General features: G+C 38.7%; 1 protein-coding gene across 3 annotated transcripts; it reads left to right on the top strand.

Annotated features, from left to right (window-relative positions):
• Window positions 1–12,106: 12,106 nt before the first annotated feature.
• Window positions 12,107–47,192, top strand: LRRN1 (leucine rich repeat neuronal 1). 3 transcript variants are annotated; one of them, XM_025984535.2, is made up of 2 exons: window positions 12,107–12,336; window positions 43,924–47,192. In XM_025984535.2, the coding sequence occupies exon 2, from the start codon at window positions 44,220–44,222 to the stop codon at window positions 46,368–46,370; it is 2,151 nt and encodes a 716-aa protein (XP_025840320.1). In that variant the 5' UTR covers window positions 12,107–12,336; window positions 43,924–44,219; the 3' UTR covers window positions 46,371–47,192. The 3 variants fall into 3 exon arrangements, with proteins under 3 accessions (XP_025840320.1, XP_025840335.1, XP_072576475.1); XM_025984550.2 differs by lacking the exon at window positions 12,107–12,336 and adding an exon at window positions 12,371–12,446 and having other exon boundaries at window positions 43,924–46,724; XM_072720374.1 differs by lacking the exon at window positions 12,107–12,336 and adding an exon at window positions 13,246–13,264 and having other exon boundaries at window positions 43,924–46,724.
• Window positions 47,193–72,089: the final 24,897 nt, after the last annotated feature.

The following is a 72,089-nucleotide window of genomic DNA, read 5'->3' as shown; positions in this document are numbered from 1 at the left end:
GGCCACAGCACTTTGCATGTATGTAGTCAATGCACATAGATGTTCACTAAATCAAATACAGATGAAATCAGTCCCTAAGGAATTGCAAGGGCAATCTTAAAGAGTTAAAGAAGACCCAGAGGAAGACAGATGATCTATCTCTACATCTCAGTGATGGTGGGAGGATGGTGGATTGATTGCACATTTATGAATATCACATCTCTTTCCTCTGGAGAATCAACTGGTGGAGCCACTTTTTCTCTCCTGGGCAGCAGCCTCCCCTAATTACTGCTTGGCTGCCAGTATCAGTTGAGTTTGCAAAGGACCAAAGGCCAGTGTAGGTGTCCTGCTGACTGTACTAGACAACATTTCTTATATTCCAGGGAATATGCCAGTAATTTAGCATACATTATCCCAATTTTATACTTACAACATGATGTAGTTATTATCATTATTCCCATCTTCTAAGTAAGTTAACTAAAAGCTTCTAAAGGGCTGAATCCAGAGCCCAAGCTCTTAGGCTCACTAACATAGTACGTATCAAGTTATCATACAGTTGATGGACACACTCTGTTTAATAATATGGTATCTCACTGATTTCTGATGTCTTTGGAGTGCCTTGGTGATAACAAGAATGCTATTTTCTGGTCACTGAGAGATGTTAGATTGCAAAAGACTATGTAAATAGATATGTGTATAATTTAAGGTAGCTTAAGTTTACTTGCTCTTTCTTCCGATTATTGGACTTTTGTGCTTGGGTTTTGTAAATCTGAACTTCTGCCAAAACACTATAAGCAGTTTCCCTATAACTATATCTGCAAGTACTTGCAACTTAAAAACCCTTCCCTTGAAAGTATCAAAATAAATATACCCTTGTAAAGGAAATTCTATACATCTTTGTCAAATATTCCCTATTTTTCTCTTACCATTTCCTTTCCTCTTGTGTGAATTGGATGTTCTTGTACTAATATATCTAATTGAGGAATTAGGATTTGCACTAAAATGCAAATGTACATGAAGCCATAGTCCCTAGGTATAATATTCTTAACCACTGATAATTACAGAGAATATATTGGAATTAGCCAACCCCTACAGGAAAAAAACTTCTTTAAACACCTCTACCTTAATTTAATCTTAGAAATGCATAGAATCAAAGCATTTTAGCACTTAGAAAAATCTAGTTTAGGGGTTTTCTAAATTTGGTCTGCAGAGCCTTGGGGGCCTATTTAGTGAATGACCAGCCAACAAGGCCCCATCGTCAGCAAGGAATAGTGGCAAGTGGAGGTTGAGTAGGGGCTGTGGTCCTCTTAAAGGATCACTGATGGCAGATACTGCTGATGGTAGATCAGAACTGACCTACCCAGTACCCAACCAAACCCTTTCTAAAGATGGCTTCCTGTCCTAAACAAGGCCTTGGTTCAGTCAAGCAACACTTAGGTACAAATGAGCTACACGAAAAGGCAGCCATAAGCTGGGGATTCAAATCTGGCAAGGACTATGGCAGCATCTTAGGGAGGGCTGTATAGAGTTTCTAGATTCCAAACCATACTGTGGTAGGTATCAAGTGATGGACAACAATGACAATGGTGCCTCCACTAGAATAGGTGCCTGGTGGTAGGGCATGTTCTCTAGCTGCTTTGTTCTTGGATGTACAACATCCACGCCCAGCTCTCCAGCTCTTCCAGAGACCCAATCTAACTAATACTTTTCAGTAAATCTCTTCCTACCTAACCTACCTAAAGTAGATTTGGTTGTTGTAAACAAGAACCCAGACAAATTTGCTTTTATGCCTTGATGTGTTGTTTCCTTATGATTTAAAGAATTCTGGGGGGGATAAAATGTGTGGTTTTCAGAATATAATTCTCTCTATAGGCTCACCAAGTGATGTTCTAGGAAGTGACCAATACTGGTCCTTGGCAAACTACATCCCATATGATTGGTCAGTCCTTAAGAATCAACTAGGTGGTCCATGGCTGGCCCTTCACGCATACCTGTCCAAAATCTCCAGCATTACAAATTGAAATTCCATTGCTTTTTACATTTTAACAATTGTCAAATCCCTTGCTATTGACTTTCAAATCTTATTACTTTGTGAATGTGACTGTTACTCTAATAAAATCTGAGTACAGTTCCTGGGACACTACTTCAGTCTGTTTTGTTTTTTTTTTTTAATTTTTAAAAAAGATTTTATTTATTTAATCACAAGAGACGCAGAGAGAGAGAGAGAGAGGCAGAGACACAGGCAGAGGGAGAAGCAGGCTCCATGCAGGGAGCCCAACGTGGGACTCGATCCCGGGACTCCAGGATCACACCCTGGGCCAAAGCCAGGCGGTAAATAGCTGAGCCACCCAGGCTGCCCTATTTTTTAATTTTTTTAAATGTTTTCCCAACAGGTATGTCAATATGATTAAATGATGTTTAATCATAGGCCTTTCAGATTATATGATGATAGCATAGCTGGGATTGGACACTATAGATTAGAGCTCTAGTATCTGGGGCAAGTTACCTACCTTTGTTAAGATCTTAATTTTACCTTATCTAAAAACAAACAAACAAACAAGAGTGATAATCATACCTATCTATCTCATGGTATTGTAAGAATTACATGGAATTCATGCGAAAAAATTGTACCATATAGCTACATTTGTGGTGAGCATAGCATAATATATAGAGTTGTTGAATCACTATGCTGTATACCTGAAACTAATGTCACACTGTGTGTCAACTATACTTCAATTAAAAAAATATTGTACCAGCCTAGCAAATAATACATACTTAATAAGAATTAGCTGCTGCATTTATTATTATTGTTTCCTAACTTTCAATCCCAGACTCCTTAGAGTCTTCAAGAGAAACTGTCCTGTAAGATACTTAGCCATTGTCACAAGGTCTACAGATATCTGTTTGCTGCCCAGAAATGAGGGAGAAGGCAGCAGGTACAGTTGGTCAGTGCACTCTACATTAGACACCACCCACATCACGAAGGTATCACAATCTGTGGGAACCTTATTCCAGAAACCCACCTCTCAGAGAACCTTCCACTATCATGGTATTATGAAAAAATAGTCTATATATCCTGTAGTTTGCAAAGAGCTTTCTTTGAACAGTTGATTTGATCCCAAAAACAACTCTATGAGGAGGAAAGCTGGACAAATGTCTTTACTCTGACTTTTCAGGGAGCACATTAAAGCTAAGAGGAACCTATGGCACACTGAGAGGTACTTGACTGGTCAATGGCACACTCTTATCTTCTGACTTTGGTTCAGGACTTTGTAGAGATTTGCACACATGTAACGTGAATAACATACTTGAATAACCAATTCTAAATCAATTTATAAATCAGAGGTTGCAAATTCAAAACCATACAGGTTGGTAACATAAGTGTGAATCAAGCGAGGTATAAGGCAATAGGCATGGTGTGACTGAATCATCTAAAAGTTCCTACCTACCTAAAGGCATTTAACTGCAAGTGATTTTAATGTGCAAACCAACTGGTACACTCATAAACTGAGGGTAGGAATGAAAAATGGTGCTGCCACCTTGGAAAACAGTTTGGCAGTTTCTTAAGAAGTAAAACATATACCTCTCATATGATCCAGACATTTCATGCTTGGGTATTTACCCAAGAGAAATGAAAGCATTCATATATCGAGCTGAAGACTTGAAAACAAATACCCAAAGCAGCTTCATATGTAACAGGCAAAATCTGGAACAACTCGAATGCCCATCAATGGTGAATTAATAAACACATGGTGACATATCTATGCAATGGAGTTCTATTTAGCAATAAAAAACAATTAATACAACAACATGAATGAATCTCAAAATAATCATGCTGAGTGAAAGAAATTCTAGAAAATACATATTAATGTATAATGACAGAAAGCAGATGAGTTTACTGAGTAAAGGGATGGGCAGCAAAGAAAAGAGCATGAGTAGGAAGGAATTAAGTATAAAAGGCACAAAGAACCCTTTGAGGATGATGGATATGTTCATTATCTTGATTGTGATGATGGTTTCACAGGCTTATACAGTCAGAATTGTATATTTTTAGATATGTGTAGTTTATTTTATGGCAATTGTAAATGTTTACTAGAGCAGCTGTAACAAAGAACTATAATCTGAGAAGCTTAAAACAACAGAAATTTATTTTCTCATTGTTCTGAAAACTAAGTTGGAGATCAAGGTGTCAGCAGGTTTGGTTCCTTGTGAGGGCTACAAGGAAGAATCTGTTCAATGCCTCTCTGCTAGCTTCTGGCAGTTTGCCAACAATCTTTGTTTGTTCCCTGGTTTGTAGAGCATTACCCTGATCTCTGCCTTTGTTTTCATATGGTGTTCTCCCTATGTGTGTGTCTGTGTCCAAATTCCCTCTTTTGATAACGACACCAGTCATATTAGATCTCAGCCCACCCCCTTCAACAGTTGAGCACAACTCAACAGTTGTATCTGCAATGACCCTATTTCCAAATAAAGTCACATTCTGAAGTATTGGGGTTAGGACTTCAATATATGAATTTGTGGGAGATACAGTTCAACTCATACCAGCAATTACACTTATATAAAACTACTTATGAAAAAAATACCAAATTAATGAGACCCAAATTCAACTGTTAATTTTATGTAATAGTTGACCTTTTTTCTTTCTTTTTTTCTAAAATTACATTGTCTCTTGAAGTGTAAATATGGTACTGATGCCCAATATCAATCTCTCTCTCTCTCTCTCTCTCTCTCTTTTTCTTTTTGCATGCTTAAACTACTCCATATTATGGAGTCACTTTGTTTTCTAATCCTTTTTTTCTCATGATATTTCTGTGGATCCTTCTTTCTTAAAATGTGCTGAGACATCATCTGGCCTTCACTGGTGAGAAGACATCATTTATACATCAAAACCACTCTGTTTTTTTCTCATTAGCTCCAAATACTTTAAGTGGCACTGCTTGGCATCAACATGATCATAAACACAAATGTAGATAACTGGCTGTAGATAACATTTCTCTGATTCAATTATAAAAAAGTCATTCAGATATTCAGAATATGCTTATATTTATTTTTCATATTATTATTGTAACTAGAACAAATACAAATTTCTTTTAACAACCTAGCAGACTAGTTTGTTAGACTAATATACTAGACTAATACACTAATATTAGAGAAAGATTTCTGATCTGAAAATCAAGAGAACTAGATTTTAGGCTTGGTATCCCTATTAACCAGCACTATGATTTTGGGTCTACCCAAATTTCCCTGATGCTTTCAAGTAAATAGAATTATTAGTGTTTTTGAGACTTGGATTTGTTCATCTGTAAAATGAAAGGATTGATCCAGATTCTCTCTAAGGTTTTTTCAGTCAACTCCGATGGTATTTGCTAAACTGAACTGCAATATGGGCTTGCTTCTCATGACTAGCATAAGTCACCATTTATATATCACATATCTTTCTGCAGCTTTCTTTCTCTCAAAGTCACAAAACTCAAAAACTAAGTCCCTTTTCCAAAAAGACAGCATGTATTCAATGCCATTTTGGGCAGAGATACAGAGTCAAGAGCACAGTGTGAATCAAATTTAAGAGAATAAGGATTCCAACCGATGATTAGTCTGGTAGATGGATACTTAGTTATCCATGAAAATGGAATTTGGGCAATGCTTCCCTCAGAAGAGACTGTTAACATGCTCAAAGATAAAAAGTGTGAGCGCCTCTATTATAAAAATGAAATGAAATGCAAACAAACTTGTCAGAGGAAGGTGTTAGATGAAATGCAGGGAAAATTCTGTGAGTTTCAGTGTTTCTGCAGATGTATATAAACCGGTTATACTTACTCGACCTGCCAATCTCTCTTTTATAGCCTGCTAGGCCCCTAGGACCAAAAGTAAATGTGGATATTAAATTTATGATAATAGGGGCACTGAATTCCAGTGCAGTAGTCTCTAAGCATTTTCTTATGAGGAATGATTCTGAACTACCTTAAAGTTTTATGATTACTGAAAGAAAAAGGGTGTTACTGAGAGAAAAAGGAGGATACGGGGCTGATGGGGCAGCTGAAGCCTTTCTCTCCCAGCTCGAGGTCTCTAGGAACTTCAGAAAGGTAATGTGCGATGGTATTCAAGTTGGCAATCACCCAAGAACAGTTTTATTTATTTTTTTAAAGATTTTATTTATTTATTCATGAGAGACACAGTGAGAGGCAGAGACATAGGCAGAGGGAGAAGCAGGCTCCTCACAAAGAGCCTGGTGTGGCCCTCGATCCTCAGACCCGGGATCATGCCCTGAGCCGAAGGCAAACGCTTAGCCACTGAGCCACCCAGGCATCCCCAAGAACAGTTTTAAAAGGAACTGATAATTCGAAAGCCCTGCCTAGTAGTTGTTTCAAGTATATTTTATTTGCTATAATGATAACCTATTCTTTGCCGTATGACTCTGATCCCGTCATTTCTTCCCTCCTACCGTGTCAGACTTGTGATTTGGACTAGGTGAGAGAGCCTACAAGGGTAGAGATTGCTATAACACTAACACGCATAACTCTGTTTTTAATACAGATCATTATATGTTGCAAGATTTCTTCATCTCCCTTTTAGGCACACCCTTGGTCTACATTCCCCATGTTCCCTTACTGTTAGATGCAGACTTTTCTGAGTTCTTGTTTACAGAATGTGGGTGGAGGTGATGTAAGTCATTTCCTAGTCCATAAAATTTGCCCATGGTCCTTTCTTCTTTCTCTGTTTCCCCAGCCTATATGAAAAGAGGAAAGAAGTCTATGGAAATAGAAAAGGAAGAAGCAACAGATGGAAGAAGCCTAGGCCCTGAATGACCATGAGGAGACCACCCAACCAGGAACACATTTCTTTACATAAGTACAAAATAAACTTGCCTTATTTAAACCACCAGGGTTCTTTGCTTGATTTGTTTCAGCAGCTGGCATTCTATTAACTAATTTGTTCATATTTGGTGAATGCTTGCTATATTCTAGGCACATACACATCTCTTTAATTCTCACAAACCCCGTGATATACGTACTGTTAGAAACTTAGAGCTTAACTTGTTCAAACTCACACAGCTGTGTCCAGCTGGTGTAGAAACCTCAGAAGCACAAATCATAACCATTGTACTCTACCGCCTACCTCAATATAGGAATCGTTACTAAGTGTAATACCGGCACAAACTACTTAATTTACGTTAGCAACTATTATATGAGAAAAGAGAAATCAAAATGGAGAACAAATAACTGAAAACAAAGAAACTTGATTCTAAAATTCTCTTATCAACTTAAATCTTTACAATATAAAAGAAAAAAACCTAAGTGGTCTTTTAATTTTTAGGAAGATCTGACTGTCTAAGGGTAAATGTACCAAAAGTGGAAAAAAATTGAATGCTAATTGTTAATCTAAACTATTGCTTATGTACCGATAGTTCAAGAACCAAAATGGGCATTTCTAACACAGATGTTTATTGTAATATGTTATATGTTATAGCAAATAATTGATAAAGCCCTATTTCTCACCAGGAGAAGATTGTGGAATTATATAGTCATTAAGCATTATAGTTTCAAAAACTTTTTTTAATGATATGAAGAAAATGCTTGTGATATAATATGCTCCAATTACATAAGGACATTCATTTATTTAATTTATTCAATTCAGTGATTCAAAAATGTTTAATGAGAACTTAATACATGCTGAATGCTGGGCTAGGAGTTAGCCATCTGGTCTTTGCCTTCAAATAGTATATAGTCTAGCTTCTTAGTGTAGGCTTTGTCAACAAACAGACTGGCTGAGTTCCTTTAGGGCTTCATTTCCTTATGAAATGAGGAGGTTGAATTAGATCCTTGTCAAGGGCTCTGCAGCAATTAAGTTCTGCAAGTGAAAACTGGATTCTTGATCCCATCAGACATCCCATTTGTTGTATCTGCATAATTCAACCAAAATCATAATAGAACCATATACTTACTAATGTGAGTTCTATTTAGGACAAAAAGCCATCGTGGTGCACCTGGACTGAGGTGTTTCCTGAGATATGAGACTTTTAGGACTAAGTCCTGGACAGTCCCAGGCAAATTAAGATTGTTGGTCACCTTAATTCCATGCCAAATTATTAGACTTAAAATAATTTAAACTACAGAAGCCTCAATTTTTTGTTGTGTTGGAATGATTTTGTGTGGAATGACTTGGTATGCAGAACAAAACTGGAATAGAAATTACATATATGGGGCAGCCCTGGTGGTCCAGTGGTTTAGTGCCACCTTCAGCCAGGGTGTGATCCTGGAGACCCAGGATCGAGTCCCATGTCAGGCTCCCTGCATGGAGCCTGCTTCTCCCTCTGCTGGTGTCTCTGCCTCTCTCTCTCTCTCTCTGTGTTTCTCATGAATAAATAAATAAATAATTTAAAAAAAGAACTATTAAAAAAAAGAAATTACATATATGTAGTAAACCTACTCAATTATCAAAAATTTTTGGAGAAACAGGGGCACCTGGGTGACTCAGCCGGTCAAGCATCTAATTCTTGATTTCAGCTCAGGTCCTGATCTCAGAGTCCTGGCATCAAGCTGAGGCAGGCTCTGCTTAGGATTTTCTCTCTCTCTCTCTCTCTCTCTCTCTCTGCCCCTCTGCCTACTTTCTCTTCTCTCTCACTCTAATTCAAAAAAAATTTTAGAAAAACAACAGCACATGAAATTTAACAATAATCACAATAGTCACATAATTATGAGCTGTAAAGTTGCTATCCTCTAAAAGTTTGGTGGTGTTTGTTTTAAAACCGTAATATTAATTCTTAGGCTAGGAAGAACACTGACTACCAGCACTCTATTAATATTTCAATTGGAGAGAGACATACTTTCAACTTTTAAAAATTGTAGTTTTAAATGGTATATTATAATTTTATTCTCAAAATACAAATGTTCCTTTAAAGATTATTCTAGTATGATCACCATCTAAAGTTTTATCTTTCTTTTTCTCCCCTTCATTTACCACAGAGATCAGTACAATTAGGGTAATACCAATTATAATGTTTCTTCAAACCAAAGCTAAAGAACCTCAAGGGAATGTTGGGGGAGCCCTGAGGGATTTGTAATGTCTCAACATGGCCAGCTCCAGAGGCAAGAACACCTCCTTACATCAGTAGTAAGATCTGGCTCTCTTGGGAACCCACACTTAGGCCCTTCTGTCCATTTCCATTGTCCTCCAAAGCCTCCAAGGTCTTCTATGATGCCCAAAATAAAAAGTATTGAGATAAAGTCCTTTTCCACTAATAAATTTAGGACCCCAGGACTGGGAGAACATGCTAGGAGCAATTCAGATTGACTTCTAAAAAAGAAACAAGTGAGTTTGATTTAGTTGTCCTGGTCCATTGACTGGGTGTTTCCTCTTCATTCATCCTAATGACAAGGGGCTTTTAAACTGTCTGTAGATAAAATAATCCTGAAATCCTTTTATAGAGTCACTGAATGGCAATTTCTAAAATCTGACCAGTTAGCCGTTCAGGTAATTTATTAAATTTCCAACCACTAGACCAAATTTCAGATTCCTCTGTAATTGTGATGCCTATTTTATCCTTTTCTGTCTCACAGCAATTTTTCTAACACAAAACAATCCCCATCGCCCTGTCCAAGCCCACTCCCCATCTCTGACAGATGCATTTCCTCCCAATGATAATACTTCTGTCTGGAGCCAAATAAATGCACTGGTCAAGTAGAATTAGGCAGAACTTCCATTCTTACTCTTGCCTTGGGGGAAGAGAGAAATAAGTTTAAATAAATGATATGCTGATTTTAAAAGAAATGAATAGTTGGGAGAAAAGTCTATTTCTCTCATTGGTGGGTGCTAATGCCTTTAAGAAATCCTGTCACCCATATCAGTTTTATGAATTAATTATTCCATCTGTCTGATCCGATATTTGGCTTTAGTCTTCATTACCTGGCTAATAATGCCTACTGCTTACATTTATTGATTGCTTACTATATACCAAGAACTGCTTTAAGCATTTTATGTGCTCACTCCTTCCATCAGCACAACCCTTTGGGATAGGTAGTTATTACCCCACTTTACAGCCAAGGAAACTAAGGCTCCACCAGAGGGACATATCTCATAAGCTGCAGTACTGGGATTTATAGCAGTGTTGGCCTCATACACTGGTGCCTGATTTAGTTTCTTCTTGGCTGGACTTTATACCATTCTCATGAAATCTCTTCCAAAACATGGAGGCCGTTATCAATCTTGCCTCCTAAGAAGAGAATTCCCCACCACCATTAATTGCTTCAACTGTCCCCTAGGACATAGCTCTGTAAAGCCCCACTGTAACACTATGCAGGATACAGCATCAATTCCCCTCCATTCCCAGAAAGACAGGCTGGAAAACCTAAAGGGGAGTCCCCAAGAAATCTGTGCTCTATCTTTCCCGGATCATTCAAGTTCTATATTTTTACCAGAGGGCTGCCTTCTTTCAGACAAATTCTAATTTGCGTATAATCAGTATGAGATAGGGGAGAAGAGACAAAAGCATGAATCTTGGGAAAGGCTCAACTCCACTTGCTTAGAATGTTCTTAAATCTTATTAATTTATAGGCACTACCCTCTTACCCTAGTTGCAATGGGCCTTTTTACATAGCTATTCTATTCTTCACCTACCTTCTACCCTAAATCCTAATGTCTCCTTTCCGTAGAGCTTTCTAAGGTCCACTGTGACCCACTGGTATCTCCATGATAGTTTCAAGATAGCATAAAGGAGATGGACATTACTAGCATCAGTATTTATCAGACATCTATGAAGGACATCAAGAAATGCTAAAGAGACGAGGATAGATTATACTTATTAAATTTACACTATGTCTTTAAGGAATTCAAAAGATGATTCTGTAATAATGTATCCTTTCCAAATTCTCCAAAAGTTCCAAGCTTGGACATCATGAGGAAATGTCACCACATTGTGGCCTGAAGTTGCTCTGTAGTAAGGGGTTAATAACTGTCTAGCAGATTCCCCAGTGACAAGTACCAAAGGCTTCTCACCAGCCTGGTTCTAAGCTGGTCACTAGAAGTTGAGACTTAGGTTCAGGTGCAGTTTCCAAAAACCCACTTCCACCTTTTGCTCTCAACCCCACTTTCAATAGATTACATCCCTAATCTTCGGGCTATCTGAACACACTTGGACACCAAACAAATCAGAAAGCTGTAATCAAGAAGTTTCCGAATTGTCTTCCTGAAGCCTCCCTAAACGAGGAGTGGCTTGCTTCACCTTTTATTTAAGAGTCGGCAAATACTACTTCCCAGGACAAGGGCACAAGGGCACCAGCCAGTTCCATAGCCACCTAGGAATGCAAACACACAACCCAGGTAATCACCATGAGCGCGGCGTTGGTGGTATGGTGGTGAGCACAGCTGCCTTGCAAGGAATCGCCATGCATTACAAGGCGAAGGTCAGATTTCATACTGAAACTTGGCTCTGCCCCTGGATGGATTTGGTCTGCTTATCAGCCTCTGAGCCCAAGTTCTATGCTGCGCAGACCTAGCCTGGCCTCCTATCAAGGGCTTTTTTTTTTTCCTTTTTTTTTTGGGGGGGGGGGGCTATGTCTTTTGCTAAGAAACGGCAGTTCGCTTTGCCTCCCAAACCCAGCCGCAGCCTGTCGTCCCCCAGACAAAAAGCAACGGCCCACGGCTCCCTGCAGCGGCTGCGGCGGCGCTCCCCGGGCCACCCGGGCCACCCGAGCCCCGCGGCGCTGCGCCTTTGTTGGGCGGGCTACAGATGGTGCCCCAGCACGGGGCTGAGCCGGGGGCGGGAGGCCGGGGGGGGCCGGGGGGTCGGGCGGGAGGGGAGGAGACCGCGGTGCAGCCAATCGGCGCGCAGCCCATCAGCTGACCGCTTTTGCTTACACCAGGTGCACGCCGGCTGCGGGGAGCACAAAGCGGGGCGCACCGAGGGCGCCGGCAGCGAGCCGCGGAGCTAGGCGAGGCCCGTGCGCCCGCGCCCGCAGCGCCCTCCGGCTCCGGCTGGGGAGAGGGGCCGGTGGCAGCGGCCCGGGCAGCGGTGGCATCCCTAGTTGCCCCGGGCGCCTTCCTCGGGACCTGGTCGCCCCCTGCCTCGCCCTCCGCACCCTACTTCCACCCTCCTTCCCAGCCCTGCCCGCCTCTGCCCCAACCCCCGAGAGTCGGGCTGAGCCCAGGCCCGCGCAGCAGCTGTTGCTCCTGTCGCTGCCTCGCCTCCAGTCTGGGTGCTCTGCTGGGAGCCCCCCGAGGAGGCAGCGCGCGCTGCGGGCTGGGAGGGAGGCGCCGCTCAGCCCGCTGTCCTCCTCCTGCTCCTCCTCCTCCTCCTCCTCCTCCTCCTGCCGCCGCCGCGGGTCCGTGCGCACCCCACACCCCCCCCAGCCGGGCCTCGGGGTAAGTGCGCTCGCCTAGCCGGGCGGTGGCGGGAGGCTCGGGCGGCAGCTGGGGAAGTCGAGGCAAACTTGGCGGCGTGGCGGGCCGGAGAGGGTCTGGGGGACCGCGGGGTAAGATCGCGGGCCTGCGGGGGACGAGGGGGCGCGGCTCCTGGAGCTCAGGGAAACGGCCAAGTCTGGGAAGCGGGACCCCAGTAACCCTCTGCCTCCCCTCTCACCAGCCCCCTCCCCAAAAACCCCTCAGTGGTGGGGTACGGCGATACAGTTGGCACCGAAGGCCACACAGAAACGGGCAAAGGGCAGTGACAGGAGGCGAGCCCGCTGAATTTCGGGCACCAAGGCGGGGGAGGGTGGCGCCCGGGCATCCAGGGGAAGGAGGGCTGCCGGGATGGGAACCGCGTCCAGGGGGTCTGGGGAGTTGGAAAGAGAACCTGGAGACGGGAGAGGAAGGTGGCCGGGAGAGGGAAGAGCTAAGAGGGAGGAGGGCTTGGCCGTGGCCTGGTTGATCAAGAAAGGGGCAAGGGACGAAATTCACAGAGCGTTGGGTGTGATGAAGTCAGAGCATTCGGAAGAACCTGCTCAATTGTCGGGCAGTGTAGATGGGGGAAAGACCTCACCCTACACGTTTTGAGTCCAGGAGTAGCAGCCTCAGGGGGCTGCCAAGGGATGCTCAGATGTCAGGAAAGCCTCCATCCGCTCCAGGAACCCACCCGGTGCTGGGTTCCCGGCTCGGTCGGGGTCGGAGCAAGGAAAGTTTGCCAGCGAGTGTCCTTTGTGCAGCGTGGAGAGGGGTGTGGGCAGCCCCCGACGCGGCGGTGCCCAGGGCCCTGCCGCCACCGCCTCCCGCGGTACCAGTCCCTGCCTTGGGAGGGCCGGGGTGGTGTAGACAGATCCGGCCACGGGAGCGGACCCGGCACTCAGGACTGGTGGTAAACCCGTCCCGGGACCCTTGCGAGGGAGTCGGGGAGGATACGCGGAGTGGGAGACGCGGCGGTGGTCCCTGTTCCGGGAGAAAGGGATCTTGCCTGATGGGTTCACCGCTGTAGCCACAGGGCTAAGTACAGTGCCTGGCGGTGAATGAGTGAATGAATGAATGAGTGAATGAGTGAGTGAATGAATGAGTGAATGACCGGGTATGAATAGTTTTGAGGCATTTGAACTACACGGGCAAAGGCCAAGAGTCCAAGAAAATGGATCCTTCCCTAAATTGTATGTCACCATTAGCATTTTCATTTCCAGATCTGCATAATGAAAAGGGAGATTCAGTGAGGGAAACAGGTATTGCTGACTTGGGCTTTCGCTGGTAGGATTTTCTGAAAGACAATATGTTGTTTTGTTTGCAGTACGCTTTGCCGCCACAGTCTAAATAATATTACTCAGATATGCTCATTACTTCATTATGAAGAGCTAGGACTAGGGACGTTGAAAGTTCAGGAAGACACTTTGATCAGTGTTAAGTCTGGAGTAAAAGTGGTGTTGTTGGCTCCTTGGCCATGTGTGTCCCGAAGTCTCTGATTTGCATGCAAATGTGAGCGAATCCTGGCAGATGTCTGGCCTCATCCTTTCACACGAAGGAATTTGAAAAGACAAGGAGTCTTTAGTTAACAATAGACCTTAAGAAAATGGAATAAAGGCGCAGTGTGAGTTTTTCTGTTTAGGAATTCCATGGCTTGCTGACACCTTTATTCAAGAGCCAAATTCTCTGAGTACTATTGTGTTGAAAGCTCAAAGTACTACTTGCTCTTTACCTGGCGGAGTATTTTTGTGCAACATTCAAGCTGGATGTTCTGAGCTGGATAGTGAGGAAAATGTTTATGTGAAGCAGGCAGAAACTTTAGTCCATTTCTGGTGGTTTGAGGTGATTACTGAATTGACCTTCCAACTTTTAGAGTTTCTTTTCTTTTTATTTTAGTAATTTTACCTCCTGCTTACATTTGCTCTCCATCTTCAGATAGACAAATAGGAAAAGATAATTGTAGTTGGCTGACATGAAGAATGTTTGCTATTCAATCAAAATTATTTTGCTCGTTAAGGCATCAAACTCGTAGAACTGAAGGTGATGAAACCATCATGTTCCTAGTCAACCTGAGAGGTTTTCACAATGAGTGAGGGGTAGTCATGCATTGGACAGCAAACTAGGGAAATTTCTGCCTTGTCTAATATTAGCTAATAGACCACCGCATTGCTCACCTCCTGGAGCAGTGTGACCACTGAACAAAGGGCTGGCAGTGTGGGCTGCACGTGAGCCCTGGGATTATACCTACTGACAAGCCAGTCCCCTTGCCCTCTTTTGTCAGTCAGAAACACTGTTGAAGGGAAAAAGAACCTATTCACTAAACAGTGCTTGCCCCTGTATTCTATATATTCACTGAAAGGGACATTAAAACACGCCCCCCCACCCCCACCCTGCCAAGACAACATTGTTTTGAGGGCTTGGTGTTTGCAGGGGAGGGGTGCACAACAGATGTTAGTCTGCTATTTTACGTGTTTCCTTTAAGTTATTTTTGCTGGTTCAGTGACTTTTACACATAAGGCAGTATTTTCCCAGGAGGGGAAACATGAATTGAGTCAAATTTAAATAAGAAAATGTTATAGCTAAGATTACATTTTGTGTCTTACAGCTATCAAGAGGTCAGAAAGTAACAAATCATAATAAACACTTATGTGACTTAAGGCCAAGATTCTGTCCTCATTATGGACTTGAGGGTTAACTATAAAATAGTTGACTTTTCTAAACGAGGCTATAAGCCATTTTACTGTAAAGTATCTAGATATTTTTGAAACAAACCAGGTAACTTTAAAATGACCACAGCTTTACATTTGTGAGAACTTATTTTAGTTATAATCCTGCCTGTGTGAAATCTTTATTCTGCAATTCTAATAAAAGGGATGATTAGAGCTCATTCCTTGGTAAATGAAAGTAATAAAGTACTTATTGTTTAAAAAAAAAAATCACTGTGCTAAATAAAATCTTAGACCAGATCTAACTGCAGACTCTGACCCTGAACAATACTACACCTAGCTATTGACAGTGTCTGGAATTCAAAAAAAGCAAGGAAAACTCAACCATTGATCTCTCTCTCTGGTTAGTCCCTGCTAAAGCTAGCTTCTTGACCTGAATTGCTAGAGCAATTACCACATATCCTAAAGCAGTGGCACTCAAGGGAACAAACTGGTAGGTACTAAAGAAAATCTGCCTCTACAGAGTTATATTGCTATTTTCCAAGCCAGTTGAGTATGACTATAAATAAACAGAATGGTGGGCTTTTTATGCCACCATAAATAAGCCATACCCCACAAATAAAATGTAGTAAATTATAGGATCTGCATGTCACTTTTTACTAGACTTTCATAATGCTTTCTTAAAATTTATTTTAAGCTACAAAATAATAGTTCTTTGAATGATTCACTTGAACACTAATGTAAGGTTGCTTAAATATTATATTTAATTTTTCAAAATTATTATGCTGAATATCTATTTGGGGTTAAGCCAATCTGGAGAAAAAGCAAATTCCATTTTAGAATCATATTTTGGTTTCTGGGAACAATGGAAGTTTCTTTGACTCATGAATAGAGCTTTGATTAATATTTTATTCAGGGTGAATATATAATTATACAGATGAAGTCAGGAAAACATGTATCCTCTCTTGTTTTGGGCTTAAAGTATAGAATGTAGACAAAAGCTGAACCCTATCTGTAAAATTCAGTAGTTACTATCCAAGGGAACCATTCGCTCTTCAAATCTTCTTAACTGAAGTTTGTTTTTTAAATTTTTTGTTTTAGCATATTACCGTCTGCCTACTTTACAGATATATTACAGGGGACAGCCTCCCAGTCTTAAAACATAGACAAATGCATGCATAATACATAGTTGACATTGCACTTACAATACATCAGAAAATAATATAGTATATGTTTTCAGACTTATAGCACATATAGAACTGTTATGCATATTATTCAATAATTAAAATATATACTATTTGATGTTAAACCTTTTTAAAGAGAAACATTTGGATTACCTATTATTTTTTACTTTTTGGATGTTTTTAAAAGGTCTAGCAAAGGTAGGATGTTATTAGCAATTTTATTCATTATTTGGTTGGTAAGCAAGCTACCATCTAGTCCTAGCTGGGTTTTCTTAGATGTTTCATGACCCTGCCAGTCCTCAGTGTTCTGATTTGTAACATGACCGTGTTGAGAGAATAGAGAGTTTAGAAGGATAACTTACTCGGTGAAACTGCTACAGGGTTTGTGAAAGCTGTGCTTCCAGTACCATAACCAACAAACACGTAACTCAGATGGAACCATTATACTTACTGGAGCGAAAATCATCCCTGACAGGCAAAGAAACTAAACTTTAACTTTCAGTCATACGCCCCAAAGTTCCATCAACGCGGACGAGAGAGTCCTCTCCCAAGATGCTTCCGCATCTACTTACAACACTTCGTTTTGAAAGCTATGGAATGAAAGTGCTTTTACAGTGGCTTATTGCCTTCCATTTACACTGCTTATGGCAAAGGGTTTGGAATGTTATTTGAAAGCTCTGATTAATACAAATGAGCTGTAATTTTCTGACCCAGGCCATCCTACCTCATATCCATTATACCACTGGCAGACATGTGGATTCCACAGCTGTCCCCTCATTTGTGTATGAAACAGACACACTGGTGGCATTTTTTGGTTACCATAGTTACAATAACAATATACATGTGACATGACATCCTTCTACACGAAAGGTTTTTGTATTTTGTAGAACTGAGAATGAAGGACAACTACGTAAAGTTTCGGAGATACGTAAATTAATCTGCATTGTTTTCTGGAGCCACCATTTCAATCATGAGAGGAGAGCTGTCCCTCAGTGGTGTCCAGGAAAGGGCAATTGCAAGAGTTTGGCTCACAAAGATTTCCAAAGGAGGCATTTCCACAATGCCTAACCTCTATAGGAGAATGCTCATTAAATATTCATTTCAAAATATTTGCTCTTCCTATTTAGGCCTGCCCTTTGTGAGATAATGTATTAGCATAGTCATTTTCAATTCATACAGGAAAGAAAGACAGCACCAGTATTAGCATCCATCTCACTAAGACCTAGGAGACAAAAAATCAGTTTGCACTATTAAGCAGTAAGCACAAAGAGAGAATCTTCATTTAGGAACACTAAAAAGCTTTGCAAAGAAAGAAAGGTTGCTTAATTGGTTTCATGCCTATAATTTTCCCCTCTAGAAAAAATGTTAGCATGGCAATAAAGAATATCATTAACCTGCATTGTTATTTCACAATAGTAATAAGTCTTAATTTGCATCCATAATAATCACTGTAATCAAGTACTGTACAGGGAGTCAGGAAGGCACAGGCTCATTTCCCAGCTCTGACACTAATGACTGAATGTGTGACCTTCTAGATGTCCTGTAGATGTCCTGCAACCCTCCCGGTGCTTCATGTCCCTAACTGAGGACTTTTGAAGGATGCAGGAATGCTAGATGTTTCTAGCATTACCACCTGAAAGAATTGTATTTCTGCCCTAAATGCCACAATTGGATGGAGAGCTAAAGGTTTGGGGAACATAGCCATGATGCTCTTTTCCACAAGGTATTTTTTCTGGTTCTAATCCCATAGCTAAGAAAATTTTTTGTTCTTTTAAAAATTTTCTCCCACTAATATGACAATTCCCTATCACCTCACCTGGGCCTTCTTGAGGGAGATAGTTTTACCTGGGATACAGGAAGCTGTTTATGGTCTTGGAACACTTGTTCTCCCAATGAATATATACTGAGCTCCAGCTGTGTGCCAGACGTTATAGGAGGTACTAAAACCAAAAGAAATTAGCTTGATTTTTCTGCAGCTTGTACATTAAATCCATCAGAAGCATTTTGTTTCCATCAGTCATGTATTCTTCTACAAATATTTATGGAGTGAAAAAGGCACTCTGCTGGATCATACACAGGGGTTTTCAACTAGGGGTGATTTTGCCGCCCCCCCCCCCCCGCCCTGGAGAAACTTGGCAATATTTGGAGATATTTCTGCCAGTTGTGACAACTAAGGTAGACGATAATACTGGCATTTAGTGGATAGAAGCCAGGGATGCTGATAAACATCCTAATATGCATAGGACAGTCCCCTCACCACAATTATTTGGTTCAGTGTTAATAGTATCAAAGTTTTGAGAAACCCTGCTCTAAAAGACATTGGCTAAGTTAAAGTCCATTAGGAGTTACAGAAGGAATGACAAGTGCAATAAAATGTGCTGTGATGGCGAAAGAGTGAGCTACAAAAGTACAGAAGTAGGATTCAGATTCAGATTTTGGCCATCAGCAAAGACTTTTAAAAACCTTATGGTGAATTCACAAAACAGGCTTTCACCTGGAACACAGTGTTTGGCAGGAGACAATTTTAAATCTAATCTCACTGAACACAAATGAGTGGGATGGTTACTACCCAGGAGGGTAGACTCCTCTATGTTGCTTAGAATTCAGTGCCTTGAGCAAGCAGAAGAGGAATCTAGAAACATAATGAAAGTCAGTTATAAGAAACCTATAATAGCACATGCTGCATAAAGATGGGCTTCATTGACAAAGAAGGTGAATAATGTCTTGTGTTTTAGAACATTTTGCAGAGTCCTTAAATATGTATTTCATTTGACCTGTATCATTCTGGGACATCAAGTATCATTCTTTCTCTCCTTTTTTTTTTTCAATAACTAAGGGAACCACAGGCATGGACAGTTCAGTGTGACCTTGGACAAGTCACTTAATACATTTCTAGGGTTCCACTGTAAAAGAAGAAGGGTTGCAACTTTCTTTATCCTACCGTAAGTTGAATTTGTGTAAGGTCATACGTCTAGGGTAAGGCTGAATCTGGGATAAGACCTGAGGCTCCCTGCTTGCACCAAGCCTACTTCCTGGCCTGTGGTGACAGAACAGGTAATATGACAGTGACTCAGCACTCTAGCTCTTGGGTTACTAAGGAGAGCAAGGATCTGGGATGTATCAATTAAAATATATCATGCAGGGAAATTTAAGCTGGGTTTCCCAGACACCTAAGGACTAATCAGACTTTCTCTCTAGTATCTTACCTTAAACTGGCCTTAAGAAGCTTAAAAAAATACTTGTGACAAGGTGGGAAGAAACATTCATATAAAAATGATGGCTAGGATAAGAAAATGACATATCCCAGAACGTGGGCAGGAATTGAGGGTGTTCTGCTACAAAAGAAAAGCAACAGTGGCATGGTTTTCTGGTTTTGTTGGGCAGAGGCATTTTAACTTCGTGTGTAAGATTCCATACAGAGAAGTTTGTTTTTGTTTTCAATAGTAAGACTTGTTTATCAAAATGAGTTTTGTAAAGAGCCTTCTCTCAAGGTCTTAAAGATGTAACTTCCCACTTCTCTGAGATAGTGTAATGTTTGCTTGTGAGAAGGAAGACTGAGAAGCTGTACCATCACTCAAGGTTCTTTTCATCTTCACAATTCTGTGATTGCCAAGATCATGAGTGATAGTTACATAGGACTTCAGCCCATGTCCTGAGAGTTTCCAAAACACTGATGGAATCCATAGTAACTCATCCAACCATGATAGAACCACTGGAAACACTGGAGTGGCAATTAACTGGATTTCTCTGCTTGTTCTTTCAGCTCATTATGGTTCTATGTAGTGAAGACTACATGTAAGGTTTAAAACCCTCAAAGGACTAGTTAGTTCTGTTATGTCCTTTGGGGACAACTTGGCTCTGGAATCCCAGCCAAGCTCCTCACATACTCGCAAACTCATCGTTTCTCACCTGGGAGACCAGGTTAAAAAAAAAACAAAAACAAAAACAAAAAAACCTGAGCGTCTTCAAAATCATTTGAAAGAAAAACAGAGTATGTGGGTAAATGCTGGTGAGATATTTTCCTCTTCATGCATGAAGGATAGATAGTACTGTCAAAACAGAACCATAGTAAAGAAGCTTACAAAAGGCTTTACCCTCAGGAGGGACACTGGAGCAAGAGATTCATTCCATGCAAAAGCGATGCTTCAGTAATTAGGAGGAAAATATTACACAGGATTCCTGAATTATATCCCCAGAGCCCCACTATATTACCTAATATAGAGTATAGTAGCAGTAGGAGAATGGTAATGATGATATCCAACAAACTGTGCCAGGAACCATCCCATGCGCCTTATATGTATTAACTCATTTAATCCTTGCAAAAACTCTAGAATGTGGATACCCACTTTACAGTGCAGGAAACTAAGGCACAAAACAAGTAACTTGCCCAAGGTTACACAACTAGTGTATACTTGATAAATATTTGTCGAATGAATGAATACACATCTGTTTTAGAGGAGAGAGTCTTTTTGAATTCTCAGTTTATAGCAGTCCTGCTTTCTAGGCAGGGCACATGAAAAAACTGGCTCTGTGACTGAATGACAGGTAGTTTTAGAGCTGGTAAGTGGCTGAGCAAGAATGTGAATTTGGGTCTGTCTGATTCTGAAACTGCACTGTTAAGGCACTGGGCTGTTCCTTCATCTTTAATTACAGCTATAAAACAAAAGGATTGGACTAGACTACCTCTTGTAGCCCATCAGGCCCTAAACATTCTGTAATTCCATTATTAAAGTAAGGTTTATATAAAATAAGATGATGCATTTTATTATTTAAACTTTAAAATCTACCTTGGTATTTTTATTTAACCAATCATCATTGAATTATTCTTTAAATTGATATTGGCATTATTAACAGCATTTTTTTAAAGATTTGTTTATTTTATTTTATTTATTTTTTAAAGATTTATTTATTTATTTTATGATAGATAGAGAGAGAGAGAGAGGCAGAGACACAGGAGGAGGGAGAAGCAGGCTCCATGCCCGGAGCCCGACACGGGACTCAATCCTGGGACTCCAGGATTGCGCCCTGGGCCAAAGGCAGGCGCCAAACCGCTGAGCCACCCAGGGATCCCCAGATCTATTTATTTTAGAGAGAGAGAGAGAAAGAGAACAGGAGGAGGGGAAGAGAGAAAGGGAGCGAGTCTCAGGCAGACTCTGTGCTGAGTGCAGAGCCTAACGCTAGTCTCAGTCCCATGACCCCAAGACCATGACCTGAGCCTATATCAAGAGTCAACCAACTGAGCATCAAGGTGCTCAACCAACTGAGCCACCCAGGTGCCCCATTAACATCATTTTTAAGTGTATTTAAGATTTAAAAAAATTTTAATGAATAGAAATGCATAAAGATTGCATTATCCTAATCATTACCATCTCACATTGTCATATCATCATTGTCTAAATTTAGAAGGTCTCTAAAAACTGGAAAACATCTTTCTGTTACACAGAAAAAGAAGTAAAATGATTAATTTTGAGAAAAGTTATTATCTTTGATATTTGCGGAGTTTAGATTGCTGAATTTTATGAAAAGTGTTGAATGATTTTTACAAGAACTTAAAACTGCTAGCAATATTAAAAACTACTTGAGTTTGCTTTTAAAGATTGTTTTGCTTTAAGGGATCTTTCTGACATGCAAGTGATACATCAGAACAATGTGAGTCACTACCATAATGATAGAGAATGTATAGCTCAAGGCAGGGCAAAGAGAGGGGATAACTAGGCAGGACTCAGAGTTGGGAAGGATTACTTCCAAAATTGCATCTTTGCTGTGTGGTCTGGAGTGATTTAAGTGAACCTCTCAGTATCCTCATCTGTAAAGTAGAGTTAATAATAGAACCTGCCTTAGGGAATTATTGGATTCGTTCAATGAGATCATGCATTTACAGCCCTTTGCACAATTCCTGGACCAACGTAAGTACTTTGTAAATAGGAGCAATTAGTAGAAGTGGTATTCTATTGAAATCTGACATTTCTGAATGTATGGTGTCTACATTCCAAGGATGCTCACTGAGAGGCAAGTGGAGGGATTTTAAGAGACAACAAAATTCAGACTAGATGTTTGTGAAATCAGTAGTTCACATGGTTGTCACCTTTGTGGTGGACCCTAAGAGAGATCTTTTTGTCCAGACATTCAAGAAATCTTAAGTCAGCTGACATGCTTTAAAAGAAAAGGCAGACAGATGAATACATTACAGCCTTTTTTGTTTGTTTCTATATTATGTTCTGTATCCACTCTCTTTTCTCACTCTGAAAGTATAACAATGCCCCTAAGTTGTAATTCATTTAAGTTGTAAGTTGTAATTCTGACCAAAGAGAATAGATTTGGTTCAGAGCTACCATTCCTCAAAGAGGAACTGAATTCAAGACATTGTCAGAACTAACAGATGCAAAAGCTTCAAATTTGAGGGATCCAGTGTTATATAATAAAGCTGTTGGGCCTGTAAAACTGTTAGAACAATGGTTAGCATCTTGTAAGTGCTCAATAAATCATGCAGCTACCATTGTTATTGTTGATTCTTGGTATCATCATCATCTTCTTCATCTTGCTTCTAGACCAAACTGCAAGACTCCTGATTGGGACTAGATTAGAACCCAATGCAGTATAACTAAGAGTCCTCTTGACAGCAGGGTCAATTACGAAGCAAAAGGTCATCAGACAAGCCAAATAGGGTAACCCTTAAGGAGACATAGCCTCTACCCTGTTATAGCTAGCAGATAGATTTTCATATACACATGAAGGAGAACATCAAGAATATGTATTAACTGCCTCATTATTTTATGAATTCTTTTGGAGCTGTAAATAATAGTTATTTACAAAGAACTTCATTTTTATTGTCTTATTTAATCTTCCTAATCAGTGTCCCAGTTGAGAAGTGACTGCATTTATAGGTAATTAGAGATACCTATACTCAGTTCTTGGATACAGCCACCAAGCTAGTCACATCTGGCAACTCTTGTAGGCCAATAAATAGCATTTTCTAAGTGTGCTGAGAGAAGTACACAGCAGCTCTGGTAGGTATTATCCTCACTTTTAAGATAAAGAAATCTGAGGCAAAGAATTGGTCCAGTATTTTAGAGCTGATAAATATATAGGACCAGGTACTTGCTCTGGTTTTCCTCCTGGCTGAATTAGTCACAATGTCCTTGATTTTCCCACATTTGCTTGTTTTCAAGTATAGGATGTGTTATCTTAATTTAGGATTATTTATTTTCATCTCTCTAATAACACCACCAACAGAAACTCTGTGAGGGAAGTCCATGACTTACTTAGACTTGGATCCCTTGCAACTAGAACACTTGGCGCATGGAAAATGCACTTAGCAAATAGTCAATGAATGAAAGAGGAAAGGGATTTTCATATCCTATCTATTTTGTCATGCTGCTTTTTCTAAAATTTTTTTACAAAATTATTTCCTATAGTTTGGTGGAAATGAGTAGATTATAAACCTGCATTATATCAGAGATGTGCTGCATTACTATTTGAGAGAGGTTATTACAGAAAGTTGAACTCATTTGGGGATGCTTTTATGATATTAATGCCAGGGAAGTGTTATTAATCAAAAAGTATTCATTAAATGCATGTAGAATATCAAGTGCCATTAGAAGGGTGATGTGGGGGATGAAAAAAGTATACATCATGTTACTTACATCCCAAATGAATTTTGAGACTCACTGGGAAGAAAGAATGAACAGAAACAAGACAGAAAATAATTAAGTGATAATCTATGGAAATTCCATGACAAAACAGAAAGAAAACAGCTCAGATGAGATGGGTCTGTGTATGATTGCAACTCTATTACATACTATCTGTATGGTTTTGGTTAAAAGACTCAATTTATTTGACCCCCAAGCTCTTTCATCAAAGAATGGAAGAATGATATGAACCCATAGGTTTGCAATGAGAATATGTGAGAAAGCATTTGATACAGTGCTTAGAACACGACAGTTATCAACTTCAGTCGTCTGGCAAATATCAACAACACCACCTCTGTGCAGATCATTTTCTTTGAGCTGGTGATACAGTGAGGAGTAAAATGTGGTCCAGTAATTCTGATGTATGGCTTGCCATCTGATGGGGGTAACAGCATTAATCCAATTACCACACAAGTAAATGTGGAAGTATGGCTGTATTAACTCCAGTGAAAGAGAAGTACACAAGGCCGGAAGAGAATATTGCATGGAGGATTCTAAGAGAAATCCTTCCTAAAGAAATAGCATTTCAATCAAAATCTCAAGGGTAAATGAGAATTACTGAAGCAGGAGGAGTGCAAGGGAAGAACTTTGTAAGCCAAGCCCTGGACATCTGAAGGAGCTTGATGGGTTTGAGGAACAGAGAGACCAGTGTGGCTTAAAATAGAAAAAAGGGGAGATCATTAATCTCAAACCTTCCTTCGCCCCTTCCTCCAAAGCATACTTGGAGTTCAGAGAAAACAGAATTGCTAATTAGTATGAAATTCCACAGAAGGAGAGTGTGCATTATGCATGGAGGGATTGGGATATGTTGAATCTCATCACGGAAGGGGGGGAAAGATGACAGAAGGCTTTAATGTCTGGAGAAATGAATCACATAAGCAAGGATTCAAGGGTCTTGTCTGGGTTAAGTGCATGCTGGTACTTGGCATGTTTGGACTGGCACATGCCAACCTCCAAGAGCTAAAGGGCACACCAGGAAGAAAATATCTCCTTCATTTCTATGACTCTTGGTTAAAGATATAATGTATGTGAAAGTGGTACACAATGTCTAGTGATTTAGTTTATCTTCTTTTATTATTTGCTTTCCATTGCCTCTCCCTGCCCCCTTGTAATACATTTCTCTTTTATTGTGGATGAATCTTTCATGATCTCCATTTTGTAAATTGTACTTAGCCACATCTGGCTGGTGTTAACATGAAAGAGGTGATGGGTGTTGAATGTTCAAGATCCTCCAAGAGATTTAGATGGTAAGTAATTTCATTAGGGTGCTAATGACCATAAAACCTAGTTGTTATTGATTTGTCCTCCATGGAGAAATCTACTTTTCTGCCTCATCTCAGTTATTATCATTCATAATGCAGAGATCATTTCAACACTAAGTTACTAATGCATGTCCCTATAATAATTCGTTTTAGCTCCATCTTTGTATTGACATATAACTAAATTCAGATGCTATCGCCAAGTAGTTATCAAAGGAGATGGTGGAGGTAGTGACTTACTCTTCAGTAAGACGCAGAGTTAACCTTCAACTTGTACTGTGTTTTGTAGTGGTACATCTCGGGCTCCACTGAGCCCTTTCATTTTCTCTCTATGCCTCTTGAGATCTTAAGTTTTCTATACTATACCCTCATGAGAAAAACATCCAACTTCTCTATAACTTCACTCCCAAACTCCAAATGCCTGCTGGCTATTTTCACCCTAAAAATCACATCACCAAAGGGTCAAAGAGATGCAGTGGTATCTGGGATCCAGAATGAGCTATGGCTGTACAAGAGTATACCATAGCCTTCTTCAGAGGAATAAGCACCAAAAACTGGCCCAGCAGAGAGAACTAGAGGAAAGCATACTCTAACCTCTCTCTCTCTTCCAACCCTCTAATCACACAAATGGAAACTCAGCCCACTTTCAGAGTGAGCTCTTGCTTTTGCATCCCCCTATCTTGTTTTGGCAACCACTATCCTCAAAGTCAAACAGGCTGAATACCTTGATATTATTTTCAATTCTTCCCTCCCCATTTCTACATCTAGTCAAGGGTTATATGTTAGTTACCTCTCTACTTGTAAGTCTCCATTGTTTCCTAAATATGGCTCTTCTCTGTTCTTACTATCACAATTCCAGTTCCATCACCTCTTATTTCACCTATTGTGAGTGCTTCTTAATGAGTTTCCCTATATCCATCATGTTCCCTCTCCACAGTCTAACACATAGCTGATTGATACATTTTTCTGAATTATAGAAATGATCCCGTAGTTCCCATTGTAAGACATTTAGTGATCCCCACTTGCTGTAGGATTGTGCTGGATATTTTCTATATCCTTCCAGATCCATCCTGCCCTTCTCCACTTTTCTTTGTACTCTGAGCATCAGACTTGAATGGACTGCCTCAGTGGATCCTTTACCACCTGGCTTCTTGTTGGCTTTTGCTTCTTGCAGCAGCTAACTCAGAGGCGTTTGGTCATCCTCTGTGAGTCTGCCTTAACCTTGTCCCTGCCTTGTAAATGGTCGCTATTTAAAACTTTCCTTAGTCACTCCTTTTTGAGTGTACCATCTGTTTTCTGCTAGATCTTGGAAAAGGATAATAAATGAAAAAAAAACCTCTTTAGTGAAGCAGTAAGAGCCTCCATATCTAGGTACCATCCAACCTTTCTGACTTGATTTCCATTCCTAGCTTGGCAGATCTTAAATCCCAATAAAAATGAAACAGTTGCTGTTCCATATACCTATCCAGGCTCTGTTGCTTTGGTACCTTTACATCTATGGTTTGCTGGTAAATGTTTAACAACCAGCTCTCCAAAAACATAAAACCCTGATTCATAGTGTTCGCCAATTTCTGTGGTGTAAATACACCACTAGTACCAGTTTTAAGCTATGGACATGATGTTTCTGAACATCATCACATTTGGAAGGAAATGGTGACAATTAACCAAGGATGCCACTGCTTCTCATATACCTTCCCCATCACCAAGAATGCATGGTTTCCTGCCCCATGACTCCCAGAGCCTTACACAGAATTCTTGCTCAGTAAACCATTATTTGGATTGATTTCTATCATTCCTGTGGGCATTTGGAATGTTACTGAATTGCCAGCCCACGGTGATGGTATTACTTCTTAACCCAGAATTTGCTCTTCACTGCCAACATGGGTGCTAGATTTTTGAGACTTAAAAGCCATAAAGCAAGAATAAGCTACACATTTTATGACAAGTTGCAGAAGCTTACTACTTAAAGTTGCCTTATTCTCCAGGAAAATGAATCTCATTTGCTGGTCTTGTTTTCAAATGTGGTCTTCCTTATTCTTATTTAAATATCATTTGAAGTAATAAACCATCATTAAAATATATTTCTTCTCCATTTTAACAATTTGAATATTCCACAATTTAAATTGTGTCTCCTTAAACCTAAAGCTCTACAGAAAACTTTTAAGGTGCATGTTAGTCCTAGATAGATAGGATTGCACTACAATTTATCTAAATTATATTTCATTAAGAAATAGCCTTTTTTATTTAGAGATCATTTTAATTTTGTTTCACTGACAAAAATGATTCCTATATTTAAAGTTTAAAAAATAACTGCAATTTCTATTAGACAAGTTGGAGGTAAATAATAAAGATGATCTTTTAATAGCATTGCATAATTGTATGTTTTAATGGCTATAAATGACAATATAGATATTCAACTAAAATTATTCTTTTTACTTTCAATTTAAAAAAACACAGGAGTTAAAGAAAGACTATAGAAAACACTATGATTTATAATGCCTCCTGGCATTTTAATGTTCTCAGCTGTTCTTTTGCACAATATGATTATACAAAGCCTAAACTGTGTAATTAAGGACCATCCCACTAAAGTGCTCTGGTGGATTTATGGTGTTTGGGTCATCAACAATCTGAGCACTTTGAGTATTGGACCATTAGTTTCAAATGCATACTAACATAGGGGAACACACTGGCATCAAGAAGAACCTATAATAAGAAACAATTTCAAATTCAGGGAAGTAGCTTTCACCTGATTTTCATTTACCAAAACAATTTTAAAACGTGATTACCAGAAATTCTAATTAACTAGAATTTTTTTCCTCTGGAGTGTGCTTTTAGGAGAAAAGGGAAAACTGGAAGAAAATAAGTAATAACCAAGACCTTCCATTTGGGAAAAAAAGATTTCCAATATGAGTTCATTATCAGGGCTGGAAAAAAAAAATGTCTTAAAAAAAAAAACCCTAAAGCATAACTACCCTTACCAAAAAGCAAAAACAAGGGTATTAAAAATTGAAACTAAAAGTTTTTTAGGAAACCTTCAGCTACCCAGAAAATTTTAGGAAACCTTCAGCTACCCAGAAAATTAAATTCACAAATTCCCTTAATCTTCTGGCTAACCCAAGTTTTACTCTACAGACATACAGACTCTACATACAGTTTTCATACAGACATACAGACTCTACATACAGTTTTCTTGTATGTACATAAGAGAATGCTATATGCAATCACAATCTTTCAGGAGATCCAATAAGATGATTGGAACAGGTGGTATCACAGAAAAGGCTCTGACTTAAAAACACAACAAACTTGAATTTAATCTCAGCTCTTTGATCAATTAGCTGTGGGAATTCTGATAGGTCACTTAATCTCTGAGCCCTGAAGTCATTTGTAAAACAAGAATAATCACACCTGCCTCCATTGGGGTGCTGTAAGATCATAAAGCACTTTCCATGGCGCTGCCCCTTTTGTTCTAAATCCTCTCTGCCCCTGTCTTTTGGCCATTGTGACATTTCCTTAGAGAGCCACTGCGCAGCCCCAAGCCTTCAGAGAGAAGATTTGAACAGGCAGGCACACTTTTTACTATATTCATTCTCCCGATGATGAAGAAAATCAAGTTCTTTAACTCTTTTATTAGAACAGTCATAAAAAAATAATTGCAAAAAAGAACTTGAAGCCAAGTTTATTTTAAGAGTTCAGGGGCAGATGGCTTTATTTTGCTTCTTTAAAAGAGATGGCATTCTGTAGAAATACAGTGTGCTTGAGGTCTATCAAGCTGAAGGGCAAATGCTGTCATTTACCTGAACAGGGCTGTCTTTAACTTTGAGTAGCAGGAACTTTAATACTAAATATATGAACACTTCCATGTATCAGTCTCCACTTGTTAAAGGAACATTTTAATGTGGAAGGGATATGTTTTTGAGATTTTCTGTCTAAAGTTTAAACAGCAGTTAGTCTCCTAATTGGCACATTCTAAGCAGAGAATATTTCTTTAGAGAAATATCATTAGATCAGAGCTAGAAGTATAGGCTCCCACCTTAAGGACATTGGATGTCTTATGTTTTAAGTAAAAATTTTGTTAAAATGTCACATTGTTAAGATATTAGTGGATTAAAGAATATAACAAAAGATGGTATAGAACTCTTTGAGCAAAGAAAAATGCAGTAAATACTCTGAAAAGGATGTGACAATGCTTGCCATTTTCCTGATGAGAAGTATTTTCACTATTACGAACTAAACTTTAATTTGGTCTAAGAGCAAAAGCAAATCTGATACAGTCTAATGGGATCACTTTCCTTGATTAGCATCCAAAAATCTACAGTATTGGTATTAGCAGCCTACATATTGGCACTTTCAGTACCAACTATGATAAGTGTGCTATTTCATTGGTCTGTCTGTAGTTTTGAATGTATAATCAGGAGCCATTGTAGCAACTGGCTCCTTATGCAACATTTATTAACATGGCATGGTGAAATCTCAGTCTGCGTTGAAAATACTAAGCGATATACTGTGAAGTACTTAAAAAGAAGTAATGAAACTGAGCCTTCTAGGCATATAAGGCTGCCAAACTGAAGATTTTACATTTATTTAACATTTAATCATGTCGGTAATTACAAAGCAATTATTTCATATAGACATATTATGGGAGGAGAATTAAAATAATTTGTAAAAAGAATAAAAGTAATTGATTTTATGGTAGTTTTTATATCACTACACTTGCTGGTACTAAAAAGGAGCAATAAAATAGCCCAGTTGTTGGTTCATGTTTTGTTCTGTTTAGCCTTCTGTCAGTTTCTCAATTCAATAATGTTCAATTGCTACTTTATGATTCCAGCAATGCAAATAGCTAATTTCTTAAAAAGAAAGAAAGAAAAAAACTTTCTTGGTCCTACTTTGCCTATCACAGAATCTCAGGTTTTTCAAAAGATAGTCAAAAGATCATTGGTTTAGGAATTCTTTAAAGTGTATCTGGTGTATGACTTTTAAAATACTGAAGGAAAAATTATTTTGGCATACAGCTGAGATCATAAAAAGCATTAGTCGTGTTTGCTAGATCCTAGAAGAAGCAGCAGCAAAGATCATTAAGTTTACCGCTGCTTTTAAAATTAAGAAATGGGTGTCTCACCATCCATAAGATTACAGACAACCCGTAGAAAACATTTCCTTTCATAATCAATTCTTTTTTTTTTTTTATTTATTCATGAGAAACACACACAGAGAGAGAGAGAGAGAGAGAGGCAGAGACACAGGCAAAGAGAGAAGCAGGCTCCATGCAGGGAGCCTGATGTGGGACTCGATCCCGGCTCTCCAGGATCACGTCCTGGGCCGAAGGCAGGCGCTAAACCGCTGAGCCACCCAAGGATCCCCTCATAATCAATTCTTATGTATAGTAGGTATGCAGTGGGGAGAAGGAGGGTGAGGAGAGTCAGCATCTTAAGTATTTAATAAAATAACCATTCATATAAAAATAATTAGGAGTAGCTGATGTACATAGAGCACTCTATTAGTTTCCTAGGACTGCTATAAGAAAGTACCAAAACTTGGTTGGCTTAACAGAAATTTATGGTTTCACTAGTCAGAAATTTTAAATTCCATTTCTCATTCACAACAGCCACATTTCAATATTTACTACTTAATACTTACCCTACAGGGAGTGTCAAAACAGAACATTTCTGGCATTGCAGAGAGTTGTACTGACTAGTGCTTATGGAGCCAGCACAGGTTGGCAACTTTCTGCTCTTCCCAAGGATTCACATAATCTACTCACTCATTCCTCCTTTTTGACATGTTATCTTCTTTTACAGAGTCATTTGGGCATTTGTCTTTTCTCCCCACAGGATTGTAAACTCTTTAAGGGCATGGTCTGGTCTTTCTGGCCCTGTGACCTAGTAAACACCCTGTCAGTGTTTAATTACTCTAATAAATTAGGCACCAGTTTATTGGACCTCTTTTGCATTTAGTCTGAATCTAGATTTTATTGGAGTCTGTAGAAAAGAATGAATCAGAGAGCAGGTATTTCCTAAATCACCAGGATTCGGACGTATGGGCAGCAGATATGTGCTAAATGGCAAGGGTTCTTGTTTGTTTTTGTATCAGCCCAAGTATAAGAAGAGCCCCAGCAGGACTGTATTTGCAAGCTTAAAATTATTGTTACATTTGGGTACCTGGAAAGCACATTTTAACTGATTCACTTATTTTATTTGTCTACTGAGTGCCCACAAGGTAGATGGCAGGTTAGTGCCTGGCCCTGGATGACTCACTGAACAAAACAGAAACAGGGTCCCTGTCCTGTGATACTTAATTCTAGTTCTGGCAGATTAAAATATTAGCAAGGACTCCCCCTGTCCAGAAAGGCTGGATGGGAGGAGTATAATTTGGGCTCTAGCCTCAGATGCCTGCATTCACTTAGAACCTCCACCACTCTCCTGGCTCCATGACCTTGACCAGATTGTTTTATTATATCTGAGTCTCCATTTTAGCATCAGTAAAACTGGGGGGGAAGATGGCTCCCACCTCATGCAGTTGTGAGCATTAAATAAAATAGTTTGTGTGAAGTCCTTATGCTGTGCATGTTGCATAGTAAAAGCTAAGTGCTTATTAGTAAGTACTAACTGCTATTATTCTTATGACTACTACTGAGCCAGAATGACCCTGCAATGAACATTAGATGTAAATAATGGGAAGTGATTATATGCTAGAAAATACCTCATTATTTGGAAAGTATGTTTCCTGTCTTTCATGGCCTAACAATTTAATTCCCTTTGCTTACTGTATTTTGCACCTAGAATAACTAAGATGGAAGTGTGTCCTATATGCCCACCCTTGGGGTGCCTGGGTGGCTGAGTCAGTTAAGCAGCTGCCTTTGGCTCAGGCATCAAGCTCCTTGCTGAGCAGGGAGCCTCCTTCTCCCCGCTGCTGCTTCTCCTGCTTGTGCTTTCTCTCTGTCAAAAAAATAAATAAAATCTTAAAAAATATAATAAATGCCCATACCTTGTTTTACTTATTTTTTCCTTTGGTATAGGGTTTTATTCATTTGGGATACTTCTTTCTAAGACAATTAAGAACAGAAATGCTTTGAATGTCATTCAACTCTTATGAGGGAGGTATGCTTTTTAACATAGTTGCAAAGGAGAATCCTTTAAAGAGGCTTACCATTAAACTGCAAAATTGAAATCCTAAGTAACTAGCATGCAAAGATTTAATTAGCATGGTCTCATTAAAATAAATGTGTGACTTTTTTCTTCCAAAAATGACATTGCCTTTGAAAATACATCCTGGAAGTGAGTTGTAAAAGAGGGAAGAATTGAACTTCAAATTAAATTGAAGGCAGTCATGTGATACTTGGGGGGGGGGGGTGCAGTTTGAGATTTTTCTGAGCCCTGTCCATTGTTTGTCTGATGGAGAACACCTCCTTATGTACTGAATATCGTATTACATAAGAAAATAAAATAAAAATCTTGGAACTACCAGATTCCCCTATAAAATTCATTGCAAACCAAACTGCAGAAATATTTCTGTGCCTTTGCTTTAAAACCTTTCTCATATTCTGGAAATCTATTCTATCATTTCCTGAGAGACCTCAGAAACACAAGATTTCTCAGTGGTAACCAACCTATTTGGCAAAGAGATGAGTCATCCCTAGGTTTTTACTATGATTTGTTGAGCTCCCATCAAAGACTGCATTGTTTTCAAGAGCTATAAATGCTCCCAACCACCCAATGTACACTTCTGATACTTCATCGACAGTCCCGTTTATACACTTCAAAACTTAGGGTTCTTTGGGATGACCATGTGACATTTGAGACTGTGTTTAGGGCACAGGCTTTGGAGCCAGGCTATCTGAATCCTGCTCTATCTAATCTAGCTGCATGTCTTGGGCAAGTTACTTAATTCTCTATGCATGGTTTCCTCAATGTGAAAAGGGACAGTCATACTGCTTACCTCCCATGGATGTTATGAGGAAAAAAACACCAAATAAGGGCTAGGTTTATTTTATTATTATTATTTTTAATTTATTTATTCATGAGAGTCATACAGAGAGAGGCAGAGACACAGGCAGAGAGAGAAGCAGGCTCCATGCAGGGAGCCTTTTGTGGGACTCGATCCCAGGACTCCAGGATCATGCCCTGGGCTGAAGGCAGGTGCTCAACCACTGAGCCACCCAGGCATCCCAAGGGCTAGGTTTAAAAGAAAGGAAGGAAGGAGGGAGGAAGAACAAAAGAAAGGAAGGAAGGGAAGGATATCTGTTCTAGATAATTTTCAAGAAAACCATTAATTTCCTTTTTGGAAGAGCAAATATTAACTTAGGTTTTTAGCACCTGACTCTAATTTTCTAATTGAGAATTCCAAAGGAAATTTATGATTGTCAAGACTCTGCTCTGTACCCACCACTGCTCAAGCCTCATTCCCTCATTTAATCTTCACCCTATGAGGCAGATCTAGAACTATCTCCTAACGGATGAGGAAACCAAGACCAAGGTGGACAACTTATCCAAGGCACCATAGATACTGCCAGGATATGGATTTAGCTCTGTCTGCCTCTTGAGACCATGCCTTTTCTTTAAAAAAATGAAAACAAAACAAAAAAATAAACACTGTGGTTTTTTAAAAGCCAGGACCAAGTGTTTTGCTCCTAGGCATGAAGAGTGCTGCTTATATGGGTGCCTTTAAAAGTAGAAACCCAGGAAAAAGTCATCAAATGCCTAAAATCCTGGAGCTGGAGAAGCCCTAAGACATCTAGATTTAGCCTAACCTCAACACTTAAACTTAGGGCAGATAGCCTGCATGATCTGAGTTGGAGCCAAAGCTAGAGAGGTAAGGACCCCCTAACTGTTGTCCAGTGCTTTAGCCTCCGTACCATGTTACCTCTCAACCTTCCTGAAATTACCAGATAGGGATTCTGAACTAGATAGCTTTAGGGTGTGGGCCCTATGTCCTTGACTTGCTATCTTTTTTTTTTTTTTTAAGGATTTTATTTATTTATTCACGAGAGACAGAGAGAGAGAGAGAGAAAGAGAGAGAGAGGCAGTGACACAGGCAGAGGGAGAAGCAGGCCCCATTCAGGGAGCCTGATGCGGGACTCCATCATGGGTCTCCAGGATCATGCCCTGGGCTGAAGGTGGCGCTAAACCGCTGAGCCACCCGGGCTGCCCTTGACTTACTATCTTATTTGAGATCTTGAACAAGTGACAATTTTTCAGAGAAAATACTTTACTATACATTCACTATAGCAGTGAATATATAGTAAATCTTTTATTAAATTAAGTCTGTTATTGGGATGCCTGGGTGGCTCAATGGTTGAGCGTCTGCCTTGGCTCACGGTGTGATCCTGGGGTCCTGTGATTGAGTCCCACTTTGGGCTCCCTGCAGGGAGCCTACTTATCCCTCTGCCTGTGTGTCTCTGCCTCTGTGCATCTCTCATGAGTAAATAAATATTTAAAAAAATAAGTTTGTTATTAAAGTTAGATATATTCCTAGTATTATATTATTCATAAGGCCTATTCTATCTTGAATGCCCATTTCCAACTCCTACTAATTGTTCATATCCACTTTATATTTCCTACATTTGAATTTCTGTGCCCTTACGAGTTTGCAACACATTATCCATTATCAAATTAAGAGAAGTTTAATCTATGCATTCTAAAAATTAAACTTGGGATTTGGCCATGTTTATGTAGAATAGATCAACTATGATCAATTCACTGCCGCGTTAAAAAAAAATCAATGAACATGGTTAAGCTAACCTGACTTAATTTTTTGTTGTAAGTTGGCCATCAGCATGATTGATTGAGCTGTCCACCCTATCCCTGATCTACCTAATCAAAGGTCAAGATGGTGGTTATTAAACATGCCATTTCACTCCCTAAATTGAAGGATGTTTTCTTATGCTTCTAATAAAGAATAATTGATTAATAGAGCACTAGAAGGTAAAATCCTTCAAAGAATTTTAGTTCCTGCCCAAGTGATCAAGAATATAAATTTCAGCTAACCCTATTCTAAGTGAAATAGTGTGGGGTTCTGTAGTGTAAAGAAACAGGTGTTTGGAGAATAGGAATGGAGTCAAGTTTGTCTTCCAAACATGTAACGTCACTTCTCTGGAAAATGAGGTGTTTTAGATGTGTTAGATGCCTTTTCCAACTTTTACAATTTGTGTTTCTCATACTTCACAGGGAGGTTAGCTTGTTTGCCTTTGATTAGTTGAAGCCAAAAAATCTGAAGTACATAGTATTCCCAAGGGCTCTTCCACAAGCACCTTTCCCCACCAGGCCAAGGCATCTACTTGGATTTGGATTTATGCCAGCAGGCTGTGTCTGGATTTTTTGCTTTTCATTTTTCTTTCTTTTTTTAAGTTTCTTTTGTAATTCTTTAGTCCATTTAATCTAGCCTTGTCATTTACCGTGCCTGGCCAAACCTGCAAGGACTAACGTGCTGTGCTGTCCATGCCCAGATCCTCTTAGGAGCTGAATGAATTGTGACCCCAGCTTCTATGCTAAGCTTGGAGACCAGCTGCGCCTTTGGGTTTTTCCCAGAGATGTTGGCCGATGCTGCACCTGCAGTGTGATGGATTTGCCCTCGCCCAAATGGGGAAGGAAAATGAGGGGGAATCAAAAGATCACTTGTGTTCACCCTCTTCTTTGCACAGTAGTGCATTTATACCACCTAAATATACCAGAGATTTTTTGAGACTTTATTAATTAATAATAATCAATATAAGAAGAAGAAAGTAAAATAAAACTAGAGAACAGACAAATTTTTCTCTGGGAATCTGGAAAACCATAAACATTTAAAGTGGTCAGATTAGTAAATTCTGAATTAGGGATCAAGGCATTTGGGTTTTATTTTGTTTCTCTGCCAATTAACTGGGTCATCTTGGATCACCTAGGAGACCTGTAAGGTTCTGCCTGCCTTTGAAAGTAGGTCTTCCAAAACAAAGAAGTGTAAAATGAAATTTTTGTAAATGCAACACTTCTTTTTAAACCACTAAAGTTTTCTTCTGAGCAAAGATTCAGACTGTAATATAGTGAGTCTCTAATTATAGGCTTTCACATATGGAGTATTTACCAATAATAGTTTAAAATTGATATTCAATCATCTGCTTATCAAATACATTAGCTCAGCATTATAGCTGATAAGATTATTATTATATTTATATATAATTCAGAGGTTGCAAACTGGCCACAGGCCTTTAAAAGCAGATGGTTTTTGTTTGACCTACACAGTTAACATTTTTGGATGCCTTTAGAGTCCATGCACACTCCAGCTCCTTACATGACTTTGTAAGATTCAGCTGACTTCACCTACCCTAGCCCCCGAAAACTCTTAGAGTTTGAGATCTTGGCATAATCAAGCTAGTTGCCCCAATAACAATTTAATAACAAAAAAGGAAGGAAAGAAGAGGAGAATTGCCTTAGAAAATGGCTAGAAGTAGTTTTTCACGACACCAGGAGAATGGGTTGAAAGATGACTTCCTGAGGTTCCTCTTAGCCACAGGGAAGCTGTGACTACCTTTCCTCTCAACCTACTTACTATAAGATAAATAAAATAGGACACAAAGTTACTAGACTTGCTCAAGGTCAGTTAGGAAGTTTGTGGTGAAACCAAAATTAAGAATCCCTTCCCTGGTGTCCTCATTCTGTTGCTCGGCCCACTCAGACATGCTGCTGCACTGCTTGCTGATGAATAATGTGGGCTCTCAGGAACAGTTCCTTATGCAAAAGAGCCTCAGCAAGCTCCATTATGTCCTTGCAAGGGGAGAGACTTTATTGTTTCCTTAATGCGTTATGGAGACTATTATAGCTCTTCCTCCCATATGAACCCTCCATCTGTGATCACTAACACATACTACAGGGTGTTTTGCTTTGGATAATGTGTGAACAAGGAACATAATTTGGGGAAGTGGTTGAAAAAAGAAATCTAAGATTCAAGAAGGGCTAGGACCAGACAAAAGTCCAAGAAACTAATGTCTTTAAAAGCAATCCATTCGGGGCGCCTGGCTGGCTCAGTCAGTAGAGCATGTGACTCTTGATCTCAGGTTCATGAGTTGGAGCTTCATGTTGGTATAGAAGTTACTTTAAAAAATAACAATAATAAAATAAATAAAATAAAAATAGCCTATACAGATGCATTGTTCACAATGTATTGCTAGACCTTATTTCCTTCCCAAGGAAAATAAGAAATACCCTCCAGAAGGATTTGCTGTGATCTCTCGATGGCTCTACCTGCACTAGCCATCTACATTGTTCCAAGCCTCTGGCCACTCTTTAGAACTTGTAGTTGCTAATGTCACAAAAGGTACCCTCTGCTGATTTCAATCAACTTCCTACTCCTTCCTTTCATACTCAATACCCATTAAAAAGACTCAGAGCCAATGAGACATCAAACGTGTAAATAATAATACCTAACATCTATTGGGCACTATGAGCCAGGCCCTCTGCCAAAAACTTTACATTTAATATCTTATTCTGTTTCTCTCCCCACCCTTGCAAGGTAGGTTTTATGATCTCCATTTTCTAAAAAAGTTACCTGAGACTCACAAAGAAAGCTTCAGTAGGGACACTTGGGTGGCTCAGCAGTTGAGTGTCTGCCTTCGGCTCAGGGCCTGGATCCTGGCTCAGGGCCTGATCCCAGGATCCAGGATCAAGTCCCACATCGGGCTCCCTGCAGGGAGCCTGCTTTTCCTTCTGCCTGTGTCTTTGCCTCTCTGTCTCTCCGTGTTTCTCATGAATAAATAAATAAATCTTTAAAAAAAAAAAGCTTCAGTAATTTGTCGAAGGTCGCAGAACTGAATTTGAAACCAGGTTTGTCTCTCCAGAAGCCACACTCTTAACTGTACTCTAAAGTCCTGTTTCTAAAAGTTGTAGCTAGGTGCCTGTAGCTAGGTGTGGTTCAGTTGAGTGACCAAATCTTGCTTTTGGCTCAGGTCATGATCTCACCAACTCTTGGTTTTGGCTATGGTCATGGTCTCGGGTCCTGAGATCAAGCCCTGCATTGAGGCCTGTATTGGGCTCCATGTTCAGCAGGGAGTCTGCTTGAAATATCTCCCTCAGCCGCCCCTCCTTACCCTCCCAAGCCTGCCCTTGCTCTCAAATAAATAAATAAATCTTTAAAAAAATTACACACAGCCTTTTGAGCCTAATAATCAGCCACTTGTATATGCAGCAGAAGTTAAGGTGGCCTTCGGCATAGGAAGTTACTTCTGGGAGGTCAATCTAGTAAATGGAGTATGGGTCCATCTTGCTCCCCTCTCACCACATTAGAGTGGATTCAGGGAGAATTTGTATTGAGACATTGCATTTTTCAACCAGAAGGAAAGCTTCATTGAACAAAAGTCCCATTGTTCCATTATTAAGCCATTCCCAAAAGAGGATAAACAAATTTGAATGCTGCATTAGCTCTGGGTCTATTTGGGCACCTAGAAAGCTAAAACATTTATTTTCCTAAATATTATGTGCACAGTGTGAATTTGGCCACCAAAGGCAGTGTGCATAAAGGTGCATGTCCTAAGAAGGCATTTTTCTTCATCTTTGGGGGGAATAAAAAGTTTAGTTCTTCATTGCTGTGACTACTATGTCTATGAAAGAATGCTAATTTCCAGGGTGAAAGTTTATTTTCCATAATTTGCTTGCCTACATAGGGTTTTAATTTAGCACAGTACCATATTTGGTATCTGAATTTCTAACACTTAATTCCAATAATACTGGTTGAAAATATAATAGAAATGGTAAAAAATAACAGTGACTTTTTCCAAAACCTGCCATGCCCAAAGGTCTTAAAGAGATTTGCTTATTCATTACCTCCCAATACTCCTGTAGGGTGAAAATGAAATTTAATAGCAAACTTGATGAGAGTTCCAGAGATTCAAATAAGTATCTCAGGGCTCACTCCATGCTGGACTCTTTCCCAGGCTCTTTATAGTTATCATAATTTTCATATATGAAGTATGTATAATTAGCCTTAATTTAGGCACAGAAACTGAGATAGAGAATTTCCATAGTTTATACAAGGTAAGACATCTAATAACTGAAGAAGTTGATCCCCCAAGAAAATTCTTTATGCAAACTGAGGGCTAATCTGGGTTTTAATATAACTAGAATTAACTTAATCATCATGTTATTTTGATTGCTTATTTCTTTTGCCCAACTTCATAAGAACTTAATGTGTAAGGATCCAACCCCAAGTCCTACTAAGTACTGTGATTTTATTAAAATAACATCCCATCTCATATGATTGTATAGGGACAATAAAGATAAGTGCCAAATTCACTGATGGTGATGACCATGCAGTCCATTTCTTTTGTAATTTTATATTCAGAGCAGAGTGTCCCAAACATATCTTATTGAAAAAAGAAGCATCAAATGTAATTATATAATTGTCTGTGGGCCTCTTTGAAAGGCATCCCTTGCCAATTCTGGACCTTTAAAGCCATGGGTTTTTATTTAAGGGATTGTTTCTTTAAACTGCCAGACTTGTTTATGGAACATCATTCTGGTAATTAGCAGGACATTTTCTTCTCACATTTGACCGACTTAGTCCAGTAAGCCCTAGAACAAGGCAATTCCATTTAAAAAAAAAAAAAAAGCTATTTTTTATTTGTCGCAGAACTTAATTAATTGGTATGTGTGTGATAAAAGTTGGCCTGAATTCTAATGGATTCATGTTTTTTAATGATAAAAAATAACATTAAACTTACCATCTCTCATTTTTAAGTAAACAATTGTAGTGTTATACAACAGAGTTCTCAAGGTTCTTCATCTTGTAAAACTTAAATACTCATTAAGCATAAATTCCTCCTCTCCCTTTTCCATAATCTTTGACAACCACCATTCCACTTTCTGTTTCTATAATTTTGACTACTTTAGTAGTCATATAAGTGGAATCATGTAGTATTTGTCCTTTTGCGATGGTCTTATTTCATTTAGGGTAATGTCCTGAAAGTTCATCTACATTGTAGTTATGACGAGTTCTTTTTTTTTTAAGTTGGGTGATATTCCATTTTGTGTTTATGCCACATTCTCTTTTTCCATTCATCCATCTGTACACATATATAGGTTGCTTCCATCTCTTGGCTATCGTGAATAGTGCTGCATTGAACATTGATGTGCAAATGTTAACTTCAAGATCTTGCTTTGAATTTTTTTGGATATATACCCAGAAGTGGGGTTGCTGGATCATATGATAATTCTATTTTAATTTCAGAACCCCCATACTGTATCCCATAGTGGAGGCATCATTTTACATTCCCACCACTTGTTACTTCTGTTCTTTTGATGGTAGCCATCCTCATGGATATAAGGTCATATCTCATTATGGTTTTGATTTGTATTTCTCTTATGATTAGTGATGTTAAGCATCTTTTCATATGCTTATTGTCCACTCATATATCTTTGGAGAATTGTCTATTTCAATCCTTTGCCTAGTTTTTAATCAGATTGTTTTGTTGTTGTAGTTATAGAGTTATAGAAGCTCCTTATATGTTTTGGACATTAGTCCCTTATCAGATACATGATTTGCAAATATTTTCACCCATTTTGTAGATTATCTTTTCACTCTGTAGATTGTTTTCTTGGATGTACAGAAGTTTTTCAGTTTGATTTAATCACTTGCTATTTTTGCTTTTATTGCCTATGCTTTGCGTGTTATAGTCCAAGAAATCATTGTCAAATCCAATGTTCTGAAGTTTTTACCCTATGTTTTCTCCTATGAGTTTTCCAATTTTAGGTCTTACGTTTAGGCCTTTAATTCATTTTGAGTTAATTTTTGTGTATGGTATAGGGTAAGGGTCCAACTTTATTCTTTTGCATGTGGATATCCAACACCATATATTGAAGAGACTATCCTTACCTCATTGTGTAGTCTTGGCACTTTTGCCAAAGTTCGTTTGACCATATATGGGAGAGTTTATTTCTGTGCTCTTTCTTCCATTGGTCTTTATACCAGTAACCCACCGTATTGATTACTGTTGCTTTATTGTATCTTGAACTCATGAAGTAAAAGGCCTTCAGTTTGGTTCTTCTCTTTTGGGACTGTTTTAGCAATTCAGAGTCCCTTGAGATTCCATATGAATTTCCAGATTTTTTTTTAATTTCTGCAAAAACTGAGATTGAGCTTTTATTACCAATTGTAATGACTCTGTAGATCATTTTAGATAGTGTGGACATTTTAATAACATTAAAATGTCTTCCAATTCATGAACATGGGATATATTTCTATTTTTTATATTTTATTTCTTTTAGCAGTGTCTTATAGCTTTCAGTGCACAAGTTTTTCACCTCCTTGGTTAAATTTATTTTCAAGTGTTTTATTCTTTTGATGCTATTGTAAGTTGGATTATTAATTTTCTTTTTGGACTGATCACTGTTAGTGTATAAAAACAATTGATTTTGTGTCCTGAAATTGTTTATTAGTTTTAACAGTAGAGTTTTTTTGTGACATCTTTAGGGTTTTCTACATGTGAGATTGTACCATCTGCAAAAGGAATTTTATTTCTTAATTTCCAGTTTGGATGCTTTATTTCTTCTTCTTGTCTGATTGTTCTGGCTAGAACTTCCAATACTAAGTTGAATAGAAGTGGCTAGAGTGGGCATCCTTACATTGTTCCTAATCATCAAGGAAAAGCTTACATTCTTTCTACTAAAATATGACAAATAATAGAACTTTTAGGACTGGCTACTTGTTTACTGGCTATTAGTTTACTTTCTGGTCAATCACGAGGATAACTATGTTTTGCAAAGTATATAGTAATAGCTAATATGAATCAAATGCTTGCTATGTGTTGGACACTAGACTTCAAGTACATTATATGCTGTATTTTATTGAATCTTTACTGTAATTTTATGAGGCTAAAGAAAACACTAGTCACTGAAGGTCCTTCAGTACTCAAAGCTGACGTTCATTATAGAAAGACAAATGTAAGGAAACATATAACTCTATTTTTAATAGCTTAGCAAGTGACTGGCCTAGTTTTGAGAAAGCAAAATAGACAATGGACCCACAGAGGCTTTTTATACCTGATTGGAATCCAGAAAACTAGAACCATTAACTGCTAATATTATCTTTATAAGCTGATGAGCAATACATATTTGACCTCAGAAGACCTTATTAAAAGCAATAGATGATGACTAAATAAAATCAAATGCCCTCAGTTTTCCTTCATTTATTTGTCCTCTAACAACCACTATTCAACTAAAACTGATAAGGATGAGAAATATAATAAGATGACAAGAGGGACACCTGAGTGGCTCAGTCTGTTAAGTGTCTGATTCCTGCTTTCAGCTTAGGCCATGATCTCATGATTATGAGCTCAAGCACTGTGTCAGGCTCACACACTAGGCATGGAGCCTGTTTAAGTTTCTCTCCTCTCTCTCTGCCTCTCTTGCCCTTTAAAAGTATGGCAACAAATGTAATTAACTTTTGTGAGCTTTATATAGATTCCTTTAATTCCCCTGATAATCCTAATGACCAGTCCTATTTTTTTAAAAAGATTTTATTTGTTTAGTCATGAGAGACACAGAGAGAGAGGCAGAGAGAGAAGCAGGCTCCATGCAGGGAGCCTGAATGTGGGACTCGATCCCGGGACTCCAGGATCATGCCCTGGGCCAAAGGCAGGCACTAAACCGCTGAGCCACCCAGGGATTCCCCCTGACCCCCAGTTCTATTTTATATAGTTGAAGAAGCTGAGGCTTCAAGATACTAAAGAACATATCCATGCTTTATAGCTACTAAGTGGCCAGTGACATTCCCACGAGATTGTTGAAATTAAACATATGTAAGTGTGTTTGTTTTTCACGAAGATTGGTGATAATAGTGAAGTAAAATCCTTTGACTATTTTATTCAGTCAAGATCAGCTGTGACTGTTAGAATATAAGGAAAACCGATACTTTCTTTTCGTAGTTGTGTTAAATTAATTTCTTGCATAAGAATAATAGCTAGAAAAGCACTAGCTGAATATATCTACAGAATATACCATTTGGAAATGAAAAACTGCTGAAAACAAATTTAAAAAATTAGTTAAAATATAAAAAGTTAAGGGCACCTGGGTGGCTCAGTCAGTTAAGCGGCTGCCTTTGGCTCAGGTCATGATCCCAGGGTTCTGGGCTGGAGTCCCCTATCAGACTTCCTGCTTTCATGGGCAGCCTGCATCTCTCTTTCTCTCTCAAATAAATAGAATCTTTAAAAAAAAATAAAATAAAATATAAATAACTAAAAATGAACTTTGAGTCTTTTATAAACTGCCTTTCATGTTTTGCTTTTGACCTTTTGGTTTTTTTTAGAGCTTTGAAAGGCAATTTTTAAAGTCAGCTTTTTTTTTTTTTAAGATCTGACTTATTTATTCATGAGAGACTGAGAGAGGCAGAGACATAGGCAGAGGGAGAAGCAGGCTCCCTACTGGGAGCCTGATGCAGGACTCAATCTCAGGACCCTGGGATCATGCCCAGAGCCGAAGGCCCAGAGCCGAAGGCAGACACTCAACCACTGCGCCACCCAAGGATCCCCTAACTTTGTTTTTAAAGAGATGACATCTGTGTGTTCTTCTGAGTGTCCCTATTAACTGTGAGTATTTGTGTGCATTTGATGATTTTACCCAATTAAATTGTAAAAGTGGTAGTTTTAGTGTAGTAAGTAGAATATAGGAAAGTATATTGTAATTTAAAAGCTTGTATAGTTACTTTGAAGATTCTGTTAATAGATTTGTGGTTATGCCTTTTTAGTAGACAACAGAAAGGCTATGATATTAGAAAATATGTGGAAAAAGCATAACTCCTGTCCTAATCTAATTTTCAGGCACATCTCCAGACTTTGATTTGGCTGAAGTAACTTATACCACAGAGCTGTGGGCATGCCTGGAATTGAGAGAAACAGTTAAAAGACTCCCAATTGATTCCTACCTTTGAAAACTCCTGAAAACCATCCCTTCGGACTCCGGAATCATACACATCTCAACCAAGACTTTGCCTGGATGTTTACATTTTCTGCTTGCTGTCCTATATACCACTATATAGTGTTCACCTTTTGTTGAAACTTTGGAGTGTCAGGAGTTGAGCTTGGCTCATTCTGAGTTGAGCTTGGCTCATCCCAGCATGGCTAGGATGAGCTTTGTTTTAGCAGCTTGCCAACTGGTGCTGGGCTTGCTAATGACTTCATTAACTGTGTCTTCCCTACAAAATAGTGAGTGTCCACAACTCTGTGTATGTGAAATTAGGCCCTGGTTTACCCCACAGTCCACATACAGAGAAGCCACTACTGTTGATTGCAATGATCTCCGCTTAACAAGGATTCCCAGCAACCTTTCTAGTGATACTCAAGTGCTTCTCTTACAGAGCAATAACATCGCAAAGACTGTGGATGAGCTCCAGCAGCTTTTCAACTTGACTGAGCTAGATTTCTCCCAAAACAACTTTACAAATATTAAGGAGGTAGGGCTGGCAAACCTGACCCAACTCACTACTCTACATTTGGAGGAAAATCAGATTACAGAAATGACTGATTACTGTCTGCAAGACCTTAGCAACCTTCAAGAACTCTATATCAACCATAACCAGATTAGCACTATTTCTGCTAATGCTTTTTCAGGCTTAAAAAATCTTTTAAGGCTCCACTTGAACTCCAATAAATTGAAAGTTATCGATAGCCGCTGGTTTGATTCAACACCTAACCTGGAAATTCTCATGATTGGGGAAAACCCTGTGATTGGAATTCTAGATATGAACTTTAAACCCCTCTCAAATTTGAGAAGCCTGGTTTTGGCAGGAATGTATCTCACTGATATTCCTGGAAATGCCTTGGTGGGCTTGGATAGCCTTGAAAGCCTGTCCTTTTATGACAACAAGCTGGTCAAAGTCCCTCAACTTGCCCTGCAAAAGGTTCCAAATTTAAAATTCTTAGACCTCAACAAAAACCCTATTCACAAAATCCAAGAAGGGGATTTCAAAAATATGCTCCGGCTAAAAGAACTGGGAATCAACAATATGGGGGAACTCGTTTCTGTGGATCGCTATGCCCTTGATAACTTGCCTGAACTCACAAAGTTAGAAGCCACCAATAACCCCAAATTATCTTATATCCACCGTTTGGCTTTTCGAAGTGTTCCTGCCCTGGAAAGCTTGATGTTGAACAATAATGCTTTGAATGCCGTTTACCAAAAGACAGTAGAGTCTCTTCCCAATCTTCGTGAGATCAGTATCCACAGCAATCCCCTGAGGTGTGATTGTGTCATCCATTGGATTAACTCCAACAAGACCAACATCCGTTTCATGGAGCCTTTGTCCATGTTCTGTGCCATGCCTCCTGAATATAGAGGGCAGCAGGTAAAGGAAGTTTTAATCCAGGATTCAAGTGAACAGTGTCTCCCAATGATATCTCATGACACATTTCCAAATCATTTAAACATGGATATTGGCACAACAGTTTTCCTAGACTGTAGGGCCATGGCTGAGCCAGAACCCGAAATTTACTGGGTCACTCCTCTTGGAAATAAGATAACTGTGGATACACTTTCAGATAAATACAAACTAAGTAGTGAAGGTACTTTAGAAATATCTAACATACAAATTGAAGACTCAGGAAGATACACTTGTGTTGCCCAGAACGTGGAAGGGGCCGACACACGTGTGGTAACAATTAAGGTTAATGGAACCCTTCTGGATGGTACCCAGGTGCTGAAAATATATGTAAAGCAGACCGAATCTCATTCTATTTTAGTGTCCTGGAAAGTTAATTCCAATGTCATGACCTCAAACTTAAAATGGTCATCTGCCACCATGAAAATTGACAATCCTCACATAACATATACTGCCAGGGTCCCAGTAGATGTTCATGAGTACAACCTAACACATTTGCAGCCTTCCACAGATTATGAAGTGTGTCTCACAGTGTCTAATATTCATCAGCAGACTCAAAAATCATGTGTTAATGTCACAACTAAAAATGCCGCCTTTGCACTGGACATTTCTGATCAAGAAACAAGTACAGCACTTGCTGCAGTAATGGGATCCATGTTTGCCGTCATTAGCCTTGCGTCCATTGCTGTGTACATTGCTAAAAGGTTTAAGAGAAAAAACTACCACCATTCATTAAAAAAGTATATGCAAAAAACTTCTTCAATCCCGCTAAATGAGCTGTACCCACCACTCATTAACCTCTGGGAAGGTGACAGCGAGAAAGACAAAGATGGTTCTGCAGACACCAAGCCAACCCAGGTTGACACATCCAGAAGCTATTACATGTGGTAACTCAGTGGATATTTTGCTTCTGGTAGTAAGGAGCACAAAGACGTTTTTGCTTTATTCTGCAAAAGTAACAAGTTGAAGACTTTTGTATTTTTGACTTTGCTAGTTTGTGGCAGAGTGGAGAGGACGGGTGGATATTTCAAATTTTTTTAGTATAGCGTATCGCAAGGGTTTGACACGGCTGGCAGCATCTCTAGGCTTCCAGTTTGTGTTTGGTTTTTATTCTTATCATTATTATGATTATTATTATTATATTATTATTATTACTATTATTATTATTATTATTTTGTTTTAGTTGTTGTGCTAAACTCAATAATGCTGATCTAACTACAATGCTCAATAAAATGATTAATGACAGGTTGGGGTTCCCCTGTGCTTTTACCCCTTCTTCTGAAGCCATCAGTAGAAAGTATCATGTCCTCCAAAAAGCTAACATACAGTGTGAAGCAGCATTGAACCTTTTGTAGCAATCTGGTCTACAGACTTTTAACTCAAGAAGCTAAGACTAGACTTGTTACCTTATTGAATGATGTTAGTTGACTGTACTGTAATGTTGTATCAACTGAATTGAATGTTTGCCTTTGAACAATGACTTTTCTTTTTTTGTAATAGTTAAAGAGGCTTAGAACAAGCTAACAGGCAATAGAAATATGTATATCAGATTTTTTAATGTAACAAACTACATGTTAATTGTTACCTTATTCTTTTTATCTTTAGTAGACACTTTTAAAAGAAAAGACAATTTTGTTGTGTTTAACTCACCAACATGTGGTGTTTAATGAAGACAGAACTATAATAAATTAGTTTTGTTCTGATTTTTTAGAACACTTGCAATAATGTATCATTTATAGTTCTTGCTAGTTGCAGTGGTGATATATTTCACATCCCCAAAACAACCATCAAAATAAATCAACTAAAGCATGATGCTTTTTAAAACTAGACCCAAAAAAGTTTTGAATTCTTTTTATATTCAAATAAAATATCTATTTTAGTGAAGATATTTTAATGAAAAGTATTTCTATATTTTAAATATTACCAATCAGACCTAATGGAGGGTAACATTCTTATGAACAAAAGCATATTACTGTATCCCATACATAAATGTGGTTTAAAAATAGAGATAGACACATTGATAAAGAGATAGATATGTCACATTCCTTTTCTGTAAGGGTTTTGTTAAAATCTGAATTTCTTTAGTAGTATCCACACTCTCCATCAAAGTCTAAAACATGCAGCTATGCAGTATCCCAAAATATATGTTATTCCTTTTTTTAATGGCTTTCTATATGCTAGACCCATATTAGCCCATATATCCATGTAGAGATATCTGCTGAGACAAGTAAATGGTTAATAGAAAACTGAACAACTTCTGTACATTTGGCATTTTTCAGCCAAATAATATATAGAGACAGTTTGGCAGAATTAAATGTTTACTGGGAAATGTATGTATGACATTTAGGACAGAAAAAAAGCTAGATTTAGGTAGAAGGTCAGTTCCACAAAGTATGTGTGTTGGGGGAAGTGGGGGGAGAATTGAAGATATAGTTAGAAGAACAAGGAACCATTTGAACACGCAGATTAATAATACAGAGAAATAAAGAAAAGCTTCTCCAGATGGCACCTGCTGCCAGGGACATGCCGTCACACCAAGAATGATAAGACTGTAAAAGGAGACTGAGTGCTAGCAGGTGCCAGCTGAGCAAAAGCAAGAAGGAAGCAGAAAGAACATGCAGGTGAGGCAAACTGAAAGGATTTCTTTCTTTGTAAAATTCCTTGTTTCATGAATCATTTAGGAAAAAAAAAAGATCATTTTTTTTCCCATTTCTAAAGGGGAAAAGTTTTTTTCATATGCTAAAGCAAATAAGCTGCAGCAGCAAAACAAGTGTATGAAGTAGAAGTATCTCTTCCCACAGCCTTCATTTCTTGGTGAGAAAAACTAATACCCAGAGAAGAATTGTAACTTGCCCTGGTCAGACTCTCCCGCCCACTGAGAACTGCACTCTCATCTTTTGCTCTGGATCCTGCGGCTCTCTAGACTCCTGTGCAGAACTTGTCTCTCACAGTTCTCAACAACCTCTAGTGATCTCGCTTCAAAAATGCATTATATTCTCAAATTCTCATTTACTCAGGACAAAATTCAGCACAAGGGCAGAACTGGAGGGTCAGGAAAGCTTCTCCATTGTTGATATTACCAAGTACATGTAGGAAACCCAAAGAATTGAGATTGCTTTGAATGCAACCATGGGGAAGTTTCCTTTTGGGTGATTCTTGTCTTCAAATGTCTACAGATAGTAATACACCATCTAACAAACCCCTGGTAATTCTGCAAGCAATGAAGGGGAGTTGGCACCAAAGCATTAGGCCTAGAGCAAGGAGAAAAGAGGAAGCATTGTTAATCCTGTAAAGCAATGATTTGAACCTGGCACATAGTCATCACTCAAATACTAGAGGAATAAATGAAGGAAAACAACCATTTCTCTATTCTGGTTACATAGCAAGCACCAGGGAATTCAAGTGTTTTTGTCAACTACCTTTTGCCAGGCTAATTTAGGGGAAACAGTCCCTTTTAATTTTTACTCCTCCAATAAAATATTTTGAGCTTATTTTTCCTTGTCTGTGCTAACTGGGTTGGTTTTCAGCTGATAGAAAGCAAAATGGCATGGTACTTTTTTCCCTAGCCAAGTATTTCTTCATTTGTGCTTAATTCAATTTGATAAGTTAGACAGCCAGTGAAATTAGGCATCAAAGTAGTTCCTCATTGATAATGAAGGTTATATCACCTTGACCAGTGAAGTGACTATTACAGGTCACTTGCTAATTTCATATTTCCCTTTGGCTTCCTGCTGCCCTCAGGACATACAATGTATTTCTAACCTGATTTTACAAGGTTATTTTTGGAGGTGTTTCTTAAAACAGGCATTCTCAAATTTGCCTGTTTAATTAATGACATATTGAACTGATGCCATGGATATAAAAACAAATGCAATGTTTGAATATCATTTTTTCTAATTTGGCTGTGGGTTTAGTTTAGCAAAAAGGAAACATCCCCATTCTTTAGCAAACAAACACTACTAAAGTCCATTATTTTCTCTTATGTGGTTTTCTACTCATTCATTCATTCATTCATTCATTTGCTGAAAACCCCACGATCAACTCTACCTACCATTTTCTTTTTTTATCTCTGCATTCATCTTCCAAAGCATTTTCTTTTCTTCCTTGCTGTTTTTTATTAATGGAGGAAGAAAAATATTTTGTATCTGTAGCACTCTGCCAGGAAAACCATACTTTCTGCTTTACTAGTCATTGGAAAGGGGAATTTAACTACTTCTGATGCATTCTAACTACAACTGAAAATGTTTTCTTTACCTCAGTCCTTTCACTCTTACCCTGGTTGCAAATAGACTTTATTATTATTATTCATTGTTAACTGGAGGTAAAATATTTCTATAAAGATGAGTTTTAGAATCACCCTCCAGAGCTGTAGAATAATCTTGGTCTAAAAATCTCTGCAGGACTCAGATAGGTATGATTTCTCTGCTCTCTCTTCCTGCCCCCACATAACTTTGGAGAGAAGGATCAGCCCTTGTTCTGCAAACCCTAAGTCAGAAACTTAGGGCCCATGGTAAAAATAAGATGACAGTGGAACTCATTATTTCTGAACTTGGTTTGGCATTGCCCAGCACAGGTTAATGGAACTAAATGAGTGGGAGTTTTGTTTGTTTGTTTTATTTTGTAGAATTCCTCAGAGACTTGATGGCACTAATATAAAGTACACAGCATTTCCCACAGCCTTTTACCATTGGTATGTCTCGGTACTATTCCATCCTGTAGATCCTGAGAAGTTGAAGATTTAACTTGACCCCCAAAACAGTTCAAATGAACTGGGCATTATTCTTTCCAATTTACAGATAAGGAAACTAAGGCCCATAGGAGTAGTCATTTGCCTGACACCAGAAAGCTCCATAGGAGGGTGACTACACTGGGGCCCTTCACTTCCAGTTTCTTCTCCGCTGTCCAGCAGCCTTCTAAAAAGTGGAGAGAGGAGCATCTGTGAAAGGGCAGATGCTGGAGGTCACAGGGCATGTGGGAAAGTACACCAAAGAGAGCTAATGGGAGAGGACATTTTATGTCTAAAATGTACTTATCTCTTCCCCCTTAAGAAGCTTTATGTGCTGGGGATCTATGAGCTTCGCCTCAAAACTGTTTATGTCAGGCTAAATTTTAATTCAGATCTTCAATTCTCCCTATACTCTCCTGTTACCTGCTCAGAAAATTAAAGTTTTACAAATTTTGTGGAGGAGATTCCAAGCTCATTCTTTTCCTTAGCAGTAAACCAGGGAAGGCAATGTAAAAAAAAACCTGACAAATTTCATGTTTAGCTCAAAAGCACCTGTGAGGAAATGTGAAGTTCATGTAATTGGGCAGTTGTAAGGGCGGCATCTGACACACCTGGAAACAAATGACTTGTAGAATCACCATGTTCATGGAGTCTGTGGGATACTTATACACAGGAAACTGTTCCCTCAAATGAGTCTATCTGGAAGCCATGGGACATTAAAAAGGTATTTTTTTTTTTAATAAATGCAATAGCCTCCCCCAACATATCCCATTGTCAGTTATATACTACTTTTGATGAAGCAAAACCGGTCTCCTGCACCTCACTAAAGTAGCTCCGGCACAGTGTGGGTCAGACATTGCTGCTTTCTCCTTTCCTCCTTGGTGTTCCTCTTCCTCCCATAGGATTAAAATGACAAGGTAAATTTCAGCCTGGGCCCTGACAGAATGATCATGAATTCCTAATAAGGGGGCTGTCCTGAATTAAGTAATATTTTAATGTATCAGTCATCTTGTTAGCATGTCTCACTAATATAGACAGGAAACAGGGGGGGGGGGAGGGAACAAACCACTTACCATAGTGACTTCTGAAGGAATAAGGAGGGAAAACACTGTATATGGCTCTTCTCTAGGAGCTTCACCTAGATCATTTACATTTAATCCTCTTGATTGCCCCCAGGTGAGTCCTATCATCCTTACATTAGAGAATGATAAAAAAAAAAAAAAGAAAGAAAGAAAAAAGAAAAAAAAATGGGTACCCAGCCTCAGAGATGCTGGTAAGAGCAGAATGTTAACTCAGGGGTCTATATGACTGAGACAGGGATTCCTTTATAAAATGATCTGTAAAAATAAAATGGTCTGCAAGCTAAATCTGGATCAGGCATATAGAACACATAGTCCAAAAGTCAGTTTGGCACTTGAGACAAAAGGAAAAAAAAAGGAGCAAAGGAAAATAATGCCCAGCAGTGGGCCTCCGAGATACAGGCATCTAATTAAAGGTCCAAACCTGAGATAAATACATGGAAACAACAGCAAGCCAAAGAGACTAAAATTAAAGGACAACTATTCAAAGTTTGTGACAACATCTGCATATAAACAAGTGGAAGACAGTGAAGCTGCAGAAGAAGAAAATTGTTTAAAAATGGTGGGGCAAGGTGGAAGTCTGAGTAGATACCGTATATCGCTCTATGTGAAACACTTGGCATATTCCAGATGTGCTAAGCACTTGACCTGTGTTATCTCATGGAACCTTGAATAACTTTATGAGCAAGTAGATCTCCATTTTTCACATGGAGAAGCTGAGTTTCAGTTCACCAGTCATTAGTGCTGAAGCCCAGGTTTCAACCCTGGCTGTCAGAATCCAAAACGCAAGACTAGCCACTAAATTTTCTTCTAGTTAAAGAAGCTTTCAGTACTGGGCTCTCCATCCCATTTGCTTGATTGGTTTAGTTCTTTCCTGAGAGTGGGGAGCAAGAAAAAGAGTAGGTTTCCTGACCCATGTAGGATCTCTCCTGGACCTTCCCACAAAAGGTTTGTTAACATGGAATTAATGCTACAGGCTTAAGAGAAAAAATGCCTCTTTTTCTTTTGTAACCCTTAAAGTTAGTCATACATTTTAATAATTTGTCTGACCTGTTTTTTAAAGCTATACCACATTATTCAGAACAAAGGCTTGTTCCGATTCCCTATGTAATCTAATCTTAACTTTCCTGTAAATTATTCCAGGGTATGGGGTGCAGGGAGGACTCACTTGAGAGCTGTTGAAGTGGGGAGTTTTACACCTAATCCCATATCTCTGTGATCTCAATAGCCCTTAATTAAAAAAATCTATTACTCTCTCTCTATCTTCTAAGAGACAAATTGGTTTAAGTATCTCCCATTCTACTGACGAAACTGTGAAAGGAAAGCCACTATGACTCTTAACTAAAATATATGCTCCCATATTATTTTCCTTGTTGTTAGAAGATCACACACTTAAAACAATGCTTGATTTCCCCTAATTTTATTCTAACGGGTTAGGTGTATTCCCTTCCCCCACACCAGAAGATAGTTCCTATCTGCCATTCATTTTGAAATGCTATTTTTTTTTTACTTCTAACACTAATGTATGTTCACTCTAGAGAATCTGGAGAAAAGTATGTATTAGGAAAAAATAGCACATAATTCCACAATTCTAAAAAAAGTGAAATTTTGGTGTACATCTGATCTTTTATCCCTCTGCATATAGTTATATATGTATATATACATGTAATTATAAAAATATATGTCTTTATGAATATAGAATTAGTATCCTGGTGTATATAGTTTTGTATAGTGGGTTTTTTTCTGTTATACACACAAAAAAATCATTTTTCCATATTATTAAAGATTCTTGGAAAGCATGATGTTAAAGTCTGTATGATCATCTACTCCATAGAATTCCAGTATTGAAAATTTCTTCTTTTCAGGGGATTTTATCTTTTGTATGTCAAGCACTAGGGGCATGAAAATGGGCCTACTGTGCTCATGCTCTCCAGGTCACAGAGGAAGACGGATGTCCACATAAATGACCACCCAGTATGAGAAATGCCACCAAAACGATGAAATGGTGGCACGAAACCACAAGGAAGACGAACCCCGGGTCAAGTCGAGAACTCAAACTTCAAATCTCACAATTTAAGCTCAGAATTAAAAAAATGAGGTGAGTGTTCACCAAGCCAACATCCAGAGGGAAGGCATCTTAGGCAGAGGGGGCAAATCCCCCTGATTACAGAGATTCCGAGAACATGGAAGAAAGCTTCCCAGAGAATCTGGCGAGTCTGGAGGCATTTCTGTGATGGAGAAAAGGAACCACACAGGAAGTTGAGGTAGGAGAGAAGTTATAGCAAGTTTTTATGCAAAGATGAGAGGAAGAGAGAGTAATACAAGGAAGCTATGCATCCCAGAAAGAGCTTTGCTCCCTATTTAATTTTTTTTAAGATTTTTATTTACCAATTCATGAGGGACACACGGAGAGGCAGAGACAGGCAGAGGGAGAAAAAGGCTCCCTGTGGGGAACCCAATGTGGGACTGGATCCCAGGACCTCGGGATCATAACCTGAGCCGAAAGCAGAAGCTCAACCATTGAGCCGCCCAGGTGCCCCTAATTTTTTTTTTTAACCATTCAACGTCATCCTTGGGGAATTACCTCTCTGGTGAGATAAAACAAGCTTGCAAGAGCAGCTTGATAAACCTCCAAGCCCTGGGGCCTCAATGTGGAATATCATCTGTAGAATACGTAAAACTAAAGTTTTAAACGGATGAGACATTGCCCAAATTTCTTATGTCTACCCCAGTCAGTAGCCTGCTGTCACTATAGGTTGCCTTTGGTGTCTGTAGTATCCAAGAAATAGGAAGTGTATGGTTAGAAGATGGAAACTGATGATGTGAGGTTCTAAAGCACAAATCAATCCTCTGTTCAACTTGCTCCTTGCCTACTAAATACCAATATTTCTGGTTCACTTACTTAGGAAAAAAAATCTGATTTTTTAGTAGTATAACAAGACCTTCCTTGCACTGGGAATAGAAATAAAGGACAAGCCATACTTTGATGCATCTACTCCCAAACTCGCACACTGCACCCTCTTTGTTCCCAAAAGTAAAACAAATCAAAGACATTGGAATGTAACCTAATACAAAATACTTCTGAATGTAGAATCTATTCCTACAGGATTTCCTTTGGATTTTTAATTAGATTAATTCCTGAGAATAGAAATTCATGGTACAAGAAGAGATTAGTATGCAAAAGGTATTTTTTTTCCTAATTCTGTTTTTAACAACTATACTGGTGGACATGATACTTAATGGCTTTTTTTATCATTGAGAGATATTTCCAAGCCTGTTTTCAGAATCCACCAACCCACCCTGTGAATTATTAGTCTCTCTCTGCACAAAGATCCAAATAACCACTCTACAGATATCTTCATTCCATTCTATTTCCCCAGACAGACAATGTAAGTTATAGTTAGCTTCCCATTAGGAACATAAATTGAGACAAGCAGTTTTGTAGACAATGAAAAAACACTGGACAATCCAAAAGTCAATAAAGGTTTATTGAATGAATGAAGTCATTCATAACTTTGACTTTGGAGTGAATAACAAGTTTTTGCTAGAAGCAGATTCATCTTTCTAGTTAGATCTTTTTTTGTTTGGTAATAGATTTTTAGACCACTGCAGAGAGCAAGCCAGCATTTGCTTGATTTGAGAAATGGATAGCATTTCTTTCTTTTTTTTTTTCTTTGGTACTGAGGCCTTGGGAAATTTTCCCCTAACTTCAATCCAAGTTTGTGGAAATCCTGCAACCCAGGACATCAGCTTGGGCTGAGCCACTCATGGTGAGCCGAGAGTGTTGAGATTGTGGTTAGCTGCCAAGGTGCTATTCTGAACACACAACATAACAGTTCACATTTTCTGGGCATATAACAATTGTCGGTGGGTATGGTAGCTTCAAACACTCCCTATGTACGTAAGTACATATTCTTTATAGGTTAGTGAAATACACTTTCCCAATCCTCAAACTCTGAAAGCTTTGTTCAAAACAATAGTCATCCTTTTTGTTTTGGTTTGGTTTTCCCAGAAAACCTTGCACTTTAAAGACTAGCAAGAATTCATAAACAATCTCCCTCACGTTCCATAACTACCAATGGCCCCACTGGGGAGATGTTTTGGGAAGAGTAATGACACTAAGGGAGGAATGGAAAAAAGCCATGTAGTCACCACAAAAATGCTAGACCTTAATAAATAGGGTCAGAAAACTGTGTAGAGGCAGAGTGCAGACAGACATCTACCTCTGTACTATGCAACCATGGCAGGGGTGAGGAAAGAACAAATCAAAGTTGGCTGAAAGAAGAACCTTTTAAACTGATATTTTCCCTCTCCATTTCTCATTTTCTCAAAGCAAAGCTGTCTAATATTTCTGCAATTACTCCCAAACCCTCTCATTTGAGTTTCCTTCTTCATAGGCAATGTATATTTTGGGGAGTGAAGAGAACTTCAAGTTAAACCTAGAAGAATGGAGAGAGGTTCCTAATTTTTAAGTTTTAAGATGTCCCAGCCAGTTCCCCAGGGAATATGGAAAGAAAAATCCAGGGCAAAAGTTCTCTCCATGAATTCTAAAGAACTGGATGTAGTTGGCTTGAGCATCCCCTGGCTATTCCTCTTGGAGATTAAAGAATGAATGATAGGGTCTAGAATAGCCTGCAGTCACAGCCGGATGGGTTGGATGATTCAATCCCAACCCTTGTCTTGGATTCTTCCTCTTATAAAAAGAATTGAGCTGCTCATCTTTTCTAACTCACTAGCTTCAATTTTCACATTCCTGCTTCTTGCCTCAGCAGTGCGGCCACACTATACTGCCATTTAGATCCTTGGTCAAACCTTTCCACCTTCACACACCACCCTCCTCCCCTAGAATTACCCCTTCCTTTCCTTACTTAATCCTCACTCTCTCCTTGCAGCTTCTTTACACAAGGCTTCCACAAACCCTCAGATTAAGTTTGGTCAGCTTATTACATCTTCTCTCATCGGCCTGTTTTCTCCTCCTTAGCAATCGTGAAAGCCGTTAACTTTATGCACTACTTGAAAATACAGGAGGAGGAACCACATTGTCCTTATTCACTAATGAATCTCCAGCATCTTGTTTTTTCTTTTCTCCTCTTCTCTCCAATGAAATAATGAGTAAATATATGTCCAACTTCTGAATTAAGGATTGGGCACTTAGGCATGTGGTCTTCCCTCTTCGTGTGTCTATGTCCCAATCTCGTCTTTTTAGATGGACTCTAGTCATACCCTAATGATCTCACTTTAGTTTGATAACCTCTTTAGAGGCCCTATCTCCAAATACAGCAACATTTTGAGGTACTGGGAGGTTAGGTTCCATTATATGATTTTGGGAGGTATAAAATTCAGCCCTCAATAGCCCTGCTTGGGAGGATTGCTTGGATGGGCACATACAATTATGCCAGCTATCACTATGAACTCTAGGTTGAACACATTCTTCATAATGACATACAAAGTGAGTTTTCCTTTCCTTATTCATCAAATGGGTGCCTCTGACTTGATAGCATCTCATAGAGGCTTAGTGAGAAATGAATGTTGGAGGAACCTTCACAGACTAGTTTAATACCCTTCTTTTACAAATAGAGAAACTGGAAAATATATCAACCTGGCCAAGATCTAACCAGTGAGTGGAGAAATTGAAACTGAACTTGAGAAATAGGAATACCAAGATTTGCTCCCAGATTTTCCTTCTTGCATTATCAGGATAATTGCCTCAGGTTTATTTCATTTAGCCTATCAGGGATGAATAATCTGTGGTCATATATAGTTCTGGTTATGAAAATCTTACAATTAGCTCCTATAATATATGTGGAAAGTTCCTTTTTGTTTTTACCCTAACATCTTGCCCAAATCAATATGCTAAGCAAAACCATAGGCATCACCTCCCCAAGGCCATGTCTATTCTTCTTAAAAAGGGACATTTATTCAAAATATAGAGGACTTAATTTTTTCCTGCCATCTTATGAAGGAAAAAGATGGCAAGACAGAAATAATCTATCATAATCTTTTCAAATATCAAAGCATTCTGCTTCCTATGCAGTCATTTTTAACCTGGGCCATGACTGTAAATGATAGCTGTCATAGAGAAAAGAATTATTAATCCAAAAAGATTCAGCTCTCACATATAGAATTCCCAAAACTAACTTAAATTCATGAATCATAAAATGTATCTGACACGCCACCAAATCCTCCCAGGCTCAAAGCTCAAAGGCTCTCAGAATTTCACTATACACACATCCTGAGGAATTTCAATTTAGGCTGAAACAAGGTCTTGTGGTGGAGCGATATACATCATAGCCACAGAAAGTTCCTTTCACTCCATAAGATTCTTCCCTTGAATACATATTGAGCATCTACTGTATGCTGGATGTGATCACAGGGTGGGTGTGTTTACTAGTTAAGGTCGGGTAGCATGCTGGGGAGGATTGACATTACCTTACCCCTGAGATGCATGAGAAAGGAAGAAATTCACTCCAGATCTCAACTACCTAAGTGAGAATCCAGAAGAGCATCCTTGATTCAAGTGGCTGCCACTTTCAAACTCAGGAAAAAAATGTCAAGGGAATTTAGAGAAAGGAGAGATCACTTAAAACTGTGGAGAGCAAAAAGTAGGAATTACTTTTATGGATGCATTTAGAGAGGAGGGAGCACTGTGACAGGGCATCAGAAAATGAAGAACACTTGAACTTGAGAAAGTGGGGGAAGAGTAAGGAAAAGAATGAGGCAAAAGACATCTGAAAGAAAATGTAAATTATGGGATACTTGCAATAGTGCTTGCAACAGTAATTAGTTCAGTTGCTGGATCAGGAGAGAGAGTGGTAAAAACAATCTTTTATTGAGCCTTTGTAGTGTTCTAGGCACAATAGTGAGCACTCCATATGCATAGTTTAATTTAATCTTCAAAAAACCCCATGAATTAGGTTCTATTATTTTCTCCATGAGAAAGTGGAAAGGCTTAGAAAGATTAAGCAATGTACCCAAGATCACCCAAGAGGCAGAATCAGATATTTAATTCCAGAATCTATGCTCATAACCATAACACTATTCTAGAATTTGATTAGGAGGAAAACCAAGTGCCAGAGTAAAAGCCTGACACCTTATTCTGCAAGTGTTGGGGAGCTGTGAAAGGTTTTGAACAATGAGAATGGCATAATTAACGTCATTCTTCAGGAAGGCAAAGGGATCTATGACCATAGAATGTGTGTCCAAAATACTTACAAAAAAAGACCTCCTCAGAATTTATACAGAGAGGAAAACAAAACAAAACAAAACAAAACAAAAACAAAAAACAAACAAACAAACAAAAAAAAACGATGCATAGCTATCAAGAACAAAGGCTATTTCCCACTCTCAACTACCATTAAGAAATTGACACAGTCACTAAGAGATTCCCCATCCTTCCTCACCCCCATTTCATGCATGGCTTCAGATCATCAGGCCTTGGGCACCAGAACAAAGAAAGCTATAGGGACAGATGACTCAAATCCTCATAGGTGGTTGTTGAAAGGTTAAACACACAAACTGTCTCATCTTTTAAAGCTATAGAAGCAAAAATCAATCACCCATAGAAGTATACAGGTTGGGAATTATCTAGGGCAAGTGATTAATCCCAATGTATATCCCTACTGCTCCCTCACCACCTTTCTGCCTTCAGTGATGTTAGTTATTTAGCTTTACAAAACTAACATAAAACTGGTGCACTTCTTACAGCAACTGAACAAAATAAAATGTGGGCAAGCGTTCTTTACCAGACAAATAAAGAGACAATACAAATTACCTTCCAAACTAAGAAAGAATCCACATTCTGAATTACCCATTTTACTGCTATCAGATACATGCTACACTACCTCAAGAGGTTCCCATTGGTATACCCAAATATTCGGTATCTGTGTCAATTTATTTTTTTGTTGTCCATAACTGGTATCTTTAAAACCACATATATGGGAAATTGCCTATTTGGTTACTAGAATTTGAATGCTCAAATCCTGTCATAAAGGAATAGAAGATCATATCATGGATTACATAATTCTTTCATCGACCACTAAATGAGTCTTTATTGAGACCCTATTATTTGTGAGGCACCATGCTGGACACTGGGAACAAAAGAACCAAGTTGACTTGAATAAATAAGTTAAAGAATTAATTAATTACACCTATGATAAGTGCTATAACGGAAAAAAAAAAGTACTGAGATAAGAATAATTGGTGTAGGAGAAAGAGGGCAATCCATTCCTTTCCCCCTGCATGGCTAGCTACAGTACATTCTAGATCATGATAATATGAAAAATCCCTTGGTGTTGGCTTTGTACTGAGAGCTAACTGTACTCTGATGAGGATGCTTTGTTAACTTAAATATCTCCCTAGCAGAGGACTCACAGCAGTTTGCAAATGGCATGCTCATTCATCACTGCAGCACTCCTGAGAGGCAAGAGAGAGGTTCAAGCCTCATTACCTCTATTTAAGAAAGAGGAAGGGCAATGACCAGCCAAATATCAAGGAACAAAGCAGCTGCAGGGTTGATGCTGTAGCTGAGCTCAGAGCCCACTGCTCCTAGCTTTTTCCACTAGACCATTCTTTCTGTCCTTCAGCCTAAATTGGCAACTCACACATGCCTGGAGGTTCTGGAAGCAAACCAGCTTAATCCCAACTCAGCAAAAGGCCTTATTTGTTACAACAAGAAAATTGTTCCCAATAGTCATTAATATGAAGTTTGTTTACCTAAACTTATAAAATTTCCTATGTGAGAAATCTAGTAAATGGAATCACAAACTGAATAATTTTGTTGAAAGTTTCAGCTGGTTTTATCCTCTTTACAACAGCAAACAAACTACATTGGAAGTTCCTTTGATGGAAATTCATGGTAGTCACATCAAGTGGAATTTATTATAAGGTAGAGTCATCATGAACCGCATTCAGAAGAATAGAAAACAGTTGTTTAAAAATTCAAAGGACATCAGAGAATCATAAATGAGTGTTCTGGAAGAGATGAAGAAGAATCACTTAATTCAAACCTTTAAAATCCCAGACATGGTTTGAAGCCAAGAAAATTAAAATGACTTTTCTAAGGTCTCACAACTATTAAGCCAGAACTCAAATTACAGTATTTTGATTCTAAATCCAGTGCTCTTTAAAGGTATCAGAATGTCAACACATCCTTGAGACACAGTGAAGATAGACATTGTGACTTAAGAATGCTGAGGACATTTTAGGGGCACTTGGGTGGCTCAGACAGTTGAGCATGCAACTCCTGATTTCAGCACAAGTCATGATCTCAGGGTCATGGAATCGAGTCCCATCCCTTGGGCTCCATGTTCAGTGGGAAGTGAGATTCTCTCTGTTTTCTCCCTCCCCCCTGCTACTCCCCCTACTCACACTCTCTCTAAAATAAATAAATAAATCTTTAAAAAATAAAATATCTTTTTAAAAATCCTGAGGACATTTTACTTATAATGACAAGATAACAGCCTATAGGCAACCAGGGCAATGACTCAATGATTTAAAGCCCTTATACTTTTTTACATTTAAAATTTTTTGACATAATTAAGGTACATGTGAAAATTGCAAGAATAGTACAAAGAATTCCTAGACACTTTTATCCAGATTCTCCAAATGATAACATTTTATTCTATATGTTTTAAATCCCAACCCCCCTTTTCTGAACTGTTTTAAGAATAAGCTTCAGATATGATGTCCTTTTATGCTTAAATAATTCAGTATACATTTCTAAAAATAGGAATATTCTTTTAGGTATTCTAAATAGAAAAATAAGAATATTCTTGAACATGACCTTAGTACAATGTACAAAATCAAGACAATTTAATGTTGATAAAATACTATAATCTATAGCATTTATTCAGATTTTTCCAGTTGCTCTAATAATGTTACTTAGAACAAAACAAAAATCCAAGATCACATGCTTCATTTAGTTTTTAATTTATAATCTGTTGTAATAGTTCTTTTTTGTTGTTGTTGTTGTTGTTGTAATAGTTCTTTAATCTTTCCTTGCATTTCATGACACAGATATTTTTGAAGAGGACAGGGCAGTTATTTTATACAATGTCCCTGTTTTCATGATTAGATCCAAGTTATACACTTTAAAGCTAGAATACCATAGAAGTGATGTTGAGTTTTTCTCAATATATCAAAAGGCATATGCTATGAATACATCCTATTAACCAATTATATCATTTGGTTATGGTAATGTCAACCAGGTTTCTCTACCATGAAGTTTCATTTGCCCTTTATAATGATCTTGTAGCAAAATACTTTGAGATCATGTTGATTCCTATTATTCTCACTTTCACTCCCTCATTTTAGCATCCATTGAATATTCTTGCTTGGGTCAGTTATTAATTGAGTTTGTCAAATAACAACTTGGCATCATTCCATCCTCCCTTCTACATTTATTATATTTGACTATAATGAAGAGCTTTCACTTCTTATTTGTTGTCGTTGCTTTTATTTATCAATGGACTCATGGATTCTTATTTTATTCAATAGGTTGTAATTCTTTATGATCATTATTTATTTTGATGCTCCAATTGTCCCTGGTTTGATCAGTGGGAGTTCCTTCAAGCTGGTCCTTATGTCCTTTTAATCTGTTCCCACCATTCTTGGAGAACTCAAAGAATTCACTCTTGTAAGGGTTTATAGAAATTAAACAATTGAGCTACAAGAAGCAGACTTGAATGCAAGCAGTTGAATTTGGGAGGTTATTCCAGGAAACAGGGAAACATTGAAACAGGAAATGGAAGAAAACTAGAAAAGGGTTTATCAGTGAGCTAGTAACCAATGTAGATAGCTAGAGCTAAATCCCACTGGGAAATTCTGGGCACTGTGTAGAACATATGCTTAGACTTCTCCCACTCAAAGAGGAGGAAACTGGCATGTTTATACACTGAGGTAAACAATGATCCCCAAAGATATCCCCATCCTAATTCACAGAGTCTGTATACCTTATAAGGCAAATTGAACTTTGCTGATGTGATTAGGTTAAGGATATTGAGATGGGGAGATTATTCTGGGTTATCCAGGCAGATCCAAAGCAATCACAAGGGTCATTATAAGAGGGAAGCAGGAGGATTAGTTATAGGAGAAAATGTGACCATGGGGACAGAGGTCAAAATGATGTGGTGCCACAAGCCAAACAATTCTGGAAGCTGGAAAAAGTAAGGGCACAGATTTTCCCTTGGATCCTCTAGAAGGAACACTGCCTTGCTGATACCTTGACTTTAGCCCCATATGACCAGTGCTGGACTTCTGATATGCAGAGCTATAAGATAATAAATCTGGCGATGCCTGGGTGGCTCAGCAATTGGGCATCTGCCTTCGGCTCAGGGCATGATCCCGGGATCTGGGATCCTTGTGGGAAGCCTGCTTCTCCCTCTGCCTGTCTCTCTCTCTCTCTCTCTCTCTCTCTCTCTCTCTTTCTCTCTCTTTGTGTCTCTCATGAATAAATAAATAAAATCTTTTAAAAAATAAATAAATCTGTATTAAGCCACTGAGCTTGTGGTAATTTGGTATACCAGCAAGAGGAAACTAATACATAACACCAACTTACTGGTTAGGGACTGTTCCTGGAGTGTTAATTCTTCAGTATTTCTGGCTTGCAGGCAGGTAAATGAACTAATGTGAGAAAAGCCTTCAGGCAAAGAGAAACCGGTGTAGGCATCTATACCTCAGGCTGGTGTGCATCCAACAACATAAGGACAGAACAGGGATGGCCTCTACTATATCACCACACTGCAGCCTATTTCCTAATCTCCCAGAGCAGCAAACACCTTCTGTTCCACCACAGCAATTCAGTCATTAAGTAAGCAGTGAGGAGTATTATTGAAAGAGGCAAAATCACACTTTGATGTCTCTCTATGAATCTCATCTTGGAATGTTACTGTCTTGCTATGAATTCTTAGCAATTTGAGATAAATGGCCTTGTATATTATCTGAAAAAAGGCCCCAGATAAGGACAGGAACTTATGATACATTAGTGTTGTTGTTTATAGAACCTAGCTTTGCAACATCCTCTGTGATGTTTAATATCCAAGTATCACAGATAAGCCCAAAGTTCAATTTTTAAACATCTACAGAGAAAACCCAAGAAAAATAAAGGATTTTAATCTATACTATAATCACAAAAGAAGTCTATAAAAATATTCTTAAATATTTGGAGATATTACTATGTGGCACTATCTATAGAAGGAAATGTAGGATATAAACAGTATAAGGAAATAACCCAAGTGAAATGAAGGCCAAGGTGAGTTGGAAATATCCACTGTCAACCTCTGACCATTAATTGCTCAATATGTATTCCTAAAGTTCCTTTTGAGCATCTTCCACTAATCAACCCATGCTGTCTCTTTCCACACTTCTACTTCATGTGCATGCATGTAGGGCAGTATTATAGTAAGGTTCTGGTATTGTGCCAAGTAGAGAACCACTGCACATGAAGAAAGGGTAAATAATAAGTGTTAGCAACGATATGGAGAAATCGAAATTTTGTATATTGCTGGTGGAAATGTAAGATAATGTAGATGATGTGGAGAATTGTTGGGCAGTTCCTCAAAAAGTTAAACAGAGTTACCATATGACCTAGCAATTCTCTCCTAGCCATATACCCAAGGGAACTGAAAACATAAGTGCACACAAAAACTTACACACAGATGTGATATCATAGTAGCCAAAAAGGGGAAACAACCCAAATGTCCATTAATTGACATACACATACATATATACATACACAGATGGCCCTTGAACAATGTGAGATTAGGGGTGCTGACCCCTCACACAGTAAGGAATTCATGTGTAACTTTTGACACCTCTAAAACTTAACCACTAATAGCTTAATGTTGACCAGAAGCTTTACTGATAACATAAACAGTTAACACATATTTTGTATGTTGCATGTATCATATACTGTATTCTTCCAAAAGAGTAAGCTAGAGAAAAGAAAATGTTATTAAGGAGATCTTCGAGTGCCTGGGTGACTCAAACTGTCCAACTCCTGATCTCAGCTTGATCTTAGGGTCGTGAGTTCACACTGGATGTAGAGACCTCTTAAAAAGAAATCTTAAGGAAGAAAAAATACTTTGCAGGATTGTAGTGTGAAAAATTCATGTATAAGGTCACTCACACAGTTCAAACCTGTGTTGTTTAAGGGTCAACTGTATACACACACACACACACACACACACACACACATACACACACACGAGTGCATGAGCACAATGGAATATTATTCTGCCATAAAAAATGGAGTACTGATACGTGCTCCTACATGGCTGGACCTTGAAACATGAATGCTAAGCGAAAGAAGCTATTCACCAAGGCCACATATTATATGATTCTATTTAGATCAAGGTCTGGAATAGGATAATTTTTAGGAAAAAATCTATAGAAAGTATATTAGTGGTTGTCAGGAGCTAGGAGAGGGAACAGAAAATAGGGAGTGACTGCTAATGGGTACAGGGTTTCTTTTAGAGTGATGAAAGTGTTCAGGAACTAGTGCTGATGGGTGCACAACTTTAGGACTATACCAAAATAAAAACCAACGAAGTAGATAGTTTAAAAGGGTGAATTTTATGGTATGTGAATTATATCTCAATAAAAACATGTGAAAGAATAAGAGAGAGATAGAATAAGTGGGCTATGCCTTCATTTAAAGTCTGTTATTTATAACAACCACCACATGTATAAAGCATTGACGTTGTCCTCAAACAATGCTAATTTTTATAAGTAAAGTGTGCTATTTTCCAAAAATTGCTGAAAGAGAAAGTGCATATGTGATTGGAAACTTTTTTTAAAAGATTTATTTATTTATTCATGAGAGACACAGAATGAGAGAGGCAGAGACAGGCAGAGGGAGAAGCAGGCTCCTTGCAGGGAGCCCGATGCAGGACTTGATCCTGGATCCTGGGATGACGACCTGAGCTGAAGGCAGGTGCCCAACCACTGAACCACCTAGGCATCCCTGTGATTGGAAAATTATCACTGAATCTACTTTCTGTTTTTAAGTCAATTAGCTTCATGTCTTTATATTCTCAGCATCAATTTGACTCTATGTGGGAGTTTTAGAGGGAACATTATCTGATAATATTATTTTCCTGCTTAAAAGCCTGCAGTAATTTGCTCATAGGATGAAGTCTGTCCTTCTAGAAGTATCATATTACACCCATCACAGTTTGGCCCGTGTCTGTAGCCTTTTTGTCCAACAATCCCCAAGCAGTGGCCCACCTCATCCTCACACCATCCTCTCATGCAGCATGCCACTGCCAAAGCCATCCCTCTGCCAGGTGGTCTTTACCTCCTAAAGTGTCTGGAAACTCCCACTCAGGTCATTGTCTAGGCACACCAAGAGGCACTGGGAGCATCCTGTATACATCTCTGTTAATGCCACCACCTGTGAGGACATGTTTTCAGGGAATTTTTTGTCCCTTTGCCTTGAACTTTTGGAGGTGGGATTGTTGCTGAGTCTTTGTACCTCAGTAACTACTACATTCACGGCATATAGGAGACAATCTATAAATGTCTGTTAGCTAAATGCAAGAACAAATATTTTAAGAGGTTCTTAAAAATCGAATTGAGAAAGCAAGAGGCAGTTTGATCTAGTTGCCAAACTCCTACTCTTCAAACAAGCAGACATGCCTTCCAATTCTAGTCCTGTCACTTGCCTGCTATGTGATCTTAAGCAAGTCATTTACATTCTCTCTCTTGAAAATTTTAGCATTTTAGAAAATTTTTCAGTTAAGAAACATTTAGACAATACAAAGTCAAATACTGCATTGTACAATTTAGATTCCTACATCAGGAGTTCGAAGAAGAGAATGGATGGGAAAATTTCTTAGAAAGGCAAAGAAAACAAGCAAGGTTCTTCTATGACCCACTAGGATCTGCTTCATACCAAACTGTGCACATAGAAGTAGGCCCAGCTATATGTTACTCTGTCAGATTACCCTCGCCTTCTAATTCCTCTTTCATGCTTTGTTCTTTTTCCCCTGACTCCTCAGAAACACAGTACTTCTGGGAGTTGAAAATTAAGTTTTCAAGAAGAGATTTAAAAAAGTGACTCAATTTTGCCTATAGAAATAAAGTTGAGAGACAGCAATAAGTGTGCTGTGTAAGAGAAGATAGACTCCCGCGCTGTACAGTTTCGGTAAATCCTATTTTTCACAAAAGTGATCTGCAAAGTTGGCAGTTGAAACATGAACTTGAGATGCTCAAGACAAGAGTGCTGTTTTTAAAACCCTCATTTTAATTGCAAAGTTCTCAGAAGTAGAGGCTCCTGAGTCAAACTGTATTGGGTCAAATACAGGCTCTGCCACTTACTGAGACCTTGGACAAGAACTTAACCTCCTCAAGTCTTTTCATTCATTTAAAAAATTAAGCTAATAATAGCAATTACTCCCACAGGATACTACTGTACATATGGAAAAGGTAATTCATATAAAATAATCAACACAGAGCCTACTTGCAACCTGTATACCTAGCCAATATTTCTCAGGTACGTACTATTTTTGAGATACTTTTGAGGCTGCACTGGCCATTGGGAATACAATTATGAGACTCACCTTTGCCCATAAAGTACAATGAAAATGCTTATTCCCTCATTCCCCCACTCCAACATGACATATGGTTAATAAAAGCATAACTACATGTTCAGAATACCTTGGAGAGAGAAAGTAGGGAGTGAACAACTTTTAAATAAAGACAATGGAGAATGTTTCAAAAAGGAAATTAGTCCTATGGCTACTATTTCTTCTTCTAAATGTCTTAGTCCCCACTTCTGCCCCACTGTTTAATTAGGACATTCTTTAATTTTTGCATTGGTTAGGGACTGCACAATTTTGACACAAATTCTTTACCTATGATAGTTGCAACAAAATAACAAGTTAATTCTGAAAAATTCTGAGAATACATGAGCACCTGGGTGGCTCAGTGGTTGAATGTCTGCCTTTGGCTCAGGGTGTGATCCCAGGGTCCTGGGATCAAGTCCTGCATCAGGCTCAGCAGAGGGAGCCTGCTTCTCCTTCTGCCTATGTCTCTGCCTTTCTCTCTGAGTCTCTCCTGAATAAATAAATAAAAATTAAATCTTTAAAAAAAATTCTGAGAAATGGTCAGGCCCCACAATTTGGATCTGATTACATTTGTCTTATTCCTTCCTGCCCCTGTTACTTTCCTCTCCAGGGGCAATGCGTATTTGTTTGTAAGTTTGGTAAGCTGAATGTACTAAGTTTCAGAATCCCATTTTTTCTTCAAAGAAATACTGAAGAATAGAAGGTATTTTAATGTCTTTGCTTTATAAAATTTCAAATAAGCATTTGTTTGTATCTAGATATTTAGTTCTTTGGTTTTCATTTTAATTGCCCACTTAGTGGAACAATCAATAATCCCTAAGGGCTGAGCTGCTAACCAAATAGAGATATTATTTTACACCCCATTTCTCTCTGTAGCTCTTGGATACAATGGAAATTATACTTAGTTTTTGTTTTTGTTGCTGTTGTTAAGTCTTGAAGTGTCTGAACAAATCTATCTAGTTACATAATACATTAAAAAAAAAGATTATTTTATGATTAGTCCTTGAAGCAAAGTAGAATTTTGCCATTTGGCAAAACAGGGGTAAAATTCCAGTTGACAGAGCAGTAGAAGCAAAATACAGAAGTATAAAAGTAAATGATATGTTCTTAGAAATGCAAATAGTCTAGTCTGACAAGAGCATGAACTTCCAGATGGGGAGCAGTGAGAAAGGAGGCAGGCTGAAAAAGTAGGTTTCCTCCAAGTACTGACAAACTGACTGATCATTTTAGTGATTGATTGCTTTAACAAATATTTATTAAGCACCTACTATGTGTCAGATATTATGCTGAGCACTAAAAATAAAATGAGGAATAAGACAGACATTGTCTCTGTCCTCATAGCACTTGCCTTCTAGTGAACTGCTGTTGGCTACAAGGTTGCCATCAGAGATTTTGTCCATTTGAGATCCACATAAAACTTTCACATGAGGACAAGAGCAAAACTTGATCAACCCAAATTACAAAAACATCAGTTTAGTTAGATATTTGGGGGAAAACTCATTTAAAAATTAGTGAAAAGACTAGTGTTGGTAATAACAGTACTATAAAGCTTTTCTATCTACATGAACAATATGGTTTACATTATAATATACACTTGTTATTTGATTCTTCATATAATCCTGTATTAGGTAAAAGAAATGTTATTACTTCAATTTACAGACATGGAAACTAAGGTGCAGTAAATTAAATGGTTTTCTCAAAGTCACAAATAAATTCTCAGATCTTGAGTAGAGGACATATAATCAACTAGGCCAGCCTGGGGAGATGTACCTGGAAAATCTAACAGGCCCTCACTTCCTCTGATGGCACCTACCTGAATTATAAGCACGGTTTTTGAAAGGAATGAACCAATTCCCAATTTAGGAATGTATTTTGTAAAATAAATATTGCGGAGTCAAGATAAATACCATGATCTGAATATTAATAATAGTAAAACTCATCCAAAACAGAGTACGTTCAAAGCCCTTAACTTTAATCCTCTAATCGTCATCATAACCTGATAAAGTAGATATATTATTAACTTCTGTGACACAGATGAGGACATGGAGGACAAAAACAGGTTAAGTGATTTGCCCAAAGTCACATAATTAATAAGTAGGGAAGGAGGCATTTGAATACAGGATTCTCTAGTTCTGGAAATGAAACTGTTCACCAGTGGGCTGTGTTCCCTCCAACATCTCCTACAATCATGTGTCATTCAACCTTGGGACCCAAGAATGTTATAGCACATAGTTATTGTTCTCAACTGAAAAAAATTATGAACAAAGCCAACTCTTTCTGGTGGGGAGCAGAAACTAGCCCTTTCCCTTCACCTATAAGGAACTCCTTATTTATGGGATCTAGGTGAAGACAAAAGTGTTCAGAAAAAGAAGGGGGCTCTGATGTGGCAGGTGCTTCATTCTACTTAAAGACCATCTCCTTCCTCCTCCCTCCATAAAATACTCCAATGTCTGGCTAACCACTTACTACTTCTCCTTGTTACCAACTTCTATGGACTCCCAGGTCACTTTCTATGATTCTTGAAGATTTTAGGTCCTGACTCACTTGTTTCTTTTCCAATACAACTCCTATCATAATTCCTGATGACTTTTTTTTTTTTTTTTTTTTTTTTTTTTTTTTTTTTTTTATGATAGGCACACAGTGAGAGAGAGAGAGGCAGAGACACAGGCGGAGGGAGAAGCAGGCTCCATGCTCCGGGAGCCCGATGTGGGATTCGATCCTGGATCTCCAGGATCGCGCCCTGGGCCAAAGGCAGGCGCCAAACCGCTGCGCCACCCAGGGATCCCTCCTGATGACTTTTTTATTTAAGATTTTATTTATTTATTCATGAGAGACAGAGAGAGAGAGCGAGAGAGGCAGAGACAGGGGCAGAGGGAGAAGCAAGCTCCATGCAGTGAGCCTGATGTGGGAGTTGATCCTGGCATCCCAGGATCATGCCCTGAGCTGAAGGCAGATGCTCAACTGCTTAGCCACCCAGGTGCCCCTCCTGATGACTTTATTGTCCACTTAGATAACCCTTCCAATCACATAGCTTCTTAATTCCTTAGCTTCCTTCCTTTCTTTCAATGACTTTGCCCCCCCCCCACCATGACCTCAGTCACTTATCCCCACAGGCATACTTGGAATTTGTCATTCCTAACAACCCTTCATACTCTCAGTTCGAATATCCCACTCACCACCTACCATCCCCTATCATTCCAGCTCACTCTGATAATTCTTTGTATACAACCAAGATAAGCAATCTATTAGTCACAATGCCATTCTTCTGTCCTCTACACCTCCCATGTTGTCATTTCCTCCTTACCCAGTTTTTGTTCCTGATATATCATTACATTCTTTGAGGTACACACAACACCCATTCCCTTGCCCAACTTCTTGTTTTCACACTTTCCACCCAAACTCCACCCTAGCTAGCTCCAACTATTTTTGTTTTGTTTTGTTTTAAAGATTTTATTTATTTGTTCATAAGAGACGCACAGAGAGAGGCAGAGACTCAGGCAGAGGGGAAAAGCGGACTCCCCATGGGGAGCCCAATGAAAGACTCGATTCTGGCACCCCAGGATCATGCCCTGAGCTGAAGGCAGATGTTCAACCACTGAGCCACTCAGGCATCACAGTTGCTGTCATTTGACAACAGTCCCCTAGGAGGTTAGTGTATGCCTTGACTGGAATGCAGGGAGGCTTGCTCTTAGGTCTTCCCTAAATTTGTTCAGACAACTATTAGAGATAATATAATTCCTGCTTCCTGCCCTCTCCTCACACATAGATGCACCACGAGGTCCATCAAGTGTGAGCTCTCAATTAAGTGTATGCAGACCTTTTGACCTCACCATAACTTCTTCCTGTACTTCCTCTTGCTAGATAAAATCTGTAGACTAAGGTCCAGATTTTGCAGAGAACAACTCCATAACTGTCTAGATCATCATCCACCTGACCCTCTCTGCCACTAAGTTACCCTGAAGAGAACTGTGTAAAAACTGCATGGAGTTGCCTGTTTCATTGTTTAGTCTCCAAATGCCATCTCAGTTTGAAGGATACTTTACGGTCCCTCCCCATCCACCTTCTAACAATCATCTCCTCCTCCAGGAAACTATTTCCTCCTTGGCTTCCACAGCACCATATCTTTTTTGTTTTCTATAACAAGTCCTTAGTCTTGATTGATGGTTTCTCCTTATCTCCCTGACCTCTTGACAGGGTTCAGTTCTCACACTCCTCTCCACCAATACTCCAGTCTCAGGGCTTAAATTGTTATCTGCACATTTATGGCTCTGAAATTTCATCTCTAGTTCAGACCTCTATCCTGAATTCCAGTCTTCAATATACAACTGCTTACTTGACATCTTTATACTGATGCCTAACAGGCATTTTAAAGTTAACACTGTTCAAAATTGAACTCTTGATCTTTCCCCCAAACATGGTGTACCACAAATCCTTTCCATATCAGTTAAGAGCAACTCCATCCTCCACTCATTCAAACCTCAAAATTCTTATCACCCCTAACTCCTCTCATATCACTTATATGTTCTACTGCCAAATATTCTTGAGGGAATAGCTAGAATGATTCTATTGAAGTGCAAAACTGAGCACATAATTCCTTAGCTCAAAATCTGCCTACGGCTTCCTAGCTCATTCAGAGTGAAAGCTGATAATAACTGGTAAGGCTCAATATGAGCTCCTATCACTCTGCCAACTGCCACCATGACCTCCCTCAACTCCTACACTCATACTGAATCTTCTGCTCCTGCCATACCAATCTTTTTGCTTATGTTCAAACACTCCAGGCTCTCTCTTTCTTCTGACGGTCTTCACATGCAAATAATTCTTTCTACTCTATAAAACTTTCTGTGATGATGGAAATGTTCTAAACTTGTACTGTCCAATATGGTAGCCACTGGAAAACTGTAGCTAGTAAGCACTTGAAATTCATCTAGGACAACTGAGGAACTGAATTTTTAATTGTATTTATTTTAATCAATTCAAATATAAACAACTATAACTATAGTTAGTGCCTACTCTTAGAGCGAGTCTAATGTGCTCTTCTCTGACAATATTCGCATGGCTCCTTTCCTCACTTCTTTCGGGCACGTGCTCAAATGTCACTTTGTCAATGACAGGTCTTCTTTGATCAAAATATCAAAGTACTTAATATAGCAAGTCCCTGCTTTGTTTTTCTAAATTTTGCCACAATAATTAGAAATTTCATACATACTATATGTTTTATTTGCTTGTTTATGTATTGTCT

The sequence above is a fragment of the Vulpes vulpes genome, chromosome 9, assembly GCF_048418805.1.
Source record: "Vulpes vulpes isolate BD-2025 chromosome 9, VulVul3, whole genome shotgun sequence".
Lineage (NCBI taxonomy): Eukaryota > Metazoa > Chordata > Mammalia > Carnivora > Canidae > Vulpes > Vulpes vulpes.
Note: the sequence above shows the minus strand (reverse complement) of the source record. Positions and strands in the feature narration are given on the sequence as shown.

What these genes read in the sequence shown, in the direction of transcription:
- LRRN1 (XM_025984535.2), top strand. Translation starts at nt 44,220, where the DNA reads ATGGCTAGGATGAGCTTTGTTTTAGCAGCTTGCCAACTGGTGCTGGGC.